The sequence below is a fragment of the Chlorocebus sabaeus genome, chromosome 5 (assembly GCF_047675955.1).
Source record: "Chlorocebus sabaeus isolate Y175 chromosome 5, mChlSab1.0.hap1, whole genome shotgun sequence".
NCBI lineage: Eukaryota > Metazoa > Chordata > Mammalia > Primates > Cercopithecidae > Chlorocebus > Chlorocebus sabaeus.
Genome location: NC_132908.1, coordinates 83939875 through 84000822, shown reverse-complemented (window position 1 = coordinate 84000822; position 60948 = coordinate 83939875). Strand labels below are relative to the sequence as shown.

General features: G+C 53.0%; 1 protein-coding gene and 1 non-coding gene across 5 annotated transcripts; both read left to right on the top strand.

Annotated features, from left to right (window-relative positions):
* Positions 1-734: 734 nt before the first annotated feature.
* TRNAM-CAU (transfer RNA methionine (anticodon CAU)) lies at positions 735-807 on the top strand. The gene has a single exon. It is a non-coding gene; the product is annotated as a tRNA-Met (tRNA).
* A 228-nt stretch (positions 808-1035) lies between these two features.
* On the top strand, positions 1036-56998 carry FBXO31 (F-box protein 31). Of its 4 annotated transcripts, XR_012093003.1 has the most exons (11): positions 1036-1435; positions 23215-23286; positions 24580-24666; positions 36726-36802; positions 39952-40119; positions 40782-40856; positions 47494-47603; positions 48361-48514; positions 49600-50000; positions 50171-50352; positions 52508-52571. XR_012093003.1 is itself a non-coding variant. In XM_007994293.3 (10 exons), the coding sequence occupies exons 1-10, from the start codon at positions 1084-1086 to the stop codon at positions 50175-50177; spliced, it is 1503 nt and encodes a 500-aa protein (XP_007992484.3). In that variant the 5' UTR covers positions 1036-1083; the 3' UTR covers positions 50178-52499. The 4 variants fall into 4 exon arrangements, 3 of the variants coding, with proteins under 3 accessions (XP_007992484.3, XP_007992481.3, XP_007992482.3); XM_007994293.3 differs by lacking the exon at positions 52508-52571 and having other exon boundaries at positions 50171-52499; XM_007994290.3 differs by lacking the exon at positions 50171-50352 and having other exon boundaries at positions 1037-1435; positions 52508-54696.
* The last annotated feature ends 3950 nt before the right edge of the window (positions 56999-60948 follow it).

Below are 60948 nucleotides of genomic sequence, written 5' to 3'. Positions count from 1 at the left end.
GTGCAGTGGCGCCATCGCGGGTCATTGCAGCCTCGGCTTCCTGGGATCAAGCGATCCTCTCGCCTCAGCCTCTCTTTTTAAAATTTGGATTGTTTAGTAGACGGGTCTGCGCTGTGTTGCCCAGGCTGGTCTCGAGCTCCTGGCCTCTATTTATACTCCCGCCTGGGCCTCCAAGAGATGGGGTCCGAGGCGAGCCCACGGCGACATGCGCGGCTGCTCTGGTCAGAGGACGCCTTCGTGGTCACCACCCGCGTACCTGCGAGACGACCCCGCTCCGCGGCCTCGGCAGGGCCCAGCTGGAGCGGGCGTGCGCGGCTTCCGGCAGCTGCAGGAAATGGCGCCGTTTGGGCGGCGCCGCGTGGCAGGGCCTCCCTTTCCAGACCGGGCGCGCATCCCCGGATCTCTTGGGCCGCGCTGGCCGCCGCCCCTCCAAGCCCTCCCCGGGGCTTCCGCAGGGAGCTCGGGACCCCGGAAGGTCCCTGCAGAGCCCCGCAGCGCGGGCCTTTTGGTTACCATAAGACAGACACGATGGAACGCCTGTTGTTTCGATGGACAAAAGGGTTTCTAGACGCCCTTTGGGGTTCTGGCTGCTGTCTCTGTATTTGGAGGTTGTAAAACGCATCTTCCTACTCACGGGCCGGCGGGGCACATTTTCAGGTGCCGGAAGCGGGCGCCGGGCACGGGGGGCGACTCTTCTCTCCACAAAGGCCGCGGCGCGGAGGGGCGACCGAGCAGCCTCGTTAGCGCAGTAGGCAGCGCGTCAGTCTCATAATCTGAAGGTCGTGAGTTCGAGCCTCACACGGGGCAGCCTGACATTTTGCACCCGGCATCACCACTTTCTTTTCTCGTCCCCGCCACGGGCGGCGCCCTCGTGCCGGAGAGATGGCAACCGCGCGGGGTCTCAGAGGTCGCCGCCCCACGGGGAGGGGGTGGTGCGGCCGGGGCGGGGCTCCAGCTAGGGGCGGGGCTGGACTCTCCAGGGGGCGTGGCGGGCTCTGCGGAGGGGCCGTGGCTCGGCGCTGGCGGGGCGGGGCCGCGCTGGAGCGTGCGCAGAGGCGGCGGCAGGGGCCGTCACTGGGCGGCATGGCGGTGTGCGCTCGCCTCTGCGGCGTGGGCCCGTCGCGCGGATGCCGGCGCCGCCAGCAGCGACGGGGCCCGGCCGAGACGGCAGCGGCCGACAGCGAGCCGGACACAGACCCCGAGGAGGAGCGCATCGAGGCGAGCGCGGCGGTGCTGGCCGGGGTAGGGGGCGGCTTGTGCGCGGGCCCCTCGCCGCCGCCCCCGCGCTGCTCGCTGCTGGAGCTGCCGCCCGAGCTGCTGGTGGAGATCTTCGCGTCGCTGCCGGGCACCGACCTACCCAGCTTGGCCCAGGTCTGCACGAAGTTCCGGCGCATCCTGCACACCGATACCATCTGGAGGAGGCGTTGCCGCGAGGGTGAGCGCGCGGGGGCGGCGGTCCCGGCCTGGTAGAGGCCTCGGACCTGGGAGGGGCGGTGGCAGTGGCCCCGGGTCGGGACCACCAGATGGGCGCGGGGCCCGGCGATGTGGTGTTTCGGGTGTGGGTGGAGAGCCGCCGCGGTGCCGCCACGTTGAGGGGACCGTGGAAGTATTTGAGGGTGTTAGGGAGGGTCCGAGGAGTCCAGGGTGAGGCAGATAGGGCTAGAGAGGGGTTGAGGGCGTCAGGGAGGCATTGAAGAGGCCCAGACATGGGGCACAGGACACCACGGGGCCGAGGCCATGCCGGGAGCTGGGGCTGGGGTCCCCCTTGGTCTGGGCCGGGCCTAAGCTGACGCCTGGGGGCCGCCGCCTCTGCCCCTGCCTTGGAGACTAGCCGAGGGTGCCTCGCTGGTCCCTACCAGAGACGAGGTGAACTTGAAGAAATCGGGAGCAGGCCGGACGCGGTTTCACGCCTGTAATCTCAGCACTTTGGGAGACCGAGGCGGGCGGATCACCTGAGGTCAGGATTTCGAGACCATCCTTGCGAAGATGGTAAAACCCCGTCTCTACTTAAAAAAAGTACAAAAATTAGCCGTGCGTGGTAGCGGGCGCCTGTAATCCTAGCTACTCGGGAGGCTGGGGCAGAAGAATGGCTTGAACCCTTGAGGCAGAGGTTGCGTTGAGCCAAGATCCGGGCCATTGCACTCCAGCCTGGGCGACAGAGTGACACTCCGTCTCAAACAACAGCAACAAAAAAAATTAGGGGAGCAGAGGAAGCCCAGTGTCGGGGGCTCCTGATGGTGGGGGCGTAGAGAGACAGACGGATCACAGCGGTGCGGGCTGGACTTTTGCCTTCAGCAATATTGGATGTAACAGATCACAGGAGGAGATGTGTATTTAATCTGGAGTTCAAGGCTCTCTCTGTTTAAAGGTTGACAGCTCTTTGATGTTCAAGCAGCTCATATTTAGGTAAACAGGACAGATTAGGAAACATCTGAACGATGCAGAACAGCAAAAGGAATAAAACCATCAGAGACCCCAGCAGTCAAAGATAAACTCTTTAACATTTTAAAAAACCTCTCAGTCATGTGTACGTTCTTCCCTAAAGGATATAATACCATATATATTAGAGACAGTGTAGTATAAACAATGCTACGTAGTATTTCACTGCCTGCATATAGCAGACTCTCCCCTCACTGATAAGCTTTGAAGTCTGCATTTTTTTCCATGCGTAAACAGTGCTTTGAAGACTGCTTTGTGCGTTTTATAGAAATTTAGGAGATTGACATGTATCCTTGGGAACTTCTGAGATTATCTTGGTAGGGTTCACTGCCTTCGTAGTTTTTTGTTTGTTTGTTTGTTTGTTTGTTTTTTGAGACGAAGTCTCACTCTGTCACCCAGGCTGGAGTGCAGTGGCGCGGTCTTGGCTCACTGCAGCCTCCGCCTCCCAGGTTCAAGTGATTATCCCGCTTCAGCCTCGGAGTAGCTGGGACTACAGGTGCGTGCCACCAGGCCTGGCTAATTTTTGTATTTTTAGTAGAGACGGGAGTTTCTCTGTGTTGCCCAGGATGGTCTCGAACTCCTGACCTCATGATTCGCCCGCCTCAGCCTCCCAAAGTGTTGAGATTACAGGTGTGAGCCCTCCCACCGGTGGGCAGGGTGTGCTTCCTCAAGTGGGATTGTGGGTTTGCAGTACTGCATGTTGATAAAACCTTTGCAACCTGTTGTCGGGCTCTTTGAGTTTGTACCCCAAGGAGGTCTGCATGAGAAGATCCCTTTCTCCAAGTCCTCCTGGGCAGTAGAGATCGTCATTTTATTTTTGTTGTTTAATGGTCAAGGCCCCAGATTTGGAGTCAGCCAACTTGGGCCGCAGCCCAGGCTCCGTTTATCTTCTGTGAGATCTGGACAAGCCGCTTCACCTTCCCAAGTCCTGTTGGGAGCATGAGTGGGAAGTGCTGCTCCCGGAGGCACTTGGAGGGTGAATGAGGTGATGCCTGCGAAGCCTTCTCCCCTCAGTGGTAGCTGGTAGATGTGGATTCTTGGCTATTTTTATTGTGCTTTTTTGCGAATTCCCTATTTGTGTCTTTTTTGGTCTTTTTTTCTCTTAAGGTGTCTATTTTTGTCTTTTTCTCTTAGAGTGTCTATTTTTGTCTTACAAATTGTGAGAACTGAGTATTAGTAATACTAAATTTTTGTCATGTACATGGAAAGTAAAGTTCTTTTTACATTTTAAAACTGAGTTCCATTTAAAATTGAGGCAGTTCCATTTTCTCTTTCCCTGTGAAGTCTACCCATTTGCTCTGATTTGCACTTTATGTAGCTGTAAGACTCAGATTCCCCACGGATGTGTCGTTGTGCTTTGAAGTTTCTCCATCAGGCAGCCAGACCTGTGTGGTGACCTCTGGGGGGTTTGCCTGGGAAACTGTAAGGTGTATATGGCTCAGCAGAGGGATAACAGACAGTTTTTTGTGTAATCAAAAAGTCAAAGGTATACCATAGAAAAACCGGAATTACAGCTCAGAATAAATTCTTAGAATTGCTAACAGAAATATGAAAAGTCCTGATGGAGATGTAGAAAGCGACTGGGGACAGACAGAACCCTTCAGTCCTTTCTTTCCCACTGCTGTGGTTCTCAGTGCAGCTGTCCTGGGACACCAGACACCTTGACGTAGATTGAAAGCATCTTGTTCACCCCGGTGACTCGCTAACATGAGAATTTTCATTTTGAGACATTAAAAACACACTTTGGCAGGCCAAGGCCAGCGGATCACTTGAGCCTAGGAGCTCAAGATCAGCCCGGGCAACATGGTGAAACCCCCATCTCTACAAAAAATACAAAAGTTAGCCAGGCATGGTGGTGCGTGCTTGTGGAAGGCTGACGTGGGAGGATCACCTGACCCTGGGGCGGTTGAGGCTGCAGTGAGCTGTGATCATGCTACTGCACTCCAGTCCGGGTGACAGAGTGAGACCCTGTCGCAACAAAAATCATAAACCAAGCATATTTCCAGCCATCCCCAATAAATAACTTAAATCATTTGTCATGTTTGCTTTTGGTTCCTTTGTCTTTTTTTTTTTTTTTTGTGATAGAGTCTCGCTCTGTCACCAGGCTGGAGTTCAGTGGTGCATTCTCGGCTCCCTGCAACCTCTGCCTCCTGAGTTCAAGCGATTCTCCTGCCTCAGCCTCCCAAGTAGTTGGGACTACAGGCGCCCACTGACATGCCCGGCTAATATTTGTGTTTTTAGTAGAGATGGGGTTTCATGGTGTTGGCCAGGATCGTCTTGATCTCCTGACCTCGTGATCTGCCTGTCTTGGTTTCCCAAAGTGTTGGGATTACAGGTGTGAGCCCCCGCGGCTGGCCTTTTTTTTTTTTTTTTTTTTTTTTTTTGAGCAGAGTCTAGCTCTGTCACCCAGGCTGGAGTGCAGCGCGGCCCAAGTTGTATTTTTAAGTTCTATTCATGTTAATACATTCAAGTTTAGTTCTGTCTTTTTAAATGGTATGCGGGCCGGGCGCAGTGGCTTACACCTGTAATTCCAACACTTTGAGAGGCCAAGGTGGGCAGATCACCCGAGGTCAGGAGTTAGAGACCAGCCTGGCCAACATGGTGAAACCCTGTCTCTACTAAAAATTCAAAAATTAGCTGGACGTGGTGGTGGGCGTCTGTAATCCCAGCTACTCTGGAGGCCAAGGCAATAGAATTGGCGGATCTGTCCCGCAGGCCCTAGCTGATGGATGAAATGAGTACTCAGACACAGGTATGCAATATAAGAGCAGCTAGGTGACTTCCTGGCTCTAGTGGCCAGAGAGCAGCCCCGAGAAGCTGGAGCTGCTTGCTTTTACTCAGTGCAGGCACAATGCGGAAAAACCTGGAGCAAACACAGCCTGCAGGGTAATTAACATTTATTGCTCCCCTTTCAGGGGACATCATGTGCTGATGATCAAAGGTCAGTTCCTGGTCAACATAAGTAAACAAGCCTGTTTAAGATAAATTCCTCCACACTCCTTTTATCTACTCCATGCCCTCTGCCTCAGGGTTATAGGACAGCTGCCTTCAGCTATTCTCCCGTGGGGCTCTGCAGAACCTTCCTACCTTTCAGTAGGTTTGCATCCTTTCCCTATAGTTTTTCCCACCACTCTGACTGATCTCCTGCAGAGAATTGCTTGAACCTGGGAGGTGCAGGTTGCAGTGAGCCGAGATCACGCCATTGCACTCCAGCCTGGGGTACGAGAGTGAGACTCCATCTCAAAAAAAAAAAAAAAAGGTATGTGATGGTTCATAACTCTGAGTGGTCACAGAGTTCTTTTGCTTATTTTTATTTTTTCACTGCTTGCAGTGTGGCGGTGAACACTCTCATATGTTTGGATGCATATATATTTGAACATTTCTCTGAGGATTATATTCAGGAGTGGTGTTGCTGGGGTAGTCGGGGGTGAGATAAGCACTTTTGCTAGATGCTTCCCAGAGTGATTTCCCTTCTTTGTACACCTGTCACCAGGCCATGGACAGGCAAGTCACAGAAGGAGAAACTTAACTGCCCGGATGCAGTATCGCGTAGTAGCTGCCGTGTGTCTTCCCAGCATTTTAAGGTTCTCATTTAATCCTGTGAATTCTCTAATTCTGCTACATTCTCTCTAATTTTAATGATTCCTCTTTAAAAATAGATGCCAGTTGGGTGAACTTTATTAACCATTTATTTTGCATTTTTATTTTGTGCCATTTTATTTTGCATTTGCCTGATAACTGGTGAAGGTGCACATTTGAAAAATATGTTTATTGACCATTTGGATTTATTTTATGTGTTTATCTTTCATTTTTGCTCCTTTTTTCCTATTACTGTTTCTTTGATTTGTGAATTTTATTTCTGTAACCTGGATAGATTTCTTTTTTTTTTTTTTTTGAGATGGAGTTTCGCTCTTGTTGCCGAGGCTGCAGTGCAATGGTGCAATCTTGGCTCATCGCGACCTCTGCCTTCCAGGTTCAAGCAGTTCTCCTGCCTCAGCCTCCCAAATAACTGGGATTACAGGTGTGCGCCACCATGCTTGGCTAATTTTTTGTATTTTTAGTAGAGACGAGTTTCTCCATGTTACTCAGGCTGGTCTCGAACTCCCAACTTCAGGTAATCTGCCTGCCTCGGGCTCCCAAAGTGCTGGGATTACAGGCGTGAGCCACTGTACCCAGCCTAGATTTCTTCTTCTTTTTTTTTTTTTTTTTTTACATATACATGTTTTTTCTTTTTTTTTTTTTTGAGACTGGGTCTCCTTCTGTCAGCCAGGCCAGAGTGTAGTGGTGCAGTCACAGCTCACTACAGCCTCAACCTCCCAGGCTCAAGTGATCCTCCCACCTCAGCCTCCCAAGAAGCTGGGAGTACAGGCGTGCACCACCACACCCAGCTAATTTTTTTGTATTATTTTGTAGAGATGGGGTCTCACTGTGTTGCCCCTGCTGGTCTTAAACTCCTGGACTCAAGTGATCCGCCCGCCTTGGCCTCCTAAAGTACTGGGATTACAGGTGTGAGCCGCTGTGTCTGGCCTGTTTAATATATTACAAAACATTTCCTCACTGTTTATAGTCATTTGCTTTTCAACTTCGTTTATAGTGACTTTGGCAAAATTTCCAACTTTTTTTTTTGGGACAGGGTCTCCCTCGTGATGTCACCCAGGTTGGAGTGTAGTGGTGCAATCATGGCTCACTACAGCCCTTGACTTCTCGGGCGTAAGTGATCCTCGCCTCCTGAGTAGCTGAGACTATAGGCACGTGCCAACACACCTGGCTAATTTTTGTATTTTTTTGTAGAGGCAGATTTTTACCATGTTGCCCAGGCTGGTCTGGAACTTCTGGGCTCAAGTGATCCACCTGCCTTGGCCTCCCAAAGTGCTGGGATTACTGGCATGAGCAACTGTGCCCAGCCTAAAATTTCCAACTTTAATCAAAATTATGGATTTCAAACTTTATGCTTAAGTGATCAGTTTACACCCCAAAGTTACGAACATGGTAGACAGCTAGATTTTCAGTTTCACGAGTTCACTGTGGCAGCTTTAATTCTACCTCACCTAGGTCAGGCATCAGACCGTGGGCAAGCCTGTGTGGTATTACAGGTGTCTGTCTTTGTTAGTCTGATTGTGTTTGGAAATACAGATAGGAATAGTCACATATGAGACAGATCTGGTCTTAGTTCTCTGAGCCCCGAAACTTCATCTTTCCTAACATTTGGTTATGGTGGATGCTGATAAGGTCAAGGGCAGGCCAATTCAAGTGAGAAACAGGGCTGGCCCCAGCCTTGTGAGCAGGAGCAGAGCTTGGGCTGCCTGGGAGGTGCATGGTCCGTGCCCACCTGGCATTCTGGCGGGGGTATAGGGTGGCTCCAGTTTTTAGTGTCTTGGGGGGTGGTGAGTGAGGCTGATTTCTGTGTTTACCACCCAGTGTTTACTTGTCTGCTTTCTGTATTTATTTTTTTCTTTTTACAGATGCTGAATACTTTCTATAATTTAATAATGGGGTTGGGTGAGGTGTCATTTTTTTTTTTTTTTTGAGACAGAGTCTCACTCTGTCTCCCAGGCTGGAGTGCAGTGGCCGGATCTCAGCTCACTGCAAGCTCCGCCTCCCGGGTTTATAGCATTCTCCTGCCTCAGCCTCCCGAGTAGCTGGGACTACAGGCGCCCACCACCTCACCCGGCTAGTTTTTTGTATTTTTTAGTAGAGACGGGGTTTCACCGTGTTAGCCAGGATGGTCTCGATCTCCTGACCTCGTGATCCGCCCGTCTTGGCCTCCCAAAGTGCTGGGATTACAGGCTTGAGCCACCGCGCCCGGCAAGGGTGAGGTGTCTTATACCTGTAATCCCAGCACTTTGGGAGGCCAAGACGGGCAGATCATTTGAGGTCAGGAGTTCGAGACCAGCCTGGCCAACATGGTGAAACCCCGTCTCTACTAAAAATACAAAAATTAGCTGGGCGTGGTGGCTCACGCCTGTAATCCCAGCTACTTGGGAGACTGAGGCAGGAGAATAGCTTGAACCTTGGAGGCAGAGGTTACAATGAGCCAAGATCGCACCACTACACTTCAGCCTGGGCGACAGAGCAAGACTCTGTCTCAAAAAAAAAAAAAAAAAAAATTGAGTTTCCTAGAACAGAAAACAAGCAACAAAAATGGGAGTGGGAAAAAGGGAACCTCTGCCTGTCTTTTAATGCTTCAGAGAATTTTGGGCCATGACTGACTTTAGGGTGTGGGTGAGGCTTGCGTGTTTAAGGCTCTTTCTAAAGGGATAGGATGCTTTGGCAGTGGGGGGCAGGGGAATACACTGGCAACTGGAAATGAGGTGATTATTTATAATATGTTTGGTCAGTGAGAAGCTGAAGATTTCCAGTGTCCCGTTGGTAATAGTAAGTTGGTTATTTTTGTACTACTGTGGCCTCTCTGGCCCCTGCATGTCAGGAAGTGGAGTGACTCAGGCTAACGGTGGTGGCAGGGGCAGCTTGGAGCTGGTGGGTTAAATCTTTTCTAATAGCTTTTCTTTGGGCAGGTGAAGGGAGTTCCCACTGAAAGCCATGTCTGTACTTCTGATGCTGGGACAGGCAGATCACAAATAAGGGCTCCTTCTCCGGACAGGAAACAAAACCAAACTTACTCCAGCCTGCAGGGCCTGGCAGGGTGGGCGCGGGGCCCTTCTTTGATGTGTCGCCCTCTTGGCCTCTGGCAGCTCCTTGCCTGAGGACTATAAGGAAGCCCTCACTTTCTGGGGTGCTGGGGCAGGAGCTGGCTGCCTCTCTTGCTTTGGCCCTGCCTGGGCTTGTTTTGGTTAGTCGTTGACTATTTAGTTGATGTGTTATGAAATGCCAGCCCATTTTGGCACTGTTCATTTTTTTATTTATTTCTTATTTGAGACAGAGTCTCACTCTGTTGCCCAGGCTGGAGGGCAGTGGCGTGATCTTGGCTCCCTGCAACCCCCACCTCCCAGGTTCAAGCAGTTCTCTGCCTCAGCCTCCCAAGTAGCTGGGATCACAAAGGTGCACCACCATGCCCAGCTAATTTTTGTATTTTTTGTAGAGCCAGGGTTTCACTATGTTGGCCAGGCTGGTCTTGAACTCCTGACCTCAGGTGATCTGCCTGCCCTGGCCTCTCAAATGTTGGGATTACAGGCTTGAGCCACCACACCCGGCCGGCACTGTTCGTTTATGAGCTACTTCATGAAGTCTGCCTAAAGCTGATATGCTTTGGAAATTAAGAGCATCATTCTGAATCAAAGCATTCAAATAATAACAAAAGATTACATTTAAAAACAGGAATGACTCAGGCGCATACTCCTCCCTGAACTCCGGAGAGCGAGGCCCACTAGCCAGCGTGGTCCCTACGGTGCCCAGTTTTGAACTTAGAATTCATAGCTTGACATTTCCTCCGTGAATGGTAAATACTTTAATGTTACGTGGAATAATATTCGTACAACATTTTTGTCCATTGTAAGCCTAGGGTGGGTCTAAATTTCATCATCGCTAGAAATACCCTTTTCCTATACAGACAGTCGGACTTAGGACTGTTCGACTGGCACGAGAGCGATACGCATTCGGCAGAAACAGCTGCGCGCGTACCCATGCAGCCATTCTGTTTCCACTTTCAGTGCAGCCCCCGATAAATCACGAGATAGTCAACGCTTTATTATACAATAAAGTGATTTTCGATGATTTTGCGCAGCTGTAGGCTAAGTTGAGTGTTCTGAGCTCATTTAAGGTGGGCTAGGCTAAGCTGTGATGTTGCGTAGGTTAGGAGTCATCAAGTAGTCAATGCATTTTCAACTTACCACATTTTCCTCCCTTTTTTTTTTTCTTTTTTTTGAGACAGGGCCCCACTCTGCTCAGGCTGGAGTGTAGTGGTGCGATCATGGCTCACAGCGACTTTGACCTCCTGGGCTTGAGGAATCCTCCTGCCTCAGCCTGTGTCAAGTCACTGGGACTATAGGCATGTACCACCACACCTGGCTACATCTTTTGTATTTTCTGTAGAGATGGGGTCTCACTGTGTTTCCCAGGCTGCTCTGGAACTCCTAGCCTCAAAGGAACCCCCTGCCTTGGACTCCCAAAGTGCTGGCATTACGGGCATGAACCACCATGCCCGGCCTTCATATTTACAGTGGGTTTATTGGGATGTAATCCTGTCACAAGTTGAAAAGCATCTGTACTGTCTGATCTGTAGGATAAAAATGGGAAATTTAAAGCCAGTATTTAATGTTGTTTTTGAATGCAGAAGAAAGTGCTATTTCTGTTCCCTTTTGATTTGCTGATGCACAACGTGAGAACTATGGCTGTGGTTAAACGTGGCTGAAACTGGAGGGGTCATCTCAGGAAGAAGTTAAAGGGGCAAGTTAGTGGTTTAAAACTTGGCTTTAGGGCATGGTGGTGTACACCTGTAGTCCCAGCTACTCGGGAGGCTGAGGGAGGCTGGAAGATTGCTTGTGCCCAGGAAGTCAAGGCTGCAGTGAGCTTGTTCATACCGCTGCACTCTAGCCTGGAAGACAAAGTGAGCCCCCGTCTCAAAAAAAAAAAAAAAAAAAAAAAAAAATGGCTTCAGGAATGTGTGTGTGTGTGTGTATACATATATATGTATATATATATTTTAGGTGGAGTCTCGCTCTGTCACCCAGGCTGGAGTGCAGTGGCGCGATCTCGGCTCACCGCAAGCTCTGCCTCCTGGGTTCATGCCATTCTCCTGCCTCAGACCCCAGAGTAGCTGGGACTACAGGCGCCCGCCACCACGCCCAGCATTTTTTTTGTATTTTTAATAGAGACAGCGTTTCACTGTATGAGCCAGGATGGTCTCGATCTCCTGACCTCGTGATCTGCCCGCCTCGACCTCCCAGAGTGCTGGGATTACAGGTGTGAGCCACCGCGCCCGGCCATTAGGGGCTGTTTAAGATGGAGTAAAATAAGGCTAAAACCAGCTGGGCTTCATTCCCAGATGGTTAAGGCATTCTAACTTACAGGAGGTTGGCACAAGCTACAGGTTGCTCCTTGCCGACTTGCCCAGGAGAACTGATTGGTTTCTAGAGGTCCTGGCGCTGCACACTCACTGATTCTGTGTGTAATGCGATGACATAATGCATCTGAGGGTCTGGGGTTTGTCTTTCTGTCTGGAAACGGCATGTACACACAGGACATCTTGGGATCTTGGAGTGGAACAAGTGTCCTCTCAAAAAACAAGTGTGTCTCTACAGTCTTTCCCTTTCTTGGGTCAGTGTCCTTTGACAGTGACACCATCCCTGGCCACTGGAGTGATGGAGAGAATTAGCCAGGACTCATCAGGCCTTCCTGGCATGAGTGGAGGAAAAGGACACGTCTGAAATCCCAGGAAGGTCCTCGGTGATAGGATTGTAGAGTCAGACTCGCAGAAGGGTCGCGAACAGCATCACCGAGTGATTGTTTGTGTCCTTTGGGAAGGAGTGGTATCGGGGATGACCACTGCATCTTAGCGAAAGGGGGCTCCCTTGGCCAGTGGGTGCCTGTCGTGGGTGCCAGAGGAGGGGCGTAAGTCCTGGCTGGAGGCGCCAGGCTTCTCAAGGCTCCTGTCCACATGGAGACTGTCATTGCAGGGATGAGACTGTCTGAGCAGGAGGCACGCCGACTCAGTGGTCACCTCATTGTTTGGCACCCACATACTCTGGTGTTTGATAGGAGATGCCTGGGGGCTGTGCCCAGGCTTTGGCTTTTCCATTCCGTCCTAAGAGGACGCTGGCCGTGGGAGTGTTTGCAGATCTGCTGCATTATTTAAAAACAGCAAGTTTTCCACGCAGTCAAGCTGATGGCTACAGAGCTGGGAGTGTTGGGGAGTGCTGGGCCGCAGTTGGAGTGCTGTTCTTGGAGCCTGGGAGCACGTCCCCTCTGCCACCGCCAGCTCATTTCCTGTGCCTTAACTTCCTTTTTAGCCTCAGAAGCAGAAGAATTTAAGCCGTATTTCCAACGGATTGTAATTATCCCCTAATTTAGCGCAAACACAAACGCAGTCTTTCCAATCAGTGTCGTCTTTTGGTTGTATTTGGAAAACTGAGTGTAAAGCTGGTAGGTCACCAGCCAGCAGGTCCCTCAGCACTTGCCACCCCCTCTGCTCCCAGCTTCCCTCTCCTCCAGGGAGGTTGAGGCCCAGCAGTGTCCCAGGGGCCACAGTGTCTGCCTCTGCCTGTCCCACAGGGCCCTCTCCCTTGGGTTCCCCGCCTGCATGCCCGGGGTCACCCCGCTGGCTCCTCAGTCATCCCCACCCACAGGCTCCTATTTCCCTGGGTCTGGCGGTTGGTGGCTGGCGCAGCCCTTCCAGCTGAAATCTGCAGTGCTGACTGCAGTCCCTGATGTTGAGTGCCCTGGGGCTGGGCGAAGCTCTCTCCATGCCCAGGCACCTGCCAAGTTGCCCCAGACGGCTTCTTAGCATGGTGCCTTTCTCAAGTGGTGCTTTTGGGAGGATGATGCCAAGTGCCTTCTTACTGCAGTCCCCCCTAGTGCCAGTGCTGAGCACAGAATAGTGACTCTCTGTGTCCCTGTCCCTCCTGTCCCACTGTGCTGAGTGCGGGCTTGGCCATGCTGGCCAGGGTGCACCTCCCGTCCTCTTCATCTTCTCTTCCCAGGGTTTGGGGGTGCTCGTGAAGCAGATGAGTCTTCCCCGGGCCCCTGAGAGGGAGGGGAGAGTGGGACGGGGACAGTAAGGGCTCTTCCAAACCACTCCCGCCGGAGAGACGGACTAGATGCAGGCCCCATTTGGGCCTGTGCTGCAGGGATGGGGTTTCCAGTAAGGGCCACCACTCAGCAATGAGCTCTGTTGGACAGGAAGACCATGTACAGAGGTTGGTGACCCCTGGCAGTTGAGTCACAAGAGGATGCAGCTTCAGTGTAGCTGGACTCAGGTCAGGTCACTGGGCTGTTTTGTTCCTCTTGGCAAAATAGCTTTTAAATAGCTTTTTTTTTTTTTTGAAATGTTCTTATTTATTTTTGAGACAGAGTCTCATTCTGTCACCTGGGTGACAAAGTGAGACCCTGTCTCAAAAACAAGAGAAATTTGTGAAAAATAATCACACTGTGGAAAACAGTATTATAGTTCCTAAAAAATTTAAACTTAGAAATACCTCGTGATCTAGCAATTCTCCTTCTGGGTATACACCCCCCAAAAAAGAAAGGAAGGGACTGAGACATTTTGACACCTCTGTCCAGAGCAGTTTTGTTCACAATAGCCAAAAGGCGGAGGCATCCTGAGTGCCCATCTATGAATAAACGGATGAACACAGTGTGGTCCCTGCAGGATGGAACGCGATCCATTCTTAAAAAGGAAGGAAATCCTGGTGATGCGCGGAGCTGAAGGACATTATGCTAAGTGAAATAAACAGTCACCAGAGGACAAGTACAGCATGGTTCCACTCGGAGGAGGTGCCTTGGAGTAGTCAACAGCAGAGAGACAGAAAGCAGAATGGTGCGTGCCGAGGAAGGGGCTGGGGAAATGTGGAGGTGCCGCTCAGTGGGGACAGAGTTTGTTTGGGAAGGTGAAAAGGTTCTACGCGTGGATGGCGGAGGAGGCCGCACAGCGATATGAAGGTACTTAGTGTCCCTGAGCCGTACAGTCAACAGTGGGTAAAATGGTAGCTTTTGTGTTTATTTTTACCATGATAACAAAACTAAATTGCCATTTCAAATATTCCAATCAGAAAATTTCCTCTCACATGAGCAAGTGAAACAAAAAAGAAAAAAAATAAAGGCTGGGTGCAGTGGTTCACGCCTGTAATCCTAGCACTTTGAGAGGCCAAGGCAGGCAGGTCACTTGAGGTCAGGAGTTTGAGACATAGTGAAACCCCGTCTCTACTGAAAATACAAAAATTGGCTAGATGTGGTGGCGGGCACCTGAAATCCCAGCTACTCGGGAGGCTGAGGCGGGAGACTCACTTGAACTTGGGAGGTGGAGGTTGCAGTGAACTGAGATGGCGCCACTGCACTCCAGCCTGGGCAACAAGAGTGAAACTGTCTCAAAAAGACAAATAAACAAAAAACAAAGAAAGCATCTAAATTAATTCCTTAGCAATCAGAACAGCTGGTTTGCTGGATTTTGCCAACTGCCAGTCATGTTGGACTGAGGTTATCTGTTCCTCTTTCTGAAACTATTAAGGTAAATAATTACCAAGAACACTTCCTCTTATAAAGGCAAAAAAAAAAAAAAAAAAGGGAAGTAGATTAGTAAGGAAACTTTCAGCGAGGACACTGCGTTAACAGCCTGCAACACTGAACCTGTTGCCTGGAAGCGGGTAGGCAGCACAGGTCACGCTGGCCGTCTGGAGTTGGGTTGGATCTGTGCAGCAGGGTGGGAGTTAACACTTGCCAGTCTTTCTGGAAGGAAGGGTGCGTGGTTGCTGGAAAGGACACTGGCCTGAAAGCTGTGTTAAGGGCAGTTTCCCTTGATGACTTATGAGAAGGTTTATAGAACCATAAAAGGATGTGTAATTGTTCTTAACCCCTGTGTTTTAAAAGACTTTTTTCATCATGTGGAAAATTCCTTATAGGAGCAGTTGGGTCAGAATGACCTTTATTCTCCTCTGGTTCATTTGTCGTGACCTTTTGGTGACAGCAGGAAAAACCCACTAAGGATTGTTGTATTCATTAGCACTGTCGCACATCATTTTGCTTTTCTTCTGAATTTTAATGGCATTTTTGTGGATGCTTTATCAAGTTCTCGAGTTCATCTCCTACTGGGTATTAGCAGTACATTTGCTGGTGAGGTATCCAGAGAATGATGGTGGCCCTGGGCTCTGTCAGTGTGGCTATCCCAGCTAAAAACCTTGGACTCATTCAGAAGTCCAAGCAGTTAATAAAAGGCTGCATGCATTGTTTCTGTCAGGTTAGAGGATGCTTTGGGCTCAGTGAAAATTCATGAAACGAAGTCACCAGCCTTCAGCAATCTGAGCAAAGATAAACTGCCTCAGGAACAGTGTTGATGGCTTGCAGAGGACTGGCTTATGACTTCAGGCAGCATAAACAACAAGCAGAAATGGATGTGTTTTCCAGTGTCCGCCCATCCAGCCATTGGCGCAGGGAATCAGAGCATCTTGCCTGCAGCATTAAGGCAACTACGAAAATGCGTAGTATCAGAGGAGAAGCACCCTCAGTCCAGATTGCTTTGTCAGTGAGGTGTCATGTGCACTAGTGGCATCTGGAACCTGGAAAGCGGATGTCCTTTAAACCACACAGCAAACTGAACCTCCAGTCTCATTATGCAGTAACTAACGAATTTGAAGTGCATCATTTGTGTAAGAAGAGGACAGAGTATTTATGGAGAGTCAGAGGAAATAGTGACAGCTGACTGGTAGGTCTCAGGAAAAGCCACCTGATCGTCAGAGCACTGGCACATCTGCCCCTGCCCCGGGGAATCTTGATGTGCTTCGGTGGTTTGGGGGGGTGGTGCGGAGCTCGGCTCAGTGAGAGCAGGTAAGCCAGAGGAAGAGCCACCTGATTATCAGGACACTGGCAGAACCCCCTGGGAATCTTGAAGTGCTTCGGTGGGTGGGGGGTGGTGCAGAGCTCGGCTCAGTGAGAGCAGGTAGGCCAGTTGTTATTATTTCCTGACTTCTGTGCGTGTGACCTGCTGAGCTGGTCTGAGGGTGAGTGATCTGCAGGGATGTTGACAACCCACAGTCCCTCAGATTGACAACCTGTGTTACATGCAAGTATCATTTTATCCCTGCTTTGGATTCACAAACATCATATTTCTTTCTGTTTCTGTTTCTTTTTTTTTTTTTTTTTTGAGACCGAGTCTCGCTCTGTCGCCCAGGCTGGAGTGCAGTGGCCGGATCGCAGCTCACTGCAAGCTCCGCCTCCCGGGTTTAGGCCATTCTCCTGCCTCAGCCTCCAAATAGCTGGGATTACAGGCGCCCGCCACCTCGCCCGGCTAGGTTTTTGTATTTTTTAGTAGAGACGGGGTTTCATCGGGTTAGCCAGGATGGTCTCGATCTCCTGACCTTGTGATCCACTCGTCTCGGCCTCCCAAAGTGCTGGGATTACAGGCCTGAGCCACTGCGCCCGGCCTTTTTTTTTTTTTTTTTGAGACAGGGTCTCACTGTGTTGCCCAGGCTGGAGTGCAGTGGCTTGTCACTCACAGCGACCTTGAACTCCTGGGCTCAAGAAATCCTCCCACATCAACGTCTCAAAGTGCTGGTGTTAGAGGTGTGCCACTGCACCTGGCTAATTTTTTTAAAAAATTTTATAGAGATGGGGTCTCACTGTGTTGCTCAGATTGGTCTTGAACTCCTGTGTTCAAGCAAGCCTCCTGCCTTGGCCTCCCAGAATGCTGGGATTACAAGTGTGAGCCCTTGTGCCTGTCTTGTTGGTTCTTTTTTATTTTCCACATTGCTATTTTGGAGGTCGCCAGAGAGTGCTCCATCTGCCCCTAGATATGTGTGCCCCTGTCTTTGCAGAAGAGCGTACGTCACACTCCCAGCAGCCGGCCTGTCTGCCCTCTGCCTCCGCTCTCTCCATGTAGCAGCCCATCGTGGATGATCCTGTTGGCTGGAGCTCTTTCGTTCAGTTTTTTTCCAGCAACTGTGGTACATAAATATTTTCCCATTTGTCCTCAGTGGCAATCTCTGTGCCCACTCCTTTCCTGGAAGCTCGCTTTCCCGTCCTGCTCCCTGGCTGTTTCCAAGTGACCCTCCCATGCCTCCCTCTGCCTCCCAGCTGTGCCCTGCCGGCTCTCCCACACCTGGAGTGCTCAGGGCCCTTCGCACTCTGTCTGGGCGTTTCCAGGCCTCTGCTCTGCCCTGATCCTGCCTGCTCTGTTCACCTCTGCCTGGGTCCTTGCCACCACAGCCATGGGTGTTGCCTCCTAGGAGGTGTTTTATATTAAGGAGCCTTTTTTCCCCCCTAAATAAACTAAATATTACTGGATTTATTAAAAAATTGCAAGGAAGGGCAGAGAGTTCCCATATGCTGTGGTTTCCCCAGTTGTGAGCATCTTCTGTTAGTATGGCATATTTGTCACAGTTAATGGACCGATAGTGATCCGTTATCCGTAACCACGCCTGCACTTGATTCAGATTGCCGCAGTTTTCACTCACATCCTTTTCCTGTCCCAGAATCCTGTCTGGGAGCCCCCATGGCATTTAGTCCTCGCGCCTCCTCTGCCTCCTCTGGGCTGTGACAGTCTGTTAGACTCTGGTTGGTTTTGGGGACGTTGACCGATTGGTTTTTTGTTTTGTTTTGTGTTTTTGAGTTGGAGTCTTACTGTCGCCCAGGCTGGAGTGCAGTGGCGCAATCTTGACTCATGGCAACCTCCACCTCCTGGATTCAAGTGATTCTCTTGCTTCAGCCTCCTGAGTAGCTGGGATTACAGGCTCCCACTGCCACACCCAGCTAATTTTTGTATTTTCAGTAGAGACAGGGTTTCACCATGTTGGCCAGGCTGTTCTTGAACTCCTGACTTCAAGTGATCTGCCCGGCCTCCCAAGGTGCTGGGATTACAGGTGTGAACCACCGTGCCCGGCCTACACCCAGCATTTTTCATACAGTTTTTTCATATACTGTCAATTAACAGAAAACTGTATTTTGCTCAGAACTTTCCAGGAAACTGTTTGGAAATGCATGTTGCCATAGCAGCGCTGAATATGGTGGGCTGCATGGGCAGAGATGTTAGCAGCCTGTGCAGGGCTCCTCCAGCCATCCCAGGTTATCTTGCTGAGATGCTGATGCTGATTCAATGGGTCCGGGTGGGGCCTGGGACTCCCTACTGGGCTCCCAGGGTTGCTGTGCTGCAGGTCCTCGGACCACGCCCGGAGCAGCCAGGCAAAACGCACCTGAGCATCACGTGGCAAAACGCACCTTGATGGATTTCTGTATTCCTTCCTGTTACAATTAGGGCAATGTTAATTGTTTACAATTGTGTATAGAATCATTTCTTTGCTTTCATGAGAATCTAGGAGGTGTTAGTAAATATTTGTTTTAAGGAGTGGGATTGGTCTGAGGGGTTGAGAGCCTCTGCCTTGCCAGGGAGCTCACTGCCCCTGCTGAGGAGCCTTTTGAGGCTCCCGTCTGCCTGCAGCAGAAGTCCCGACCCCTTGGCCTGGCCCAGAGATTCATTCCACTTGCCTCTGTTTACCTCCCTCTACTCCTAGTTTGAATCTTGCCTTAAAGCAAATTGGTTTTCTCTTTCTGTCATCACTGCAAAGATCTTTATATCCTCACAGAAAATGCTGTAATTATTGGGTAGTCTGCCTGATATATCTATAGATCTATATATTTAAGAGATGGGATTTCGCTCTGTCACTCAGGCTGGATTGCAGTGGTATTATCTTGGCCCACTGCAGCCTCCACCTCCTGGACTCAGATGGTCTTCCCACCTCAGCCTCCTGAGTAGCAGGGACCATAGGTGTGTGCCACAGTGCCTGGCTAATTTTTGTATTCTTTGTAGAAATGGGCTCTCGCCATGTTGCCCAGGCTGGTCTTGAACTCCTGAGCTCAGGTAATCTGCCTGCCCTGGCCTCCCAAAGTGCTGAGATTACAGGCGTGAGCCACCAGATGAAATGTTTTGTAATCTGCGAAGTGAAACTAAATGATGATGCTAGTTGTGGGAGTTCCTCCCAGAGTTCACTGTAGCTGATAAGCCATAACTAGTGGTTGAACTGCATTCTGGAGGGCTGTGGCCTGGGGTGATGCGTCCCTCAGTCTGATGGGTGGGCAGTTAGATGTCCCCGCCCAGGCCTCTGGTTCAACCTGAATAGTTAGTTGATCTCGGTATTTGGCCTGAGCATTCTGACTTCCACACTGACAGGTGCTCCCTGGACTTCTGGTAATGGAGAGGAGTCAGCATGAACTGGCCTAGGTCTGACTGCATCCAGGTGCACCCCCTGTGCCTCCCCACTGCACACCTGGCCATCCAGGGCCTCTTGGCTGCTTCAGTGCTCACTAGGTGCCCTGTGATTCTTCAGGGCAGAGTCTGGCAGCTGCACAGAGCACACAGGCCCCTTTTGAGCTTCGAGCTGTGTCCTGGTGACACGTTTCCCTGGGGTCAGCCCTCCTGTGTGGTGAGGCGCCTTGCGGGATGAGCTCCACGGCCTGGTGGAGTCCCTGTTGCCGCACTTTGTCTGCAGCCCCTTCCTGGTTGGCTGACTTGACAGAAATAACTGGACTCCTGTGATCACTTGGAAGGACAGACTGTGTTGTATCAACATAACCGAAATAAGATTGTAATGGAACAGGAGGTGGGGCGGCTGCCAGCCTGCGGCCACAGCTCTCACCCCGCCAGCCCTGCCCTCCCCGTCCTTGCTCTGCGTCAGCGCCTGTCCCCTTCGCCCTCCCATTTGTAAACATTTGCTGGTGAATATTCTTTTTTCTCCAACTAGAATCGTAGGGTGTTGACAGCTTGGAAGGGGGAGTTTACAGATGATCCGGTCCAGTTCCTTTAACTTACAGATGAAAAATGAAGACACTGCTCCCGTTATTTGTAACACAGACTGTCTTTTTTTATGATTTGCCTTTTTCCTCCACAGCTCAGTGTTAGTTGTGCTGAGAGTCCCTCTCAGCAGACTGTCACAGAGTCCCTGTGCGTTTCTCTGATCATTCTTTGATTTCCCCGTAGCACTTCACCATGTAGCAAGACATTTTCATTAAAAACCTATTTATTCCTGCCATTCTAGCCAGTCACCTTGGACAATTGGAGAGCTCGTCTAAAACAAAATTCTCTGGAGGCGATTGCAGAATTTTCCTCATTATTATTCTATCATTGACAAATTTTCACTGAAGAAATTCTTACCAGTCCTTGGTCCTGCTTAACAGGCAAGCGTCAGACGCCCCAGGTCACCCAGGAGGCCCATAGACCATGAGGCAAAGGAGATGAGCCGGTGTTAGTTTTTTTTTTTTTTTTTTTAAGGCAGAGTCTTCCTTTTGTTGCCCAGGCTGGAGTGCAGTGGTGCCATCTCGGCTCACCACAACCTCCGCCTCCCGGGTTCAAGCGATTCTCCTGCCTCAGCCTCCCGAGTAGCTGGGATAACAGGCATGCACCACCACGCCCGGCTAATTTTGTATTTTCAGTAGAGATGGGGTTTCTCCATGATGGTCAGGCTGGTCACGACCCCCGACCTCAGGTGATCTGCCCACCTCGGCCTCCCAAAGTGGTGGGATTATAGGCGTGAGCCACCACATCCGGCTTTTGTTTTATTTTTAACTCCCACCTGGTGTTGGTTTTTTCTCTGTCATTATTAGCAGGAGTCAGCCTGGATGGTTGTCAGAGCAGCCCCTGGACTGCTTCAGGCTGCATCTCAGCTCCTCATCCCTGGCCCTGACTGAAGGGAGGACAAAGGTCCTGCTCCCCAGACCTGTTTGCAGTGAAGACAGGGGCCCCTGACTCCCCTGGTCATAATGACAAAGTAATTGATAAGTAAATGTTTAAACTCTGGCCATGCACAGTGGCTCATGCCTGTAATCCTAGCACTCTGGGAGGCCGGATCACTTGTGGTCAGGAGTTGGAGACCAGCCTGGCCAACATGGTGAATTGAAACCCCATCTCTACTAAAAACACAAAAATTAGCCCGGCATGGTGTTGTGCGCCTGTAGTCCCAGCTACTCAGGAGGGTGAGGTAGGAGAATTGCTTGAACCTGGGAGGCGGAGGTTGCAGTGACCTGAGATTGCACCACTGCATTCCAGCCTGGGTAACAGAGCGAGACTCCATCCATCCATCCATCCATCCATCCATCCATCCATCCATCCGTCCATCCATCCATCAATGTATGTATGTGTGTATGTTTTACCTGTAGCCACTACACTACAGCCTGGGCAACATAGTGAGACCCCCCCACCTCTAAAAAAAAAAGATAACTCAGTAATGACTACATGTTGAAATGATAATAATTGGTTATATTGAGTTAAATAAAATATAACCATGAATTTGACCTGTTTAATTGTTCCCTTTTTGATGTGGCTGCTAGGAAATGTCGATTTTTACCTGTTTAATTGTTCCCTTTTTGACGTGGCTCCTAGGAAATGTCGATGCTGTTTGTGGCCCACATTGTGTTTCCATCGGGGCAGCCCTGGCCTAGATCCGGAATCAGCAGCTCCCTGGGCTCTGTGGGAGCTCTTCAGTGACTCACTCTTGTCATTCCTGTTTCTTTCTCCAAAGAACTCAAATGCATCTCCTCGCTGGGTGTGTTCATTCGGGGACCCCCTCTGGGCACTCCTCACTGGAGCCTACAGGATTTAGGATGTGGTTTCCCAGGTCCTCCCACTAAGGGGGACCTGCAGGCCTCCTGAGAGGAGACGCAGGCCGTCCAGGAGCCTGGGGTTCAGAAGTGGAGGCAGGGGACATGCTGTCAAGGCAGGAGCCTGGATGGCTCCACTGGAAAGAGGTTTGCTGAGTAGCAGCTATGTCGTCTCAACTGCTGTCTCCACCTTGTCTGCTTCTCGAGCTTTACTTTGAGTACTGTCAGTGCTTCCAGTTAGAGAAGGATTTGGGGTAATAGCATCCGAGTTACTGAGAAGAAGGGACGAGGCCTCCGGGCAAGTAGGGCTTATCAAAAGGCATGTGATGGGGGGCAGTACTTTGGAGTATCGTATCTTTGTTCCTGTATCATGACTGCTGAGTGAGCTCTGATGGCCACCAACCTCACTGGGCCCCGGTTTCCCTCTCTGCCACAGGGCAGGGTCCTGACCTTTAAGGTCACTGTCAGGCTGTCACGCCTGCACAGGGCATAACACAGTCAGTGTGAGCTGCAGTGGTCCATGTGGAGACCCAGCCACCCCATCCTGTCTCCGGTGTTGTGCCCCTGCCACATTCTCACTGCGAAGGAAGCTTTTTGATCTAGGCTTCAATTTTTGGTCCCAGCTAACCATAAGCTCGAGTTCCTTTGTGGAGTCACGCCACCTCTCTGCACTTATTTTCTGTTGAGAAAGTGGAGACGACAGTGGTGCCTCTCTCATGGGCCTGCTGTAGGATGCAGTGAGGTGATGCCCAGCATGACTTGGCATGGTACACAGCACGTGGAAAACTCAGAATGCAGGTATCGCCAGTGGCAGCCCTTGGCCCATGTGCAGTTCTGTGGTTGTGTGGATTAGCCCCTGGTGGTCTTTCCTTTCAAAGGCTTGCAGAGACCCAAGCTGAAGGACCTGGGGTTTTGCTTGGAATGTGCTGGGTGTTGGTGATTGTGAAAAGTGGAGCTGTGGTGGGGTGGGAGTAGGGGACAGAGAGGAGGATGCTGTCAGCAGGTGAGGATGTGAGGACAGGGGAGGGGGGAGGTGTCCAGGAGCCCTTCACTGGGCCCTGGCCAAGCCTAGCCAGTGGAGAAGGGACAGTGTTCACCTCTTCCCCTATGTCTTGTACGATCCCCTCCTGGCCTTGGGCTGAGTTGAACACACAGGCAGCACAGGGAAGTACATGGGGTGGACTGGCCTCTGGCACCGTCTGGACCCTAACACCAGTGGTGACCTTGTTTCCATGGAAACATGGCGCTGTGTCCAGACAACTGAATTCTGCCTCACCTTGTTCATAAACTAGGGATTGTCTGATATTGGTTTGTGTGGTTAGGCTTCTCGAGCTTATTAGAATAAACAATGCAGATTATTATTTTGTAAAGGGTGACATTGACTAAAAGAGAATAATGTCTTCATTGGTGAACAAGGGTGTTGACTGAATGTGGAGAAATCAGTGAAATCTCCACAGTGACAGATGTACTCTGGAGATGGGGCTGAGGCTAGGTGTGCACCTCCCCTGCCAGCCATCAGCAACTTGCCCCTGTCTGTCTCATTAGGACTTGTTGATCTTAAATTTCTGCAAATGTTTCTTGTTACAGAGTATGGTGTTTGTGAAAACTTGCGGAAGTTGGAGATCACGGGCGTGTCTTGTCGGGACGTCTACGCGAAGCGTGAGTGAATCTATTTGTTATCATCCATGATTAACTTTGTACCAGAAGCAGACAGTGCACATCAGTGATAAATAATAAAAGTGATTTAGTCCATACTTTTGTTTTCTCAGAAACCATCTTACAGTCCCATTTTGAATACAGCACTGGTAGTAACAGCACTAAAATTGAGGGAGGGGGCACTCTGTTCTCTGTTCTCCTATTCTGGATACTAGTGTCTTTTATTAGGCATAGAGGCCCTTTAGAGCTGAGAAATGTAGGCAGCACCAGAGCGACTTGGGTGCTCCTGGAGCTGCCTGTTTCTCTGGTTTCTGGGCCTCCAGCCTTCAGGATGGGACTGCCTGTGGTAATTGGGAAATGAAGCTGTGGTGCCTTCCGTCCAAGCCCCCAGGTACGGAGAGGCAGCCCCCCTTCTGAAGTTCTCCTTCCCTTCAGTGTTCTGTGGGCAGGCTGAGCCCCCCAGCCCCGTTTCATGTTTCTTTGGCTCCCCCGCTTTCCAGAGTCACCTGTGACATTCACCGAGCAGGCAGAGACTCCTCGGCCCCAGGCTGTGTTCCCACAGGTGTTTCTTCAGTGCCCAGAGTCACTGTGACACTCACCAGCAGGCAGAGGCTCCTCGGCCCAGGCTGTGTTCCCACAGGTGTTTCTTCAGTGCCCAGAGTCACTGTGACACTCACCAGCAGGCAGAGGCTCCTCGGCCCAGGCTGTGTTCCCACAGGTGTTTCTTCAGTGCCAGGGGCTTTCCCATTTCTTGCTCATTGGATGAAACTCTTGGCTTTTTTTGATGGTCAGAGGGTTTCTATGTGTGTCTCATACCACAAGTTTTCATCTTCTGACTGTTCTTTGAGCTTCTTTTCTTTTTTCTTTTTCATTTCTGCAAGGCAGATGCTTTTTGAGTTTCTTAAGCCGCTTGGGCCATATCCTCTCAAAGACAGTCATCTCATATGCTCGCCGGCCAGGACACCTGCCCTCCCACCTCCTGAGCCCCGGTGAGCTGTGGCCCGGGGCCTGCCTAGCGTGTGCTGGCCGCGGGAGGAGCGTGATCGTATGTGGAAAGGATTCCCAAGGTTGCTGCCACCATGAGTTTCTGGTGGCACCACTTATGGAAGGAAAACGTGTCACAGTGTTCTCTCCAGCAGGTTTCTCAGAGCCGCCTCCCTGTGTCCTGGGTGGCTGCGTACACATGAGGGGATTGTATCACACTGGTGAGGGACGGGCATTGGGTCGTATGCACGCTGTTTGCACAGTCCTGAAAAGGGAGCCATCCTTAGCCCTTTCCCTGCTGTGTCTGTTCAGGTATAAACCCTCGCGTGAAGTCGGGACGTTTTGTGAAAATTCTCCCTGATTATGAGCACATGGCGTACAGAGACGTTTACACCTGCCGTATGTACCTCCTGCGAGCTTTGGCTTTTGTGGCAGCCAGCACGGCCAAGAACTGCATGGGGAGGGCCCCCTTATTCACACATGGGACAGCTTTGGTCCTGGAGCAAGCGGACCTTGTGGCTTTTTGTCATCCTTTCACGTTCACTTGCCGCAGCGTGGCTCTGGTTCGGCTGTGACAGAGATCCCACCTGTGGGTTGGACCCAGGCCACATTTGGGTCACTTTTTTGCAGTGGTTTCTGGGTAGTACCAGTCGAGATCACTTTAATGCATGTTTTCACATTTATCATTTATTGAGGAGCTACTGAGAAAATTCATGCCGAGGCAGAGAGGAATGAACGGTAGAAGCTTTAAAACTTTTATTCTAAAGTGAAATATGAATAGTTGACTTCTGAGTTTTATTAGTCACATTTTAATAGCCTATGTAAATTAAAAATCACATATGCGTATACCCTCAACAGACAAGTACAGGTAGCAACAGTGGATTCCTTTTTTTTTTTTCTTTTTTTGGAGACAGTCTCATTATCACCCAAACTGGAGTGCAGTGTCACAATCTCAGCTCGCTGCAACCTCTGCCTCCTGAGTTCAAGTAATACTACCACCTCACCCTCCCAGGTAGTTAGGATTACAGGCGTGCACCACCACGCCCAGCAATTTTTTTTGTATTTTTAGTAGAGACGGGGTTTCATCATGTTAGCCAGGCTGGTCTTGAACTCCTGACCTCAAGTGATCTGCCCACCTCGGCCTCCCAGAGTTCTGGGATTACAGGCGTGCGCCACCGTGCCTGGCCAACAGTTGACTCTTTAGAACTTGATTCTTTTTGGCCAGGCGCGGTGGCTCATGCCTATAATCCTAGCACTTTGGGAGGCCGAGGCAGGTGGATCACTTGAGGTCAGGAGGTTGAGACCAGCCTGGCCAACATGGTGAAACTCATCTCTACTAAAAGTACAAAAATTAGCCGGGTGTGGTGGCAGGCGCTTGTAATTCTAACTACCCAGGAGGCTGAGGTGGGGGAATCACTTGAACCTGGGAGGTAGAGGTTGCAGTGAGCCGAGATCACGCCATTGCACTTCAGCCTGGGTGACGAGAGCGAGACTCTGTCTCAAAAAAAAAAAAAAAAAGAACTGAATTCTTTTGATGGAGCTCTGGAAACTTTTCTAAGCCGCAGTCACAGGAGTTTAATGCTGTCTCCACTTTTGTTTGGAGACAGGGTCTGTCTTGTTGCCCAGGCTGGAGTGCAGTGGCACAATCACAGCTCATTGTATCCTTGAACTCCTGGGCTGAAGCGAGCCTCCTGCCTCAGCCTCCCTAGTAGCTGGGACTAGAGGCGTGTGCCACCATGCCTGGTTAGTTTTTCAGCTTTTTGTAGAGACGGGTGCCTCACTGTGTTGCCCCGGTTGGTCTCGTACTCCTGGGCTCGCTCAGTCCTCCTGCCCTGGCCTCTCAAAGTGTCGGGGTTGCTGGTGTAGCCATCGCACCTGGCCTGTTTCCACTTTTTATTAGCTCAGAGTGGTTGAGCGGTGATGGAGACAGTGAATTTCAGCTGTCCAGGAAGAGACTGAAAACACCTGCCCGCACTAAAAGCCGTGTTGCAGTTTCTTGAGGCTCGTGGAGCCCCTACTATTGCTTTCCATCCACCAGATTGCCCATGAGTCTGCATGGCCTGTTGGGAGCAGACCTACATCTTTCATAAATTTCATAAGTTTCATAAATGCCCAATTTCCAGAAACACCTACTGAAAGCAGAAAGAATAAGGGTCGTTCCCAGAATTTCTCCGAACGTCCTGCCAGATCTCAGCAGATCGCTGCTGTGGGGAGCCTGGTCCCACTTTACTGAGGGGACCTTCCTGAAGTTGGTGCGCAGGTCCTGGATTTGGTTAGCACGCTTCAGGATGGTCTCTGAACGCCTTACATGCCTGCTAACAGCACTGCCTTGTTGAGGTGAACTGTTCAGCTGAGTGGAGGTCAGAGCCAAAGGACCTCTCAGCAGTCTGTGGACAGGGAACACGGGGCTGGAAGGGGCTGAGGTGGAAAAGGAGGGGTGGGCAATGTTTGAAGACATTTGTGCTATTCTAGACTGACCAGTCCTTCCTCTGAGCAGTCAGCGAGCAGAGCCCTGGGAGGGGACGGTCGACTTGTGAGCTTTGACAAGAACAGTGTCTCCTCGGTGCCGACACGAATGTGCTGGCTTTTCCCTTTCCTGTCCTGTCCTGTCCTGTCCTGTCCTGTCCTGTCCTGTCTTGTCCTGTCTTTCCTCCCCTCCCCTCCCCTCCCCTCTGTTTCCTGACAGAGTCTCAATCTGTCACTCAGGCTGGAGTGCAGTGGTGTGATCTCGGCTCACTGCAACCTCTGCCTCCCGGGTTCAAGCAGTTCTCGTGCCTCAGCCTCCTGAGTAGTGGATTACAGGCGCCCACCCCCACACCCGGCTATTTTTTGTATTTTTAGTAGACACAGGGTTTTGCCATGTTGGCCAGGCTGGTTTTGAACTCCTGACCTCAGGTGATTGGGCAAGGGCTCTTCAATACAAGGGGACAAGCACTGAGAGGCTCCTCATGTCGCATGTCTGTCTCACAATTTCTCTGGAATGTACACTGTGGACCCAGGATGGAATTCTGACCAGCCTCTGGGGAGGCTGCACAGCCAGGGCCTAGCAAGTCTCCAGAGTTGCACTGGGGGCAGGGGACATTCCTTTTGTCCCCGAGGCAGGTGGAGGGAAGCTTCATGCAGCTTACGAGGAAAAGGTCTCCTCCCCATGCTGCCGGGCCGGCCTCTCGAGCATCCAGGCTGGGCAGCCTCATGTTGTGATGTGGCACCAGTTGCTTCAAGTGGGCGGCTTTATCATAGGCGGGTTTTGATTGACATACTGTTGTTCCTGCTGAAGTTTGAGTGTAGTTATAAAAACACAAAGTCATTGTAGAAAACTTGAACAATTTGGAGAATAACAATGAAAAGCAGCAGTTCAACATGGGTTGCATTTCTCTTCGGACATACTTAAATGGTGACTGGTTTCTTAGCTCCATGACCTACTAGAATATCAGGAAGAAAAAGTTCTTATGTGTGAAAGAAGAAAGCCAGTTTCAGCAGCCTCAGCCTGACGCCTGTGATGTGTCCGTGTTTTCAGTATTCAGGTGCTCTCAGCGTGTCTTAATGGAGAGCAGCTCAGCATTTGTTCTCACAGCAGCACACCTTTTGGAATAGTCCGCCCTGATGGGCTTCTGAGTATTTTGGGGCCGCGCGTGGCTTGTGTTTCCATCATGCATGTGGGCCGTCAACTGTTCATGTTGAGGTTCTCTGGACTTTGTGCTGTGGGTCCAGCATCTTATTTTATTTTATGGTAGAGATGGAGGTGTCGCTTTATTGCCCAGGCTGGTCCCAAACTCCTGGCTTCAAGCAGTCGTTCTGCTTTGGCCTCCCAAAGTGTTGGGATTACAGGCGTGAGCCACCGCGCCTGGCCGAGCTGACATCCCTGAGCGTAGGACTGTCCTGGAACAAACCCATGCGCAGAAGCTGGGATCCTAATGTTGAGTAGTAGATTTTTTTATTTTTATTTTTTTGAGATGGAGTCTCTTTGTCACCCAGGCTGGAGTGCAGTGGCGCGATCTCTGCTCATTGCAACTTCCGCCTCCCGGGTTCAAGTGACTCTCCTGCCTCAGCCTCCCGAGTAGCTGGGATTACAGGTATGAGCCACCACGCCTGGCTACTTTTTGTATTTTTAGTAGAGAAGGGGTTTCGCCAGTTTGGCCAGGCTGGTCTCAAACTCCTGACCTCAGGTGATCCATCCACTTCGGCCACCCAAAGTGCTGGAATTACAGGCGTGAGCCAGCGTGCCTGGTCTATGGAGTAGTTTAGTGACCTCAGAGTCACTACTTTTGGGGTATCTTTTCTCTTCCTTTTTCCTTGGGTGCATGAGGTTGCCTGGCACTCTGGATAACGAGCATTTGTAAGGTGTTGGGAGTGTTAAGGGAAAGCCTGTTGTCCTGACAGCAGTTCTGATACATCTGCTTCTCTGCACATTGGTGAAGCCAGTCAAAGTGCATTTTTGGGTTTTTTTTGGAGACAGGATCTTGCTCTGTTGCCCAGGCTGGAGTACAGTGGCACAGTCATGGCTCACTGCAGCCTTCATCTCCCTGGGCTCAGATGATCAACCCCAGCTCCTAGTTAGCTGGAATTACAGGTGTGTGCCACCACGCCTGGCTAAGTTTTCTATTTTTTTGTAGAAACGAGGTCTCCCTGTGTTGCCCAGGCCAGTCTGGAACTCCTGGTCTCAAGCGATTATCCCGCTTCAGCTTCCCAAAGTGTTGAGATTATAGGCGTGAGCCACTGCGCCTGGGCTAAAACACTGATTCATTTTAGCCTTTACTGAGATATTAACAATGATGTCTCTTAGAAATATGGAGTGCCTTGCTTAGAAATGTAGTGGAATTCCTTACAAACATCCATTCTGCTGAAACTGGAGCTGAACGCGGAGTAGGCACACACGAGACAGAATCCTGCTGTGGGGGCACAGCAGGGTCCGCAGAGACGTCGGCACCCTGGTCCTCAGAGCCTGTGGAGTTGTCATCTAATCAGTGTGGGGGTCTCCCAGGGCTGCTGGAGCAGATGAACACAAAGGGTGGTCTAAAACAACAGAAACCCACTTTCTCACAGGCCAGAGGCCAGAGGTTCAAGACAAGGTGTCCCGGGGCCCTGCTCCCTTCGAAGGCCCTTGCGGAGCCTACTTCTCTCCTCTTCCTGCTCTGGCCGCATCGCCGCAGCCCCTGCCTCTGTCTCCACATGGTCCCCTCCGTCGTCTCTGCGTCTCTTCTCGGAAGGACAGCTGTCAATAGATCGGGCCCTTTCTGCGCCAGCATTCCTTTACCCTAACGTGCTCACGACTGCATGACATCTTGATTACTTCCACAGAGGGCCACATTCTGGGATTCCAGGGGACATGAATTTTGGGGGAGACCACTCAGCCCAGCCTCCACGGTAACAGGGACTCTGTGGGTAAAGGTGTGGGTCCTGAGGCAAGGGGGGCGTCCTGGACCACCTAGGCAGGCCTTGTGTCATCACAGGGTCTTTGTACAAGGGGGGCCCTGGGTGGGAGTAGGAGTGAGAGGCAGGAGAGGCTGCATGTGGCTCTGAAGGTGGAGGAGGGCCGAGGAGCCGAGCAGGACAAGGTGGGGAGTGGACCCCCGCAGCCTCCAGGAGGCAGCAGCCCTGGCCACGCCTCAGCTGATGGAAAGATAGCTCACGTTAATCCGTTTTCTTCCATAGTCCCCTGAGCAACACAGGCCAACACCTTTAGTTAGGGGCATCCACCCACAAAATCTCCATCCCCGCCAGTCTCCTGGCGTGGAGCCCACCTGTGGCATGTGGGCCGAGGTTCAGGGACTCTGAGTCAGGACAGGTGTGCGCCAGAACCCAGGCTCTCCCAGATGTGCTGGCACCTGGGCCGGTGCTGGAAGGAGGAAGTGTAACCCCACCTTTCACGGTCCCTTCCCATTTGGCTTCATTTTCAATTCATTTTGGGAGCATTTATGCCGCGGCTCTCAGGGCAGATAGATGCCTACTTTCAGTGCCTGGAATTAGAGGAATGCGTTCACCTCCAAAGATTATTCTGACGTTTTCCAGGCTCTCCTGTGAGGCCAGATCTGTGCTCCCAGAGTGGGGTCCTGGACAGCGGCCTCCATGTATTCTGGGAACTTGTTGGACGCAGCTGCCCTGGCCTCCTCCCACGCCTGTCATGTCTGGACCTCCGGGCTGGGCCTGAACAGGCCCTCGGGGATTCGGGTGATACTCAAGTTTGTGGACTTCTGGCCTGGATGATTTTCTTTCGTTTTAGCCTGTACTCAGATATTAACAATTTTTTTTTGGTTATGTTATTTTCTTTTTAATAAGGGTTAAAATCTTAAAGGTCTCAGCATCTGGTAATGTTCTACCGGATATTAAAATGACTTTTAATAAGAGGTGGTGATGTCTTTATTCACATTCTCATCTTTTAAATCATCTACTTAATTTTGGGTCCTGAAAAAACTGTAACGTTCAAAGCAGAAGTAAGGTTGTTGGTTTTCCTGTGTGGTTGTTCAGCCTCCTAGGTTGTCGGAGAAGCATCTCTTTCTTTATAACTGACGGATGATAATTGTACATATTACGTCTTTGTAGGGCAGTGTGGTGTGTTGACAGCTGTGTATGTTGTGGAATGATTACATTGCACTGAGCTTCTCAGCCTGGCCACACATCACAGTCACCTGGGAGCTTCTCAGAAACCCTGACAGGCCCCCCACCCCACCCCCCATCCCCTTGCTGATTGACTTGGCTGCCGTGGAGCCCGGCGTTGACGTTTTCCCGTGTCCCTAGTGATTCTGACGTGCAGTCAGGGTGGAGAGCCACTGTACAAACAAAGGAAGATCATCTCTCTGTGTGAAACTGATATATATACATATATATATATATATGTATATATATGTATTTTTTGTTGTTGTTGCTGAGACAGAAACTCGCTCTGTCGTCCAGGCTGGAGTGTGGAGTGCAGTCATGTGATCTTGACTCACTCCAACCTCCACCTCCTGGGTTCGAGCGATTCTCCTGCCTACGCCTTGCAAGTAGCTGGGATTATAGGCGTATGCCACGGCGCCCGGCTAATTATTTTTAGTAGAGACGGTGTTTCGTCATGTTGGCCAGGCTAGTCTTAAACTCCTGACCTCAGGTGATCCACCCGCCTCGGCCTCCTAGAGTGCTGGGATTACAGGCGTGGGCCCCCGCGCCCGGCGCTGTCCCTTACTATTTCATATGGGAAGATAATGTGGCAGCTGCCCAAAAGTGAGCCCTTGGAGTGGCCTGGGCTTGCGGGAAGGCGTGACCATCTGCTGCCCTTAACTGAGACACTCAGGAGCCTTGTGGGGCACTGAAGTGCAGGGAACATTGTTCCTGGCTGCTTTTTCCCCCCACCCGGAGCCCACTTTAGGGAGGGCTGGGTCCTTTGAATTTAGAAAGATATGCATCTAGATGACATGTTTATAATAAAAATGGTGAGGCATTAGGGTATAGCAATCACGCTCACGCTCGTATGTGTCCAGCTGTGCTCTTGACCATTCGAATGGGAGCTTAATTCCTATTTAAATCCATGGATTCATCTCTTGAATGAATACATTTGCTTGTGCGATAGCCGTGCTTCGTAAGGACCCTTTTTAAACTGTGCGTTCTCAGACACAGGCTTTGCGATTCCACGAGAAGTCTGTGTCCCCTCTGGGTCTGCGCGCTGGCAGCCCATCTGGCCACGCTGTTTCTCTGACTCACCTCTTGGGATGGTTTCAGTGTCTGCTGCAGACTAAAGGAGCCGACATCTGGTCAGCAGAGGCCGTTGCTTCCAAAGTACAGCGAAGGTGTCACCGTTTGACCAACATGCAGAGCTTAAAGATCCAGGGAAGATGTCCCTTTAGAACTGGCATCTCAGGAGGCTGCTGGGTTTTTATTTCAGAGATGCTGCTTTTCAGCACAACAGGGAACTCCCACTCTGGGATTGCCAGGCGTCGGAGGCAGGCTCGTTGGGCAGTGTTCCTAGCAGTTAAAGCGGGAGCTGAGGGGAGGGGAGAGGAGGAGAGAGCACCGTGCTGAATAGTGTTTTTTTTCCCCAGTATTTCATGATGAAATTTTGAAAACAGAAAAGTTGGAAGAATTGTCCAGTGAACTCCCATTTCATTATCACCCAGCCGCCCAGCTGTCCATCCCTGCAGCCATCTGTGGACTTATTTTCTGATGCATTTCACACTTGCAGGCATCAGTACATTTTACCCCTAAATGCTTCAGTGTGCATTTCATTGTCAAGGTCAATGTGTGTTTATGGTTCCTGATCACACACCCATCTACATGTGACCGTAAAGTGACAAGACCGGCTTGACTGTGTCCTGTAAATGGGTTCAGAGGATTGCTCTGAAAGGGGTGTCTGTGTGTGGGGTGGCTGGCAGCGGCCTGCACGGAGCCCAGGCTCATTCAGGAACTTCCTAAACGATGGTCTGGGCTGAACCCTGGGGCTGTTGGTGGAGTCCAGCATCCTCTCCAAAGGCTCGAGAGGTTTCTTATTCCCTGGACCCTAGATCCAGGTGGCGACCTCCTTGCTGCTGTCCTGGCTTTCTTGCCCTCCCTGCTCCATCTTCCTCCCTGTGGTCTGGAGTGGTCTTGCCACTCCAGTGCTCAGAAACCCCCATGGCCCCCACTGCCTGCAGAGCCCTGAGACCCTGCCCATTCGCTCAGCCCTACATGCTCACTCAAGCAGATACAGGCACAGGACGGCAGACGTGAACCATGTTCGTCAGCATGTTGACTGCGCATGTGGTCTCTGAGTGATGGGATTACTGGTGAGCTTTAGGTTTCCTTTTTCCAGATTGTCTTCAGTGACTGTGTATGTGCTACTTTTGAAATAGAGGGGATTTTTTTTGTTTTTGTTTTTGAGATAGGGTCTTGCTCTGTTGCCCAGGCTAGAGTGCAGTGGCACGATCATAGCTCACTACAGCCTCTGCCTCCTGGGCTCAAGTGATCTTCCCACCTCAACCTCCTGGATAGCTGGGACCACAGCGTATGCCACCACACTGGGCTAATGGAAATTTATTTTTAAAAAATAGCTGACACAGTTGATTTTTTTTTTTCCCGAGATGGAGTCTTGCTCTGTTGCCCAGGCTGGAGTGCAGTGGCGTGGTCTCGGCTCACTGCAGCCTCTGCCTCCCGGCTGAAGCGATTCTCCTGCCTCAGCCTCCCAGTAGCTGGGATTACAGTCACCTGCCACTACGCCTGGCTAATTTTTTGTGCTTTTAGTAGAGATAGGGTTTCACCATGTTGGCCAGGCTGGTCTCGAACTCCTGGTGATCTGCCTGCCTTGGCCTCTCAGAGTGCTGGGATCATAGGCATGAGCCACCGTGCCCAGCCTCCAGCTGAAATTTTAATCTGCAGGCCCATGACATTTTGTCCTCTGTCCCAACCTGCTCCATAATCCCTGACTTCCACGCTTGGGTCAGCTGCCACTGGGCTTCCTGGGGATTATATTTTATTTTCTTCGTATCTCATTCTGTTCGTTCGTTTTCATGGCACTTGTCTATTAAAATTTGGAGTATCACTGGCTGCTCTCACCTCTTCATATGGACTTTGGAATCATTTTGTTAAATTATTTTTTAAAACCTGTGGATTTGAGTTGGGATGACATTATTGATGATTAGCTGGGTGTGGATTTGAGTTGGGGTGACATTATTGATGATTATCGGGGTGTGGATTTGAGTTGGGGTGACATTGATGATTAGCTGGGTGTGGATTTGAGTTGGGGTGACATTGATGATTAGCTGGGTGTGGATTTGAGTTGGGGTGACATGATTAGCTGGGTGTGGATTTGAGTTGGGGTGACATTGATTAGCTGGGTGTGGATTTGAGTTGGGGTGACATTGATGATTAGCTGGGTGTGGATTTGAGTTGGGGTGACATTATTGATGATTATTGGGGTGTGGATTTGAGTTGGGGTGACATTGATGATTAGCTGGGTGTGGATTTGAGTTGGGGTGACATTGATGATTAGCTGGGTGTGGATTTGAGTTGGGGTGACATGATGAGCTGGGTGTGGATTTGAGTTGGGGTGACATGATTAGCTGGGTGTGGATTTGAGTTGGGGTGACATTGATGATTAGCTGGGTGTGGATTTGAGTTGGGGTGACATTATCAATTAGTTGGGTGTGGATTTGAGTTGGGGTGACATTATTGATTATCGGGGTGTGGATTTGAGTTGGGGTGACATTGATGATTAGCTGGGTGTGGATTTAGGTTGGGATGACATTATTGATGATTAGTTGGGTGTGGATTTGAGTTGGGATGACATTATTGATGATTAGCTGGGTGTGGATTTAGGTTGGGATGACACTGATGATTAGCTGAGTGTGGATTTAGGTTGGGATGACATTATTGATTAGCTGGGTGTGGATTTAGGTTGGGATGACATTATTGATGATTAGCTGAGTGTGGATATAGGTTGGGATGGCATTATTGATGATTAGCTGAGTGTGGATTTAGGTTGGGATGACATTATTGATGATTAGCTGAGTGTGGATTTAGGTTGGGATGATATTATTGATGATTAGCTGAGTGTGGATTTGAGTTGGGATGACATTGATGATTAGCTGAGTGTGGATTTAGGTTGGGATGACATTATTGATGATTAGCTGAGTGTGGATTTAGGTTGGGATGACGTGATTGATGATTAGCTGGGGGAGTTTTTTTCTTCACAGTGTTTTCTCCCCATGTACGAATGTTTCCTGTCTCTGCCTTTACTGAAGTCTTGTAAAGCTGTGAGTGGACTTACGTGCCTCCTGCTGCTGAGGCCTGGTCTGCTGCTCCTCCCACTGAGTGAACGATGCTTCTGCTGGATTCCTGTGTACTCCTCATTACCCGCCTTGCTGAGAGCTCAGCCATTCTGCGGGACCCAGGGTTTGCGGGAGCTTTCTAGGTACACAGGTGCCATGCGTGCTCCTCCACCCTGCGCTGGTCTTGCCTGCTGCTCTCGTGGGTGTCCCGGGTAAATGCAAGCCCCCCGCTTATAGGCAGCCCTCATATGATGGCTCCCAGCACTTTCTGTCCCACCGTTAGGGGCCCTGGGACGTGTTCTTCCAGTGACCCAGATGGGTGAGGCTATAACAGCCCTGGCCAGCTGCCTCTGCCATTTGGTGACCATGATGGGGAGGTGTCAGCAAAGCACCCTTTGTGTTGACGACTCCTCCTGCCAGGTCTGTACTCTCTATCCGGTCACCCCTTCTCCCTCGGACCATCCCCCAGATCAGCTGCTATCCCCAGGCCCTACCATCAGGGGACCCAGGCCTGGTCAGGGAAAGTTGCTGGGTGCCACATTCTCCCCCATCGTCCCGCTCACTGCTTTCTCTTGACGGGTAAGGCTTCCCAAATGACGGGAACTGATGGTTGTGGTGAAGGCGAGGCTGGTTTCATCTATTTAGCAGCCAAGGGGTGGCTCATGAATGCAGATACAGTGCGGGGGCTGGAGAGGAGCTGGGCTGGGCTGACCTGGGAGGCTGAGGCTGATGGAGAGCGGGCAGGTAGGGTGGAGAGGCAGGAAGGCTGGTGGCAGTCACATTGCTGAGGGCCTAGAGCCTGGCCAGAAAGCCGTGGAGAGAGGCAGTGGGTGGGCTGGGGGTTCAGGCCTGCTTGGAGGGGAGGCAGCTGGCGCAGTGGCCCATACGCCATGGGGTGAAGACCAGGGCAGGGTCCAGGGATGGCTTTGAGGGTGACCTGGAGCTGCTCAGGAAGTGAGATGGCTCGGCCTGACCTGGCCATTGACTGGCAAGGAACAGGACGGAGAAGTTGCGTTCTGGGCCTTTGGTGAGTGTGACATTGTCATTGTTGACATAGCTTTAAAGATGGGATTGCTTAGGACATGCCTTGTAGTGCTACCGGCATCTCAGCATTTGGCAGGTGTAGTCCAGTTCTGTTTGCACTTCCTCAGTCTTATTTCTAGAAGGGAGAGTTCCCAGCCTTGCTTGATTTCCTCCCACTGATGGGAGGCTCATCACTTTACGGGAGGCTCATTTGACTTAGGCCTTCTGAGGGTAGTTTCATTCTGGTAGATTTTTTTGTTTGTTTTTTTTTTTTTTTTTGAGACTGGTCTCACTTTTGTCACCCGAGCCGGAGTGCGGTGGCATGATCTCGGCTCACTGCAAGCTCTGCCTCCCAGGTTCATGTGATTCTCCTGCCTCAGCTTCCCAAGTAGCTGGGAATACAGGCACCTGCCACCACGCCCAGCTAATTTTTTGTATTTTTAGTAGAGACGGGGTTTCACCACGTTAGCCAGGATGGTCTCGATCTCCTGACCTCGTGATCCGCCTGCCTCAGCCTCCCAAAGTGCTGGGATTCCAGGCGTGAGCCAGCGCGCCCGGCCTCATTCTGGTAGATCTTTAGAGGCTTGGTGTGCATGTGTTTGGAGGGCTCTCTTGCAAGCCTTTTGTGAGTCCTCTTGGTTCCTTCCTCCCACTCGGGGTTCCCGGGCTCCCTGCGGCACGGTGGGTCTAACACAGAGACTTGCTCTTCCTTTCCTCTTGTAGTGCTTCACCGATACAGACACATTCTGGGATTGTGGCAGCCAGATATCGGGCCATACGGAGGACTGCTGAACGTGGTGGTAAGTCCCGGAGCCTCGCGACAGGGTCTGTGCATGGGCAGGAGTGGTGCCTCACGTGGAGGAATTTGAGGGCCTCTTCTACCTGGGGACAAGCTGCCCAGATGTGCCTTCGAGGTAATTGCCGAAAACTTCTTGCTCCGTCACTTTTCAGGGGCCAATTTTATTTTCCAAATGGGCAAAGATTCACTTAGAGCAACACTTCGGCCTCGTGGCCCGTCCTTGGACTCTGGTCGGAGGGGGTGGCTTGCGAGCGCCTTTGCTTCCTGGATGCCGAGGCCTAGCGCGCACATGTTGGCAGGGTCTGGAGCTCGCCCTCAGCCAGGTGCTTCCTTTCTTGGTCTTTGCCCCACATGTTCCAGCCATGTTGCACTCTGACGTCTGTTTCCTTGGGTTCTGCCGTGGACCCTTTCTGACTACCATGGTCTGGAAGGTGCTAGCACATTGCAGGCGGAAGTCCAGGCTGGTGGCAGTCGCCTCCATTTCCCTTCTCCCGGCAGCTTGCTGTGGGGTTTGAGGACCCGTGAGGACATTTCTTTCCTGTTTGTTGGGTCTGCCATGGCAGTGCCTGTCTAGTCCCAGGTACTCAATCATGGCCGGAGATGGAAGTCTGGCTTTCTTTTTTTATTAAATTCTCATTTTCTAGTGAAGTTTTCCTTCTCTTTGTTAATCTTTTTGGGTATAGTAGTGAAAGTTTCTTTCAAGTCTAGCCCCCGCCTTTTCTCCTGATCTCCAGGCATGCTGGCTACCCTCCACTCCTCACCATGCACCTGGGCACTTGTCTGGGTGCCGTGGCCTGGTCTCCCCAGGAGTCCCTGGCCCCGGCCAGCAGGCAGAGCTGAGTCAGAGCACCTGTTCTGCGTGGGCCCGGGGTATGCGTGCATCTCAGGCTTGGGGAGGCGTCTTGTTCTCGTTCCGGGTCACTCTCCTTCCCAGAACACAGCCCTCTGTAGGGCCTAGCCGGAAGCCCTCCGTGCACTCCTTCCCCAGGCCCTGATTCCGCCTTTTCTCTTCCTGGCTTTGTGAGTCATGCTTCGCTTGGCCCCTTTGCCTCTCAGCAGTCACTCTACTTCCCTTCTCCACCTTCCACCCCGCACTGAGGATTCCACAGGTGCCTTGTGCAGCTGCCGGTGTGCAGCGTGGGGCTGTTCTCTGGTTGCCATCTTTGGCGTTTGGCTGCAGTAGTCCTGGCTCCTTTGTGGCCCTGATCTCCGTGTGCGCCTCTCCAGCCTGTGGGTGCCAGGCCTGGGGCTTCGTCCCCAGCCAGTGGTCAGTGGCCTCAGGAAGCGGGGAGAAGGCCCTGCCCCTTGCCCCTCAGCCTGTCCCTTCTCTTCAGGGCCTTGGGTCCTTGTCTCTGGGCTACCTTCATTGCTCTCTGATGTGTTCAGTCTTTTTTCTTTTTCTTGTTTTCTTCCTTCTGGAATTAGGAGACAGTGTTCAGTCTTCATGGCTGGTCTCGGCAGGAGGGCAGGTTTGATGGGAGCTCTGGGGCCGGGGCCAGGAGCACATGTCTGCTTGTAGTTTTAGCTTCTGTGCTTCTCGGTCACCTGCCAATGTATGTTGAAAAGTAGCTACTCATTCAACACAGTGAAGTCGTCCGACTTTTCTTGGTGTTTGCAGGTGTCCCTGTGGAGTGAGGAGGTGGTGCTCTGTGGGGTCTGCATGGCTTCTGGTCCACCCTCCCACCCTCTTCCCCTCTCTCCCTCCCACCCTGCGTCCCGCCCCCTGCGCCCTCCAGCTGGAGCCTCTTGAACGGAAAGCCCCACCCTGACTTTGTTGAGCTCTGGGCAGGCGCCTGGCCCCTGAGGTGTCACTATTGCCATCGCTCTTGCTGTGTTGAAAACCTGGCGCTGGTGTTGTGGTTGTGCCCGGCTCCCTTTTGTGCACTCGGGACCAAGGGCTGAGCCCAGCGAGGGCAGGGCGGGTGTGTCTGCCTCCCTGTGGCCTCCGAGTAGGTTCTTCCGGGCCTGGCGTGCATGGCCCTCGGGCAGATGCTCCTCTGCGGCTCTGGGCTTTGCCCCCAGGTGGGGTTTGGGGCAGAGACACACAAGCTTCTCCGTTGTCATCTGGTAGGAGCAGCGGCCGTGGAGACACCCGCTCTGCGATTGTGTTGGGCGTCGCGTGGTCCAGCCTTGCTTTTAGGCTGTTTCCTCCGAGAGACCAGGCCGGCAGCTCACAGCGTGGGCAGATTGCTTTCCTTTCTTTTAGTGGAGGAAGGGTAGTAATTATTTTTCTTACTGGCAGTGAGTAATAGAGTAAAAAAAACAAAAACCCAAAAAGCAGTGGATAATTGGGGAAAGTGGAGTCCATGAGAGAACGGCACCAGCTCACGCTTGACCCAGGCTCATTCGCCCCAGAAATGATGGAATTCTTTCCTCGGTCGCTGGAGCTAGAAGTCTCATGGGTCCTGGCTGTCCCAGAAGAGGGTGATGCTAGGCTGTCCTTCCTTATAAGCATGTGGCCGCTGTGCCCAGAGCGTGCTGGGGCACACCCACCTCTGTGTTTGCACAGTCAGTGCCCAGACATGCGAGGACACATGGGCAGTGCACTCCCCGGCTCTTCCCGCTTCTGAGCTCCCCCACCCCGAGGTCCTGGCGTCTCTCTCCTCCCCCGCACTTTGGTTTTGAAGCAAATCCCAGGCCCGTGGCATTTCAGCTGTCCCTCCCTCCGTGCAGCACTCTAAGAAAGGGGGTGTTTCCTGCATTTCCGTGTCACTGCCACACCTGACAAAAGTGGCAATTGTTCCTTCTGTTGCCTGTTGCCCAGGCCATGGCATGCTTCCCGGACCATCTCAAAGCCGCCTTTGAGCGACAGTTTGTTCAGCTCAGGATGCGAACGAGGCCCTTGCACTGCCGTTGTTCACTCTTTCCTGTTGGGAAATGCACCCCCGTTCCCTCTGTCCGGTTGGCACCTCACTTGGTCTCACTTTCTGGATGATTCTGCCTCCTCCTGGTGTCCACCCCCATCTTAGAGCTGGAAGATAGTGCTGGGCACTGGCTTGGATTCGAGGCACCTCGAGGGTGGGCATGCGTGTCCCATGTGCTGGCCTGGCAGGAACTTCTCTGTGCGATTGCAGTGCGGGGAGCCATGCAGGGCCGCTCTCACTCTGGCCTGGGAGCCGCTCGTGGACCTTTGCCCATCTCCTCCTGTAGGTGGATGGTTTGTTCATCATTGGGTGGATGTACCTGCCTCCCCATGACCCCCACGTCGATGACCCCATGAGATTCAAGCCTCTGTTCAGGATCCACCTGATGGAGAGGAAGGCCGCCACAGTGGAGTGCATGTACGGCCACAAAGGGCCCCACCACGGCCACATCCAGGTGTGTGCGGGACTGGGTCCTCACTGTCCCAGGGCTGTCCTGTGTGGGCTCCACCCAGGCCTCCTGTGCTGTTCTCAGCTGCAGACCTGGCCTGTGGCAGGTCAGCGGGTGGGAGGGAGCTCCGCCTGCCCTGCTTTCCTGTTCACGCCTCCATGGCGCGGTGGACTCCGCAGCAGTCACTTGCCAGACCCCTCTGTTGATTCTGCCCTCAGTTAGAGCCGCTGGTTCTTTGCAATTTCGGTTCCTCCGTTTCTTTTTTTCCTGTTTGCAAGAATATCAGTGTGGAATCAAGTGCGCTCTCTGTTCTCTGATCTGGTCTGGCAGTGGCCTCCATGGTGAGCGCAGCGTGTCATCTGCCACACCCTGAGTGTGAGACGCAGTCCTTTTGCTGCTCTGTGTCCCTGGGAAATGCAAACGCCCTCTCTGAGATGTGCCACCGCCTCCTGCTCTGGGGGAGGTGCTGCTGCCGCCTGCTCTGTGGGAACGTTGCTCAGGGAGACTCAGCCCCCTCTGCTGGCACCGCATTGGTTGCATCTTGGGTGCCTGCAGCGGGGTTTGGTGGGTGTGGTGCAGGAGGGGTTGTGGCCACCTGCCTGGCGTGGGGGATGCTGTGACGACTCTGTTCCTCACTCTTCTCTTTCCTCACATTGCGAACACTGAAGATTGTGAAGAAGGATGAGTTCTCCACCAAGTGCAACCAGACGGACCACCACAGGATGTCCGGCGGGAGGCAGGAGGTGAGCCCACGAGCCAGCCCTGTGTTCACGTGGCGTGGACCTTTCCCACGCGGGAGGGAAGTCAGCAGCATGCGACCTGCATGGTGGCCATTTCCCATGGTTCAGCCAGTATTGTTGGTGTAGACCGCGCATCCTGCACACTCGAGGAACAGCATTGTGTGGGCGGGCAGGTTGCCAGTCCCCTCCCACCGCAGAATGAAGGAACTGCACAGGCCGTTTCTTTAGTTAGCTCTGCTTTGCCCCTTTGGCGGGCACATCCACTTGCTGTGGGGTTGCTGGGGGGTTGCTGGGGGGTTTCTGGGGGGTTTCTGTGGGGTTTCTGTGGGGTTTCTGGGGAGTTGCTGTGGGGTTGCTGTGCGGTTGCTGTGGGGTTGCTGGGGGGTTGCTGGGGGGTTGCTGGGGAGTTGCTGGGGAGTTGCTGTGGGGTTGCTGGGGGCTTGCTGGAGGCTTGCTGGAGGCTGCTTCTAGGACATGAGCTGCAGGGAGACCGGAGGGCTGCACCCAGAGCTCCTGAGTTTCCCACCCTCGAGCAGACTGTGTGGAGGCTTCCAGATCATGCCAGTGCAGGGGCGAAGCCTGTGTGTATTTTAATATTGCCCTTGAGTTTCAGCTTTCAAGGATCTAAGTCTTACTGCCATCTCAAAAAGCACTCTTAAGAAGGAAGGTACGGTGGCTCACACCTGTATTCCCAGCTCTTTGGGAGGCTGAGGCAGGAGGATCACTTGAAGTCAGGAGTTCAAAACCAGCCAGGGAAACATAGTGAGACCCTGTCTCTACAAAACCCAAAAATATTAGGCAGGTATGGTGGCATGCCAGCTACTTAGGAGGCTGGGGTGGGAGGATTGTCTGAGCCCAGGAGGTGGAGGCTGCAGTGAGCTATGATCACACCACCGCACTGCCACGTGGGTGTCTCAAAAGAAAAAACAAAAAATTAGCCAGGTACACTACCATGCCTGGCTAATTTTTTTGTGTTTTTAGTAGAGACGGGGTTATGCCATTGTTGCCCAGGCTGGTGGCAAACTCCTGGGCTCAAGCCATCTTCCCACCTTGGCCTCCCAAAGTGCTGGGATTGCAGGTGTGAGCCACCGTGCCCGGCCAGGGTGTGCGTTTCTTAGCTAGTTTGAGTTTCTGGCGGTTTCCCCATCAGTCAGAGGACTGCAGAGAGGGTTAAGATGAACCATATGTTCTGTTTCTTGGAATCCTTTGCAGGTGAGTGAGGTTCCTGTTTTCTCGAATAGATGGCATGTGAAGATGATCAATAATGGAAAGGTTTTCTTCATTTATTACGCTGTCATTTTAGATTTGGTTTTATGTACAGAAACCTACAACATATGTGTGATTGCTGTGGGTCACTGTTTTTTTTTTTTAAATGGAGTCTCGCTCTGTTGCCCAGGCTGGAGTGCAGTGGGGCGATGTTGGCAATTCTACTGCCTCAGCCTCCCGAGTAGCTGAGATTACAGGCATCTGCCACCATGCCTGGCTACTTTTTGTATTTTTAGTAGAGACGGGGTTTCACCATGTTGGTCAGGCTGGTCTCGAACTCCTGACCTCAGGTGATCTGCCCACCTCGGCCTCCCAAAGTGCTGGGATTACAGGTGTGAGTCACCGTGCCGGGCCTTATGGTTCACATTTAATTGAAAGATGTCAACAGATTTTTCAAGAATAGAAACTCCTCAGCTGTTGAGCCCTTAAAAAAGAAAACCGTATTATATTTCTGGTACTATATACTCTGGGATTAGGAAGAGTTTCTGTAAGCCAGCTTCTGTGCAGGCTCTTCACTGATTTTGAACTGGAGTAGTATTTTTCCGGATTGTAAATATAACAACAGATGCTCCTTGTGGAAATGAGAGGAACTCCCGGGAGTGAAGGTGAGAGGGAAGGTCGTGCTGGAATCTTGATGGGGGTGTGAATTTATGTTTCCCTTATTCTGAATGAGGCCAGCCTAGTGTCTTGGGGTCAGGAGCTCTCGGTGGGCGCTTTCTCGGGAGCTGTCTGCTCAGAGCCCGTGCCTCTTTCTGTTTGGTGTTGGCGGGTTTCAGGTGGGTTTGTGGGAGCTTGTTAACTGTTTGGAAACTGAAGCCCTTACAGATAGGAGTTGCCAGGTTTTTTTCTTATTCATTTTTTTTGTCTTTGGATTTGTCTTATGGTGTGTTTTCATCCACGGAACTTTTTATCTTTAATGTTAATTTTCAGAGACGGGATGTCTCACTTTGTTGCCCAGGCTGGTCCCAAACTCCTGGGCACAAGTGATCTTCCCGCCTTGGCCTCCCAAAGTTCTGGGGCTACAGGCATGAGCCACTGTGCCCGGCCGTATTTTTAATTTTTACATAAGCAGATGTATCCATCTTTCTTTAAAAGACTCTCAGTTTAGTGCCGTCCTGAGATCTCTCCCTGACCCAGATGTGTTTACAAATGAGCTCATGCTTTTAGTTTTCTCTCGTGTCTGTGTCTGGTTCTGTTGGATTTATTCTGATGTGAAATGTAAGGCTCAGCCCCAGCCTTGGTTCTGTGCAGACCTGCTCTGTTATCCCTACACTGGATGTGGAATAACCACACTTTCTCCATCAATTTGTAGTGCTGCTTTTGTCCTAGGTTACCCTGTATATTTGGTTCATTTCTGGACTTGATATTGTGATCCATATGTCTGTCTACATGTCAGTACCACACTGTTCTAATTCTTGTAGTTTTTATTTGTTTTGAGATGTAGTCTCGCCCTGTCCAGTGCAGTGGTGTGATCTCAGCTCACTGCAACCTCCACCTCATGGGTTCAAGTGATTCTCCTGCCTCAGCCTCTCTCCCAAGTAGTTGGGATTACAGATGCCCACCACCACGCCTGGCTAATTTTTATATTTTTAGCAGAGACAGGGTTTCACCATGTTGGCCAGGTTGGTCTTGAACTCCTGACCTCAGGTGATCTGCCCGCCTTGGCCTCCCAAAGTGCTGGGATAACAGGTGTGAGTCATCACGCCTGGCCAAATTTTTGTAGTTTTATCACTATATTTTATTTTATTTATTTTATTTTATTTTATTATTTTTGACTTAGAGACAGGGTCTCACTGTGTTGCCCAGGCTGGGCTCAAGTGATCCTCCTACCTCAGCCTCCCAAAGTGTTGGGATTACAGCTGTGAGCCACTGCACTGGCCTGTCACTAATTTTAATTGTCTGTATTTCTCTTCTATTTTGGAATGTTCCCGACTCATTTTGTTCATTTGCTGTATGAACTCTAGAAGCAGCTATTTCCCAGAAACATCCCCTTGCTGTCTCTTGCGATTGGAATTGCAGCACGCTTATGGTCAGTGTATGGAGCGCTGCCGTTTGTGTGATGTCCACACCCCATCCAACACACTCCCTCGGCTTGTCCCGCTCCTGAGCTCCCCCTCCCGGAGTTGACAGAGTGAGAGTGCCACTGTCCCAGGTAGGGCAGAGGCTGGGGCTGGTGACGGTGCTGCCCCGCCCATCCTAGAGTGACAGTGGCCTCTCCTCTCCTGAAGGGGCTGCACTGGCTGCGCCCTCCTGTGGGGCTTGTCACCTGGTCCCACAGTCACTTTGTTCATCTTGAGGCCTGCAGTGTCCTTGCTGCGTTTCTCTCAGGACGTGTAGGGGTTCAGAGGGTGGGGGTCTCTGTGGATTCATGCATCAGCTGGGAGCTCCTCTCCACTTTGTAGCTAAGTCTTTTTAGGCCAGAGAGCAGGTAGATTACTGGGAGAGCTGCGTTCCAGGAAGAGGACGTCCCAGGAGGTCTGGACATGGTGACACATCCTGATAATTTTCACAACTGAGGTAAAAGATTGGGCACAGGAATTCGGTACTGCCCTGTGCTCTGCTGGCTGATAACTTCTGGATCAGCACTGTGTTCGTCCATTTTCACACTGCTGATAAAGACATACCCGAGACTGGGTAATCTGTAAGGGAAAGAGGTTGAATGGACTCACAGTTCCATGTGGCTGGGGAGGCCTCACAATCATGGTGGAAAGCGAAAGGCACATCTTACGTGGTGGCAAGCAAAAGAAGAGAGAACTTGCACAGGGGAACTCCCCTTTATAAAACCATCGCCTCTCGTGAGACTTATTCACTATCATGAGAGCAGCATGGAAAAGACCCCCACCCCCATGATTTGCTTACCTGCCACGGGGTCCCTCCCATGAAGAGCTACAGTTCAGGATGAGATCTGGGTGGGGACATAGCCAAACTGTATCAAGCATGTTCCAAGGGAGTGGAGTCCTGTCTGCAGGGAGGTTGGAGGGGCTGGGCCGTGGACAGAGGGGAGGCTGCGAGGGCAGTGCAGTCTCTTTGGCATCCCTGCACCTCTGTGTGGGTCACCGCTGCCCTGGGAGGTCGTTCCTTGCACCCAGGCTGCCTCACTGGCATGATCTGATGATGTTTCCAGGGTTGTGGGTTCCCTCAGCCCTGGGTCCTTGTGAGAAATGGGACCCTCGGGCCCACCCAGACCTGGCCTTTTCTGTATGGTTGCTAAATCTCAGGCCTGAGAAAGGAGCAGAGAGAAGGGAGGATGGGCCATGCTCCTGTCCCAAGCAGCCAGCAGGCATCCTTGTCACCCTCAGCCCCTCCGCCAGGGCTGCCGTGAGGGTCGCGAGGACAGCGTGTTTAGTGAGCAGGCCCTGGGTCAATGTGAAATGGATCGTTGTCGTGCATGTCCTGGGCTCCCTGTTTTTTTTTCCTTGTATGTATTGTGTGGCTTGTATGTATTGCTCTGTTAAGTTATTTCATAATAAAGATGCCCGGGATGGCCTTGTTCTGGGTAACAGGGTCTGGCTGGTAGTCCCATTGCTTGGACCTCTTTATGCAAACTGAGGTCATGGCTGCAGGTGCACACTCGTCTTCCTGGTGGTGTCGAGTTGAGGTCTCATTACTCACAGTGGTAACGTTGAAATCTTTCTTCATTACATTCAGTTACTTTTGATTCTGTTATTTAAAGAGCCTTTCCTCAAGTTCAGCCACTCAAGTTTTAATTTTGATGAGGTCCAATTTGTGAAACTTTGTTTTCTTTTATGGTTATTTTCTGAGTCCTAAAAAACATTCTAAAAATTGAGTCTTAAAACTCAGTGTGCAAAGATAGTAGGCTCCATTTTTTTTTTCTTAAATAGAAATTTGGTAGTGTCACATCAGGTTCTGCATTTGTGTGCAGGCCTGTGCCCCATCTTGAATGATCTTGTGTGTGGTATAAGGTGGGATCATGGTTCCTTCTTCTCTATGTGAAAACCCAACTGACGGAGCACCTTGCTGAAAACCTTCCTTTCCTCAGGGATGGCCACGGGCGCCTCCGCTGCAGTCAGGCAGCCAGGTCCGCGGCGGGTTTGTGGGCTGCTGGCTCTGTTGGTGCCGGTGTGAGGCCTGAGGCTTGCACGCCATCTCGTGACGGGAGCTTGTACTGGGCAAGTCCTGAGAGCAGCCTGGTCCTGCTGCTTTGCTCTTCGCCTTCCTGATTGCCTGTCTGTCCCGGTTCTTTGCTTTTCCATAGGAATTTCAGACTTGGCAAGTCCAGTCTGTGTAGCGCCTGGTGGACTTGTGGTTGGCATGAGGTTGGATCTGTAGATCAATCTGGAGAGAACTGCTCTTGGAATGGGGCCTAGATGGCTCCCAGGCCACGCACATGGCATCTCTATGTACCCAGGCATTTTTACTTCCTTTCAGCAGTGTTTTGTGATTTTCAGAATAGATCTTAAATGTATTTTGTAACATTTATTCCCAAGTCTTATGTTTTTTGAGGATTTTGAACATAGAGTTTTTTAAATTTCATTTTTATATTTTGTGCTGCTAGGACACAAAAATCCAGGTGGCTTCTGTGTTGACCATGTGGTCCTGCCAGGTGCTCAGGGCAGCCCCTACAGTGATTTCTGTTTGTTGTCAGAGTTTGGAGCAGTGATGTGTGAAAGCGATTGACCGTAGTGTTTCCTCTTTTTTGTGAGTTGCTTATGCGTCCCTTTCAGAGTTAAGTCTAGATAATGACTGGAAACACTGTATTGAGCTAGGAATTTGGAAGTTTGGATGAGTTCCGTAAATTGTGTAGAATCGAACCATTATGCACCATGTGATGGCAGAATGCAGGGCGGACTGCTGGGGCTGCAGAGTTTTTGGGAGCCCCCTTAGCAAACCTGCTTTTCCTTTGAAAAAGGAAAGTCCGAGTCACTGGTCGAGGGCTCAGTGCGTCATCCTTGGGTGACTCGCATGGCTCAGGGTTGCTGGTGAGGGTCCCGGAACACTCAGGCTCCTAGGAGCCAGAGAAGCAGACTGAGGGGCTCTGCAGTGCAGAGCCAGAGTCTGTAGATGCTGTTCCTGCCCCACTGGTGGGCACGGAAGGGAGCCCCACTCTGAGCCGTGGTCATGGCTGTGGCCCCCAGCTCACCTGGGCTCCCCACAGCCCCTGCTGCTTCCCACCCAGCAGACCAAGGGCCCGGGCCCTTCACTTTTTGTTGGCAGGCACCTCTGACATGGGGTCAAACCCGGCAGCTCCCCTTTCTCTTCCCAGCACCGAGTCCATCCTGCCGCACCAGGAGGGCCCTGCAGGTGCCTGTGCGCTGACAAAGAAGGACACACTGTGTCCTCTCAGTGGCACAGCTGGCAGCCTCTTCACAGCCTCCTGTCATATTGATATTCATGATCTGTGTTCTTTTGGAAGGAGTTTCGGACGTGGCTGAGGGAGGAATGGGGGCGCACGCTGGAGGACATCTTCCACGAGCACATGCAGGAGCTCATCCTGATGAAGTTCATCTACACCAGTCAGTACGAGTGAGTGCGGCTCCTACTCGGTGCTGGGGCGGCCCTCTCCTGGGGCGTGCTGGGGGCGCAGGCCTGTCCTGGTGGGTGCTGGGGCATAGTCCTCTGTCCCAGTATGGTGGGTGCTGGGATGTAGCCCTCCAGCTGGGTGCTGGGGTTCACCCCTCTCTCCTGCTGGGGGCTAGGAGTGCAGCCCCTCTCTGGGTGCTGGGAGCATAGTTCTCTCTTTCTGTGGGTGCTAGGGCACAGTCCTCCCTCTCCCAGTGGGTGCTCGGAACACAGCCCCTCTCTCTGTGGCTGCTGGGAGTGCAGGCCTTCCTATAGCTGCTGTGGCACAGCCCCAGCCCCCGTCCTTCACCCGAGTGTCTGTTTTTGTCTGATTTCTTGTCACCCCCACCAGCACTGGTGCTCTAGAGGTCAGCCCCGCTCAGCCCAGTGCGGGGGTCCCCTCCATGGTGACTTGGGCTCCTTTCCTCCGGGTAATGGAACAGACTGGCACTTCCTTTCCTCTCCTGCCTAAAGCTCTGCCCTGGCGCCAGTGCTCCCCTTAACCCCAGAAGTCTTGTTGGAAGCGGGCGTGCAGGAGGGTGGAGGGGGCGAGGGCTCCCCCATGCGCATTGCTGCCCACAGGCCTGGTGGACACTTGGCCCCGGTTGAGCTGAGCTGCCCGCCCTACCCCGCCCTGCAAAGCTTGGCCCTGGCGCCTTGGGCGTTAGCAGTCCTGCCTGCCTCGCGAGGTCTCCTGTACTGACCCTCCCGCTCCCCACAGCAACTGCCTGACCTACCGCCGCATCTACCTGCCGCCCAGCCGCCCCGACGACCTCATCAAGCCTGGCCTCTTCAAAGGTACCTATGGCAGCCACGGCCTGGAGATCGTGATGCTCAGCTTCCACGGCCGGCGTGCCAGGGGCACCAAGATCACGGTGAGTGGCGGCTGCCCTGGTCGGCAGGGCTCTGGGAGCACCCGGCCCAACTGGGCTGTGGAGTCAGGGAACTTGGGCAGACACAGATCCCGGCACCCTTGCCTGTGGAGTCGGGGAACTTGGGCGGACACAGATCCCGGCACCCTTGCTCCTAAGAGTGGGCTTGTACCCGCAGCCCTGGGAGCTTGGGAAAGCAGATTCTCGGGCCCCCGCCAGCCCCACTGCACCAGAATGGCATTTCCACAAGACCCTCAGGGAGTCTGTGTGCTTCCAAGGTGGCCTTTCCACACCACTGCTCAGCCCTGGCCAGCCTGGCAGCCCTGTGGGGTTTAGGAAGTGCGGACAGCAGACCCCACACAGGCTCAGATTTAACTGGGGACAGCCCGGGAAAGGGGCCCCTCCGGCAGTTGCATGGAGACCCTTGTGCTCGCAGACAACTCCCACCGTCGGGGCTTCAGCAGCTCCTCTCCTTGGAGTGGCCTGAGGGTGGGCTGTGTGGTGAGCCCAACAGTATCTCCCCTCTCCTGGGGCTGTGAACAGGGGCTCGTTGCCCCCTGCCAGGGCTCCTGGCACATGCTGCCCGCCTGCCCTGCGTGGTTATTGGGATCCTGGCAGACAGTGCCTGAAGGGGCAGAGCCTCTTCCCCAACCCTCCAGGGATCAGGGCCACATCTGGCATGATGGGGCATTCCCTGGACTCCAGAGTTTTGGCTCCCGGACTCCTCACAGAGTTTTGGGGCTGAAGCATCTTCCCAGGGCTCGGCTCCAGGGCTGTGCCTTTTAGGCGGACAGATCTGGGCTGCCCCCTTGGGCTGCTGCCTGGCTCTGGGATGTTCTTTGAACTTCTCTGAGGGCAGTTGAGGAGGTGTGAGCCAGCCACCATCCTCAGGGGCACTCATAGGCGTCGCTGGCCCCCGCCACTTTCTAAGGGATTCTGAGACTCCTTCCTCCGTCAGGGATGCTGCTAAGTCAGTGGGAAGGCTGATGCCAGCTTGCTCAACCAGAGGTGGGTCTGGGCTGGAGCCCGCACAGCAGTGCTGCTGCTGCTGGCCTGAGCCCTGCTGAACACCACCACCCGCTCCACAGGGCGACCCCAACATCCCTGCCGGGCAGCAGACGGTGGAGATCGACCTGAGGCACCGGATCCAGCTGCCCGACCTCGAGAACCAGCGCAACTTCAACGAGCTCTCCCGCCTTGTCCTGGAGGTGCGCGAGCGGGTGCGCCAGGAGCAGCAGGAAGGCGGGCACGAGGCGGGCGAGGGTCACGGCCAGCAGGGACCCCGGGAGTCCCAGCCAAGCCCTGCCCAGCCCAGGGTGGAGGCGCCCAGCAGGGGCCCAGACGGGACACCTGGTGAGGACAGTGGCAAGCCCGGGGATGCCTCGGCTGCAGCTGAGCCGCCTGCCCAGTGTGGGCAGGGGCAGCCATTTGTGCTGCCCGTGGGCGTGAGCTCCAGGAATGAGGACTACCCCCGAACCTGCAGGATGTGGTAAGGATGCGGTGGGCGCTGGGGCCCGAGGGTGGGACAGCATGTGCTTCAGTGAGGGTCCCAGCCCCACACGCAGCACGGGCGGAGAGGGCCTGTGACCTCACAGAGGGTGGCAGCCAGTGCTTTGGGACAGGAGTGGGGCCTCTGACCCCTTGGGCCACGTCCCCCAGCACCTGAGCAAGCAGCCGCACAGCTGGGTCCTGTCCTGGAGGCTCCTGTCCTTCCACCGCTTCTGGGGTACCTTAGAGCTACAGGAGCACCAGGTCTCCAGATGCCTCACATCCCTGCAGCAGTGCCGTCCCCCAGTGGCTTCTAAAGCTACGTGTTTCCAGTCAGTCAAGTGAAAGATCAGGTAAACTGTCCAGCAGCTTTGAAAGCAGGAAATGAACAAGACCCCTTCCCCACCCACCCCGTGGAAAGCTCGCCTGGGTCGCGTGGGTGTCCACCCACCCTGTGGAAAGCCTGCCTGGTTTGGTGTCCTCCTGGTCAGCGTCTTGCCGGTCACCTCCGGCCATCTCCCAGTGCGTGGTTCACATGCGGGTCCTGCTTTCCTGCCCCTTCCCTCCTCTGTGCCGGGCCAGTGCCTGGGTGGCCAGTGGAGCGGATACCAGCTGAGACTGCGGGTGGGGGCTGGCATTGCCACTGCCCCTGCAGGGCTTGGGCAGCTGACATGGGTCGAGGCCTGTGCAGCTCCCAGCTGGTGTCTTGCTGACTTTTTAAATACAGTTTTGTCTGGGCCACCGCCTTCAGTGCCCCAGGCCCCTTGCCGTTCAGGTTGCTCCTCATAGATGAACAAGGCCCTTGCCCTGTGTCCTTACCCTTTACAGCTGTTTAAATTCAAGTGAACTGAAATTGAATAAAATGAAAAATCCAGGCCCTCAGCCGCCCAGGCCATGTTTCAAGTGCTTCATGGCCACATGTGGCTGGACAGTGCGGCTCTAGAATATTCCATCACCACAGAGGGTTCTGCTGGACAGTGGCCTTGGGGGCCATTTTGAGGGTCCACCTGTCAGTTTCCTGGCATCAAAGTCATTCTGCCATTGTCAAGTTATGAGTCATTTTCCTTTTACCTACAAGCCATGCCGTCGTGTGTCTGCATTTCCCGCTAAACTTGCCATCATGGAGGGAAGGGTGCAACCGGCCCAGCTCCTGGAGGGGTCTGGATGTCTGGGCGGGGCTTTCTTCATGCTCCCATGTATGATAATGGTGACTGGGGTTTACAGAGAGAGGCATGCAAATAGTATTGGAGTGTTGTTTTAGCTGATGTAAATGTTTGAATAGCTAAAAAAGGAAAAAGCGCTGTTACCCTTCAAAAATCTCAAAACCCCCCATACTTCACAGCCAGCTCAGACCCAGTTTTTGAGTCACAGCACGTGCTGTGGCCACTGGCCAGGAAGCCCTGTCCAGCCCCTCTCCCCACCTAACCTGCAGGACAGTCCCTGCTGTGCTGAATATGGGGGCTCCCGAGCCCTTCCCTTAGTTTATGGGTCTGCAGGGCCTGGCCACGGCACCTACACGGGGAGTGCCTATTGCTTTTGTTCTGACCACAGTGTGATGGCTGCACCTGCCTCTGGTCACTGGAACTTCTCCCCGCACCTGAGAAGCCTCAGGTCCAGGTCCTGGTCCACGGGGCCGTTCTCCCCCGGGGCCTTTAGAGCCTCAGTGGGTGATTCCAGGCTAGCTCCTTACTTCTTGTCATCTGTTGGAAGAATTTAGCTGCTTGCAAGACAGACATAAGTGTCTTCCTGTCTGATGTTGACTTCAAAGCCATAAGTGGGTGTTTGCGAGTTTTTCCTTCGGAGTTAGTGTCAGACGCAGGCTGTCTGTGTTAGAGCTCATTGTTTGTATGGGGACATAACTCCCAGAAATCGAGATTTTTTTTCCACGTTGGGCCTGCTTTATGAAGCGTGTGTTTTGGATCAGAGCTCTTCGAACCTGCAGAGACCTCGTTTCCGTTCAGTGACTCAGCAGTGTTCAGTCAGTGGGTGAATCCCTCTCACGGGCACTGCGAGTCAGTACCCATCCGCCGAGCAGCACCGAGCTCTGGCCTCTGCGTCCATCATCAGGTGGGCTTGGCCTGCACCCGTAGCTACCCCTTCAGAGACAGGCTCAGCCCACGCCCCCCGCTGCCCCTGCAGAGACGGGCTCAGCCCACGCCCCCCGCTGCCCCTTCAGAGACGGGCTCAGCCCACGCCCCCCGCTGCCCCTTCAGAGACGGGCTCAGCCCACGCCCCCCGCTGCCCCTGCGGAGACGGGCTCAGCCCACGCCCCCCGCTGCCCCTGCAGAGACGGGCTCAGCCCACGCCCCCCGCTGCCCCTGCAGAGACGGGCTCAGCCCACGCCCCCCACTGCCCCTGCAGAGACAGGCTGGCTCTGGGAGTCAGCTTCTGGCTGATGAACAGTGGATGTGGCACTCGTGGCACAGAGCGGGTTGCAGAATGCTGGACGTGGCGTGCACTGGACTCAGCCGTCCCCCAGCTCACACTTTCCCTCTTGTTTCTGTTCAGTTTTTATGGCACAGGCCTCATCGCGGGCCACGGCTTCACCAGCCCTGAACGCACCCCTGGGGTTTTCATCCTCTTCGATGAGGACCGCTTCGGGTTTGTCTGGCTGGAGCTGAAATCCTTCAGCCTGTACAGCCGGGTCCAGGCCACCTTCCGGAACGCAGATGCGCCGTCCCCACAGGCCTTCGATGAGATGCTCAAGAACATTCAGTCCCTCACTTCCTGACTGGCCACGTCCTTGCGGCCACATCCTGGGCGGCTCTGGGGCTCTGGACTCTGACCTGTGAATAGAAGCAGCATGCACTTTGGAAATCCGGCCTTTTGACCAGAACGCACACCTCGTCGGGGGTCCCAGCCCAGCCACCCCCCAGCACTTTATGTAGAGAGTGTGACATAGACCTGCATATTTGTCAGTGCCATGATGGAAGAAGCTGAGCATGTCTTACCAAAAAAAGAACGAGCCGGAATGCAGCGGATCTAGGGGGACAGCCGCGGGGCCGCGTGAGAATTGAAGCGGTGGGGTTGCCGCACCCTGGGCTGGCTGGCGGTTTTCTCAGGAAACAGGACCCTCCTCTGGCGCTCTTTTCCCATGAGCGGATAGAATGATAGACTGGGTCGTGTGTGAGATGCATGTGTTGCACCCCACCCCGTTGGGGGAAGCCGGGCAGCAGTGGCCTCTGGGAGGGAGTCAGGAAGAGGCAGACAGCTCAGGCAGCGCAGGTGTGATGGGCACAGCGTGCGGAGAGCAAGCTCGGGACGTTGATAGGATCTCAGGCTTGGGGCCGGGACTCTGGAGTGAATCCCCATTTCTCTACCGGCTCACTTGGAGTTTGGACAGAAGCATTTCACCTCTGATCTCAGCTTCCCCACCTGTGGAGTGGGCTTAGTGACCTGAGTCACTAGGGAATGTCACTGTGAATGCACGGCCCAGCCCACTCACCTGCCCTGGCCCCTCTTCTCCAGCTTTGGAGCCAAGGCCATCGTTCCAGCCACTTGACTGTCCTTGACGGCCAGTTCCAGACAGGGCGTTTGTTTGGTCCCTGCCTTCCTCCCTGCACGCACATGGTGTCAAAACCAAGCTGCTGGCACTTCCTCCAGAACGCAAGGCTCCAGGCCCGTTTGTCTGAAGCACTGTGTGGTCCACACAGGTACCAGGAGTGCCCATAGGAGGTGACGAGGAAACCCCTTTGCAGGTGAGGGGATGGCTTTCTAGAAAAGCCACATCTGCAGCTGGGGACACACTTTGGAAAGCGGGACCCTCCAGCTTGGAGACCCCGTGGACTGACGCCTCCAGGGCTGTGTGCCCCGTGTTGTGTTAACCTGCATGTGGGGGCCCTGTCTGAGGTCTTGGCTGAGGTTGGCATCTCCTGAAGAACAGTACGGTGCCTGGAGCTGGCCCTTCCCCCAGCTTGCAGCCAGCTCCGTGCCCGAGTGGGCGTCCCCAGCGAGTCTTCCCTCTCTGCCGCTTGTCCTTGGGTCTGGGCTGCTCCAAGCCCTTGTGCTGGGCACCCTGGACACGTCCTGCTGGTGAGGGTCCCCGGGAAGATGACAGTCTGTGTGCCTTTGTGTGGAGACCAACCTGAGGATGTCCTGGGAAACGTTTTCCTGATGAATTTCTCCTTGACTGGCCTTTAAAAAAAAAAAAAAAGAATTCCCATTGCCCAGCCTCAGTGCATTTGGCAAATTCTTACTTCGCATCCCAGAGTCAGAGAATTGGCAAAGGCCCCTAAATGGTAATCCGGCTGGCCTGGGAGACAGACTCAGGAGAAAAGCCAGTGGAGAAGGTGCCTCTCCAAGGTGGCAGCAGGGCTGCCCACCCATGAGCCACGCAGACCCCCAGGTGCGCCTGCTGGCTCTCGTGTGTGGCCCCAGTTTCTAGCGGCTTTTGCAGCATTAGCCTACAAGCTTTGTCATTCCCTGCCCTCTTTGGTGGTCACTGTTTTTCTCTCGTGCCAAATGAGGTAGTCCCTGAGTGACAGTGACTGTGGGCTTGCAGCCTGGAGGACCCTTGGCATGTAGACTTGGCATCATTGGAGATTCATCATTGTTTAAATAAAATCAAGCAAATGCATTTTTACCAAGAGCCCGAGGCTGGCTCTAAGAGACCCAGTCCATCAGAGGCGCACCCTCTGGGGCTTGAAGAGCACACTGCAGGAGACGAGTGCTTCTGATTAAAGGAATCTCAGATCTCACGTGCGCTTCCAGTGTTTGGGTATAGAAATGGCTTCCACCCATGATGTCTAAGCCATGGCTGTGGTCAGCTCATGTGGCTCCTGGTGTGTGTGTTGGGGGGTCTGTCCGTGGTGGTGACCTGCGGCGATGCCAGGCAGGGCCAGAGCTACACAGCCAGGAAAGGGAGGCCTTTTTGCCCACACAGCCAGTCCCTCCAGTTGTGACTACAGGCCTTGTTTTTTCCACTCCAACGCGTTCTTATCCAGTTCTTGGCTCCGGTTCTGTAGGGACATGCATAGAATCTGCGTGTCTCAAAACACAGCAGCTTCCCTTATGGGGGAAGGCATCCACCCTCTTGGGAAGCTGCAGGTGAGAACTCAGAAGGGCTGATATCATCGGAGGCCTAAGGGCAGCTGAGAGTTGGATAAAACCGTTTCCAAGGAGGAGGCTGAGTAAGCCAGTTCAGGACAGCCAAGCGCATTGGGCTTGATAGGGGAAGGTGGCAGGTGGAGCTGGGAGGTTGGGGCTGTCCACCGTTTGCACCACGGGTGCCTTTCCCTCGCTGTGCCACTCCTCTGGGGCAGGATCAGGTCTGCTCTCTGGAGTGGGGCTGCCTGCAGTGCAGCTGTGCACGCCTGGACGTGCTTTTTGTCACTCGTTTAGAAATGATGTGATTGAAGATTTCAAACAGGTCACTGGAAGCTTTTCTGTACCGGCAGTGAATGTTTGCACGAGGAAGTTGCAAACGACTTCTATAGGCTGAGATTCAAGGTGAGTGGTATTGGGGTCCCTCAGCCCACCTGGGCCCTGACCTCAGTGTCCGCTGCTGTGTGTGAGTGGCTTTGCGGGCCTGGTGGCGGGAGAACCTCAGGCTCCCTTATTCCTTGTTCCTGACCATGCCCTGGGCCCCTTTGGTCCGGCTGCGGCTCTGTGGTGTCCCTGCCCTGACACTGGGCACCTGCATCCCTAGCAAGCCCACCTGGCACACGAGGGGGCGGGGGCGGCCGTGGCCTTCCTCTAGCCACATGCCCTGCTGGCCACTCCATTTCACCTTTGTGCAGAACCGGGTTGGAGCTGGAGGTTTTTCTCTGGGAACCTGCAGTTGTGCTGCAACCGCCTGCGAGGGCCCTCCAGCCACTGGCTCTGGCTTCCCTGACTCCTCAGGGCTTGTTCACCCCCAGGCTTTCTTGCCTACACATCGTTAGGCCATTTTCAGTGCTCATGGGAGTCACGGACAGCAGCAGAACCTCCTCAGCCCCTTGGTTACTTCAGAACGCGCCCACATGCATCTTCCAAGCTTGTGTTGTCCTCATGGCTGTGGGGTCTCAGGTGCGAACAGGAGACACTGAGCTGTGGTCCACCGTCCAAGGCTCTGCAGAAAGCAGCGAGGCTCTTCTAGGATGTTTCCATTCTGGTTGCTACCTTCATGGTGTAACTTTTAAGAACACTTATGGGAATGTGCTCATAGAACCATCACCTGCCCTAAGAATAAAACTCCTTGAATCACGATCAAGTCCAGTGTTAACGTGACCCAGCCTGTCTTTACTCTGGGGAGAGACCAGGGACATCATTTGACTACGCATCCTCAGAATTATTTAGAGAAGAAAGCAGCAGATAATTTCCATTTGGCTGGTACTTTTTTGTTGTTTTTTTGAGACAGGGTCTTGCTCCGTCACCTGGGCTGGAGTGCAGAGGCATGATCACCGCTCACTGAGGCCTCGACCTCCTAGGCTCAAGCCATCTGCCCACATTAGCCTCCCAAATAGCTGGGACCACAGGTACCCACCACCACCACACCTGGCTAACTTGTTTTTGTAGAGATGGGGTTTTGCCATGTTGCTCAGGCTGGTCTTGAACTCCTGGGCTTAACTAATCCACCCGCCTCTGCCTCCCAAAGTGCTGGGATTATAGGCGTGAGCCACCGCGCCCAGCCTTGGCCTGCACTTTGAATGGGAATGAGACTCTGCAAACCGTGGAATAACCCGTGTCACCCACAGCTCAGTGGCCTGTATGCCAGCCCTCCGGGGCTGCTGGCTGGGAGACTAGCCAGAGCACAAGGGGGTCAGAGCTGTGTGGTTTTGGCCTGATTCTGCATTTGGTGGTTCCTGGAGGCCATGTAGCCTGCCTGCGTTAGGAAAGCACTGTGCCATCTGATCGTGAGCCCCTCCGCGCCCCCTGGCAAGGTGACCTTGCAGCAGGAGCTGTGCCCTGCCCGGGTAGGCACCCACTGGGTAGGACCGGAGCAAGCCTGGCAGCCACCACCTACACCCACGCACTTGTGTTTCTCCTCGCAGTTTTAAGTAAATCTGTTTTTGAAGGCTTGTTGTGTGTTTTGTGATTTGTTTCTTTGGGAACATGAGTCAGATGGAGGCGAGAGCCTTAAGCCATGCGGGCTGTCGGCCTGGGAACCCAGACTTCCTAGCTTCTTGACAAAGCGTCAGATTTCCTGCGTTGACAGAAGGGAGCATTGAAGGGATGCCTTGGAGCCCAGACAGTGGGTGTCCCTGTGTCCTTCCCTTTGACCTGGCATCAGAGGTATCTCCAGTCCCTACCCAGGGACCCTGAGGGGTTTGGGCCCCAGTGGGTTTTCTTAGATTTAAGCCAAAGTGAATTGCATTATCTGCAATCAGGATAGATACGGGAGGGAGTGTGCTCAGAGCCAGGCAGACGAAGTGAGGATCTCATTGATCTTTCTTTTCTGTTTACTAAAGTAATACGTTCTTGTAAACAGTTCAAGTATTTAGCATAGACAGCGAAAGTACCTCCTGTTCTCATCCCAGCCTCCCCGTGACTCACTGCTGCTAATTAATGCTGTTAGCCTGGAATTGTAGAAAAAGGATGTTTTCCATGGAAATGCACTCAAAGTACACCATCGACTGGCAGAAATTGGCAAGTGTGATTTTCCAAGTGTTGGCAGTGATGCCGGGGAACAGGAACGCAGGTGGGACAGCTGTTTTGGGGACAGCTGGTACTAGCTCATTGACACCAAGGACATGGGCCCCGGGATTGGCAACTGCGTCCTGAGGGCCCGGGCATGCGCCAAGCAGGGATGTTCATTGCTACACTGTGACACCTGTCACAGGCCGGAAGGAGGCGGGTGGACTACGGGGGAGCCACCCATGCTGTCACCTGGCAGACGGGCACACAGCCTTGTTCCGTTGCAAAACAAGTGAGAGATGGTATTGGTGTAACACGTAAAAATGCAAATACTTAATTTTTATCAATTCACGTGTGGTGAAAAGCTGAAGATACGCGTAGGAATAGTATGGTCACATCTAGAAGTGTCAGAGAGTAGAACTTCAACTCTTTTGCTTTAAAAAGATTAAGGCTCACACGGCAGAACTAGCGTCTGTTCACCTGTTGATCCTGATACCATTGATTACAAGCCCCCCCCCGCCCTTTCTGTGTGGTTCAGAAACAAGTCCCTCAGGCAGACACAGTGCCCGGGGCAGTGACCTGCAGGCCCACCCACTGCCATCTCTGCTGGTCTCAGGGTTGCCCCATGGCCTGCCAGCTGCGGCTGCTTCCTGGGCCCTGAGCGCCCTCCAGGGAGAGCAGGCGATCGTGGGTCTCCGGCGGTGGGCGCTTCCTTCTCTACTTTCAGGTTTGCTGCTATTTCCTGGGGCCTGGGTCCTGTCCCGGGGCCAAGCCATGGGGTCATCCTGAGCTGCACGGGGCGTGCCAACTACAAACGAGTCACTCGCTGCAAGCAGCACCATGCAGCCTCCTGTCTGGACGCGACCCTGTACCCCGCAGACTGGAGACGCCCCCATTTCCCAGGTCACGGCGGGAGTGTGGATCTGATAAGGGACTAAATGCGGCATCTTTCATACGTTTCTCTTATTTTATTTTATTTTATTTTATTTTTTTTTTTTGAGACGGAGTCTCGCTCTGTCGCCCAGGCTGGAGTGCAGTGGCCAGATCTCAGCTCACTGCAAGCTCCGCCTCCTGGGTTCACGCCATTCTCCTGCCTCAGCCTCCCGAGTAGCTGGGATTACAGGCGCCCGCCAACTCACCTGGCTAGTTTTTTGTATTTTTAGTAGAGACGGGGTTTTGCCGTTTTAGCCAGGATGGTCTCGATCTCCTGACCTCGTGATCCACCCGTCTCGGCCTCCCAATGTGCTGGGATTACAGGCTTGAGCCACCGCGCCCGGCCGTTTCTCTTATTTTAAAATGAAAAAAAAAAAAAAAATCAGGTCATGGGGAACGAGTGGAAGGCTGCTGCCTGCTGCAGTTCCCCTCTTGCTCTGAGTGTGGACAGCCCAGCTGGGGGGACCTGCTCTGGGCCTGGGTACCGCAGCCTCACCTAGACACAAGGGCAGAGGCTTTGTGCTCCAGGGATCTGACACCAGCATCCCCCTGGGTGCTCAGACCTTGGGCTTTTCTGTCTGCTGCTGGGGTTGAGGGGACAGCAGATGGGCAGTGAGGGCTGGTGGCTGCCTAGGCTGGCCGTGCCTAACACCAGTGGGTGAGGCGGAGGCTGAGAAGGGATTATGGCTGGGTCACCTGGGTCCAGATGGAGCTCAGTCCTCCCTCTGGGGACCGCTTGGCTATGCTGCCCTTGGAGGCATGGCACTTTGCCCACCCGATGGATGGCAGGGCTTCAGCCTTCCTCCCCTTGCAGGGGGGTGGGGTGCCCGGGGTCCTCCCTTTGTCCCCTCTCCTTAGGGGAGGTCCCTTTTTGCGGTGTGACCTCTAGTGGGTATTTAGGGTCACTGCAGAGGGTTGCCCCCAGCCAGCAATGTGAAACAATGCCATTTAGAGTTTCCAAACCTACCCCCACCCCCTCCCCATTTTGACTTGAAAATCCCCAAGTGACAAGGCAGCAGTGCGTGTCCTTCCTATCTTTGCCTCTGTCTCTCTCCTTCCTGAGGGGGGCGATCCCTGGCGCCTTCCCTCCTTCCTTGTGTGCTGGCCTGGGCCCTCCCTGTTGCCGAAGCCCACCTGCACCGCCTCTGAGCCACAGGGGTCCCGGAAGCAAGGTGGAAAGGCACTCGAGGGCCGGGGGAGGTGTCCCTGCAGCGCTGTCCCTCCCCACCAAACAAGGAGCCGGGCTCTGCTGGGTGTTCTCCACGGCACCGTGTTTGGCAGACATTAACCACGGAACAACCGGGGTGCTGGTGTGGCTGGGATCAGCCCACTCCATAGGAGAGGAAGCAGCAGCTCAGAGAGACTGAGTAATTTGCCCAGGGTCACAAAGCCAGGGAATATTAGCGCAGGGCCCCAGCCCCGCAGCCTCACCTCTCCCGAACGTGCGCCTCTAGGAAGAGCTGCCGTCGGTGACTCAGTTCGGCTGTTCTGGGACCCTTGCACCAAGTGTGGTGTTGAATCAGAAGCGCCAGCTTACAGAGTAGGTGCGGCCAGAGCAGTCCCGGCTGAAGCTGGGCGCTGATGAACTTGGATTGAAAATCTTGACTTGGGCTCAGCCAGACAGTGTATTGCTTATCAAACCACGACTTTTCCTTTCCCATGCGAGGACTTCTAGGACCTTGAATTCGGTTCTCATATAAAAACACGAGAGTGCTGTTTTACGGAAACACAGGAGGCTCAGCCTGAGGCCACACGGCACACCACGGCAGCGTGGGAGTAGCACTCTGGCTCTTGGGACCCGCAATTCAAGCCCGGAGCCAGCTAAGGCCTCTGAGGGCGCAGCCCCCACGCCCCTCACAAATGTGGGTGGAGCTCGGTCAGCATCTGGCTTCAGCATCCCCATCTGCCATGCACCCCTGCCTTTCCAGCCTGTGGCTCGGCTCCCCTTGCCCAGCCCCACGGCCTGATGTCCTGGCCGCATCCGCCTTGGCTGGGGCTCCTCTGGGCATCCGGAGTTGCTGCTTCCTGGCTCCTTCCAGATGTTTACAGAAACTGCAGGTCCACAGAGGACAGATGGCTCTGCCCGCAGGGAGGACAGGCCTCTGGTGCCCCTTCCCACACATACCTGTGCCACTGGCCCTGGGTCTGGCTGTCCTGAGCTCTCCCTGCCTGGCTATGCTGATGAACATGCTCTTCCCAAGGAGCAGAGTCGGCGGGAAGAGGCAGTGGACCCACCCAGGGCGTGAAGATGCTTCTCAGAGTGAGGCCTGGGAACCGGCTTTTGGCCCCAGGGCCAAGCAGTAGGAACTGACAAAGCACGGAGGGTCCACCTGTGTGCACAGCCGAGCTGCAAACTCAAGGTTGTCACATGAGAGCTCTACCCACTGCCTCAAGGGAGAAAACGGCTTGGCTCTAGGAGTCAGGCCTGCGGTGGGGCCCAGGCAGCCCTCACTGGCTGAGAC

Coding starts and splice junctions, on each gene's coding strand:
- FBXO31 (XM_007994290.3), top strand. CDS start 1,084: ATGGCGGTGTGCGCTCGCCTCTGCGGCGTGGGCCCGTCGCGCGGATGC. Junction 24,667..36,725: donor CAGAGACGTTTACACCTGCC/GTATGTACCTCC, acceptor TTCCTCTTGTAG/TGCTTCACCGATACAGACAC. Junction 48,515..49,599: donor CCAGGGGCACCAAGATCACG/GTGAGTGGCGGC, acceptor CCCGCTCCACAG/GGCGACCCCAACATCCCTGC.